This window comes from Beta vulgaris, chromosome 4 (genome assembly GCF_026745355.1).
Source record: "Beta vulgaris subsp. vulgaris cultivar EL10 chromosome 4, EL10.2, whole genome shotgun sequence".
Taxonomy (NCBI): Eukaryota; Viridiplantae; Streptophyta; class Magnoliopsida; order Caryophyllales; family Amaranthaceae; genus Beta; species Beta vulgaris.
This window is the reverse complement of record NC_079205.1, coordinates 60,185,851-60,240,795: the sequence shown is the minus strand read 5'-3', so window position 1 is coordinate 60,240,795 and position 54,945 is coordinate 60,185,851. Positions and strand designations below refer to the sequence as shown.

General features: G+C 32.8%; 3 protein-coding genes across 3 annotated transcripts; all 3 read left to right on the top strand.

Moving 5' to 3' along the window:
* The first annotated feature begins 15,711 nt into the window (after window positions 1-15,711).
* Window positions 15,712-16,516, top strand: LOC104904958 (rapid alkalinization factor). Its single transcript, XM_010693392.4, has one exon. It carries the CDS (start codon window positions 15,898-15,900, stop codon window positions 16,255-16,257), a length of 360 nt encoding a protein of 119 aa, XP_010691694.2. The 5' UTR covers window positions 15,712-15,897; the 3' UTR covers window positions 16,258-16,516.
* Window positions 16,517-38,108: 21,592 nt separating this feature from the next.
* LOC104904957 (REF/SRPP-like protein At3g05500) lies at window positions 38,109-40,663 on the top strand. Its single transcript, XM_010693391.4, has 3 exons — window positions 38,109-38,384; window positions 38,948-39,175; window positions 39,909-40,663. Exons 1-3 carry the CDS (start codon window positions 38,346-38,348, stop codon window positions 40,392-40,394), a joined length of 753 nt encoding a protein of 250 aa, XP_010691693.1. The 5' UTR covers window positions 38,109-38,345; the 3' UTR covers window positions 40,395-40,663.
* Window positions 40,664-42,932: 2,269 nt separating this feature from the next.
* Window positions 42,933-52,365, top strand: LOC104890311 (ATP-dependent Clp protease proteolytic subunit-related protein 3, chloroplastic). Its single transcript, XM_010675743.4, has 10 exons — window positions 42,933-43,347; window positions 44,445-44,546; window positions 45,195-45,317; window positions 46,167-46,226; window positions 49,019-49,115; window positions 49,212-49,285; window positions 50,188-50,241; window positions 50,333-50,416; window positions 50,560-50,686; window positions 52,018-52,365. Exons 1-9 carry the CDS (start codon window positions 43,072-43,074, stop codon window positions 50,653-50,655), a joined length of 966 nt encoding a protein of 321 aa, XP_010674045.2. The 5' UTR covers window positions 42,933-43,071; the 3' UTR covers window positions 50,656-50,686; window positions 52,018-52,365.
* The last annotated feature ends 2,580 nt before the right edge of the window (window positions 52,366-54,945 follow it).

Below are 54,945 nucleotides of genomic sequence, written 5' to 3'. Positions count from 1 at the left end.
TTAAAAACATTTGAAAGGTCCATATGCTCTATTCAATACGTTATGACTTATGAATAACGACTAACTACTCTAAAGTAGGAAGTACAAACTATGAAACTAACGATAGATGTTATTTGGCTTTTAATTAATGACATTTTCTACTAAAAAGAATTATAAAGTAGAAACTCTCAGTTGTAGATTATTTTGAAATTTTATTTTGAGAAAAATATAGTACGTCATTAAGATATTGTCTCAAAATTTCTTACTTATGCTTGCATAACTATATCTCTTCATTACATTTCCTACAGACTTTCGATAAGCATAAAATCCGAAATAGCTCCAACATTTGTTTTTTTTTTTTGAAGGAATAATTTTTTCGTATCAAAATATAATGCTTGATTTTCATTTTGGGTATTCTAAAATATACTAGTACCTGTTTTTATTTAAAAACAATATTTTTTTCTCCTAATATATCCTCGTTGTAAAAAAACAATAACTCCTCTAGTACCCTCATTTTGTCATGGAAAATTGTATCCATATATAATGTATTTAAATGAAATATGACATGTTTGACTCTTTTCCTTTAAGTTTTTTTCCCCCTTAATCCATATCATTCACTCTCATTGATTGTACCTGTTTAATGTTTCATTTTTAATTTAAATATTCAAGAGCTCTTTATGCTCCACTTTTTAGATCGAACTTACCATAATTAAGTGGAAAAAAAAAAGCAATCACTATATTTCGGAGATCTTTAGCTTTTTCTTCATATTCCTCTTAGTTATTTTGTCCCAAAAACGATTGAATTATCAAATTATGTGTCGCTCATCTAAAACTATTTTTTTTGCTCATTTGGAGATTTTTATAAAATAAAAATTGCGAAAAAGCAAAATGCATTTAGGTGTACATTACATCCTGGTGTATAATATTTTTTTTTTTTTGAAAGAAAGAAAAGGGATTTCATTAATATTTCGCCAAACGGCACTTACAAGTCATTTCTGAAAAACATAAAATTCTAATAGAAATACATATCACCCTAGAAATGTTGAGTTCGCTCTTATTCGGCATACGATCTGCAGATGCGGAAATTTTGGGATAAACGTACTCCAATAGTCTTCCATAATTTTACAGAAGTTGTGAAACCCTAATTCTTTATGTTGAATCTCGAACTTCAACCAATGAGAATAATTTCTCATACCTAAAAACAAAGAACCATACTCACAACTCCCATAGGGGAGAAGGAGATTTCCAAAACATAAACTAAAAACCCCATAGAAGGGTTTGAGAAAATCTCATAAAGAGATACTAATTTATTGAACAAAACAAGAAAATGAACTAAAAACTGAAAATAAAAGGAAAAAAAGGGGCTTATCATGGATGAAAACATCCATGACAGCCCCCTAATTGATGAAAAAGAGGTAAGGGAGGCTAGGGTTTTTGAGAGAGAAAATGAGTCTTGGTGTATAATATAATTTGCAACGAAGTAGGAAAGAAAGGAGAAAGAGATGTATAATCTAGCTGGTTTATAATTTTCTGTTCAAACAAAATTTGAAAAGAAAATCGCAAGTATAACATAAATTAGTAAATTACGCAAGTCACAGCTGGTGAGATTGGGCTTGAAACGCGCAAACAGCATTGAAGCCAATGTTTAATGAAATAGTGGGGCCCATTTAACAATTCTTAATGTAATCTGGCCCGGACCTACTTTGTGGGCCCATAGCTCAAGCCTTTTTTATTCCCTTCGCCTAACTTTTGCCTTTCATATGTTGCTCTCATATCTTTCCATTTTCAAAAGAAAAATTCATTTAAATACTTCATCCGTTTTTTATTTTTACTTGCAACACTTTTTCAAAAGGAATTCTTTTTTTTTTCCTCTCTACCTCTCTCGTACCAAAATTTTACATTGGAGTTAATGAAAAAAAAAGTGTTAGAAAAAAAAAAAGACGGAGGAAGTATAATCATTACTTCTAATATCCATATACTCTACTCATTTCATGAGTTAGATAGCCGTTTAGTTTCAATGTGTATCATAAATGGCCGTACAGTGACTGAATGGTGAATTGATGATATATCAGTGTATACTGAACCAAAATTACACCCAAAATAGTACAACTTTAATGAAATTTATGGTATAGGTATTTAATGTAAGTTCTTTTCATAATTATTTATATTATTCATATATTATTTATGTATCACCTAAAAGCTTTATTATTACGGATCTTGCTAACGGACGCCTCAGGGCGCTAGATAAGAAATATATTGTTGTACTTAATTACTTATATTTATACAAAATAATAGAATAATGTATAATTCCAATACAAATCATTTAATGTTTTTCGAAAGGAAAGGGGAAAACATTTAATTCAAATGCAAAGCATTTGAATGCATTGCATTGGAATTATACATTATTCTATTATTTTGTATAAATATGAGTAATTAAATAGAACAATATATTTTTATCTAGCGCCCCCATTCGTCCGTTAGCTTTTGACCTTAGTATATAAGTTTACTCAAATTAATATTAGTGAAGAGAAACAAATTTATAGTAGTAGTATCTTATATTGATTTTATAATGTAAAATATCCACACGTTGAACCATAGTTATGATATTGATTTTATAATGTTATATATCCACACAGTGAACCAGTTTATTTATTTTTTAATTAGGAAAGATAATTGTTCCGAATATCAACTCATACTAGGCTACTATCCTGCAGGACATACCAGTTGAAAGGTTGGGTACAAGACTAAACAATTCAAAAAACAACAGGTCTGAAAGTTTACTGCCACCACAAGAATAATCTCCAACATAATGTTGGGATGAGGATTCGAGCCCATGACATTGCCCTAAAATTCGTGGTGGTACTCTGCTGAGCTACCACCTTCCTCTCAATGAACTATTTTTTTTAGTAGTTTACTATGATCGCCTTTTAAGTTTTAACTATGTATTCTAAAACTAAAGTAATTTTTGGAGGGAAAGGGTGAAGTTAGTTTTTTTTTTCCCTTTTAAGGTGAAAAAATCCAACTAAATTAACCCAACAATTCCACAATCTTTTCTTTTTGGAATTTATATAACTAAACTAGTAAATTCTAATTATATTACAATATGTATTATATACATAGGTGTATTATGAATATGGTATATTTAAAACTATATTTATTATTGTTTGCTTATTTAAGGTTTTCTAAATGACCATAATCCATATAATAAGAACTCCAGATGAACAAATAATCAAAAAATCTTGAATTCACATTGCACATAATACACGAATTTTTTTCTTCAATAATGGAAAAGTAAGTTTTAATTCCCAAAATATGCCCAAAAAAATTAAAATTCCCTGCGTACCGTCCACGTAGGACGGCAAGTGAGAAAATTGTTTTTTTTTGTTTTAACCCACGAAAACCGCTACTCAAAGTAGCGGTTTAATTTTAAAATAAACCGCTACTCTGAGTAGCGGTGTATAAATATAAACCGCTACTCTGAGTAGCGGTGTATGAATATAAACCGCTACTCTTTACCTGCGCAATACTATATGGTAAGCAGATATCAGTTTTCATAATAAACCGCTACTCGGAGTAGCGGTTTACAAAAAAAAAAACGCTACTCCGAGTAGCGGTTTTACCTAAGTTGAAAAAAAAAAATTCTCGGCACTTGTAAACCGCTACTGCAAGTAGCGGTTTTACTTTAAAAAAAAATCTCGCGTGTCGTCCTACGTGGACGGTACGCAGGGAATATTAATTTTTTTGGACATATTTTGAGAATTAAAACCCACTTTTGCATTATCTAAGGAAAAAATTCCATAATACACCCAGCTTTATGACAAAAAGCTCTTTAAGTATGTTGCTTAAAATCAGAATTGCTGAGAAGAGCCTTTGAAATTTGAAAAAAGAAATTTAAGAAAAGGGGACGCGTTTCAGTTTAGTGAATTAGTTGTCCGCAACTCTCACACAGTCACACATATAAACAAACGCCCATTGCGGCCCCTTTAAAGTTTTGGAAAAATTATCAAGAATAAGTCAATCTTTGCGTTGACCGTTTTTGACAAGTCAACCTTCATTTATTCAATAGCAAGTAAAGCTTGTACATGAATTAGCTTTTAACGAATTTTTTTACTTATGACCTGAACAACCCCTACAATTTTGTTCAGTTTTAAGTTTCTCACAGAACTTTTATAAAATTCAAGCAGTGCAAATATGTTCTAGAGAACAATTTAATGAGTTCTAGAATACACACCTGTTAAAACTGAACAAAATTGTAGGGGTTGTTCAGGTCATAAGTAAAAAAACTTGTTAAAAGCTAATTTATGTATAAGCTTTACTTGCTACTGGAATAAATGAAGGTTGACTTGTTAAAAGCGGTCAACGCAAAGGTTGACTTTTTCTTGACAATTTTTCCTAAAGTTTTAATACAAAGTTTCCCTTTACGAATTACGACGATAATAATTGACCTTCACAAAAAAAAAAAAAAAAAAAAAAGCTGATAACTCTTCGGTGAATTTTTTTTTTGGGTGGCGTCAGGTGGCATTTGTTTTGTTCTGGCACATCTTGGGTATTTAGGATCTGTTCTCCCTGGTTTATTTTCAGTTCAGTTCAATTTGATTCAGCTCCAATCAGTGTAGTTCAGTTCAGTTCAGCTCCATTCTTTTATAATCATTTTGTTAAATATTATTATTATGTTGGTATAATTTATTTTACTAATTACTCTTATTATTATTATTATTTATTTTTATATCATTACTATTAAGTATTATTATTATTATTATTATTATTATTATTATTATTATATATTATTTTGTTTATTATAGCTTTACTCATTATTATTACTATTATTATTAGGAGAAACATGGTTTATGTCAAAGCACAAATAAACCCACGTTTTTTAGCCCATAAACCAATCAAATCGCGTCAAAACGGTTTATGATGTAATTTTCGCGGTCCAACCCAATCATTATTTTAATTACTAAATATTATTATATTATTAAATCTAATTATTAGAATAGTAATATTAATTTACTTCTTAGATATTATTGTTATTATATATCATCATCAAGTATTAATATATTAATACAAATAATATAAAATAATTATTATTAATTATTATTATTATCATTAATTATTATTATTAATAATTTATGATTATTAATATTATTTGTTTATAACTATCATTTCAAAATATCCAAAATACTATTATTATTATTATTCATTATTATTACTTATCATTATAATTATTATTTAATATTCATATTATTATTTTTTAAATATTATTTATATATTTATTACATTTAATTTAATTCAATTTAATTTAATTCAATATAATTTAATTCAGTTCAATTCAGTTCAGCTTCAATCAGTTCAGTTCAGTTTAGTTCAGTTGTTGTATGCCGAAGAGAACAGACCCTTAGGCTATGGCGATATTCCAAGTTACTACATCCGGACATCTGATCTTTATTAATTTAGTCGTATTCTTTTTTTCGGATGTTAACGTATTAATTTATTCATTTCTTTTGTTTCTATTTTTGAAATGAGATCACTAAATTTCCATCAAACATACATTCAACTTTAATATTAAATAATAATTTCTCCTTTTTTATGTCTCACAACATCGTTTCTCCTAAACCTTTGTGCAAAAGAAATGGGTAAACTAATAAAGATTGGAGAGAGTATTACATTATTTACGTCTTTTTTTTTGAATTGAGAGAAACATAAATGAGCTGAATTGAAATTAATTAAACTGAAATTAATTGAACTAAACCGAACCAAGAGAAATTGAACTTCAGAAAGAAACTAAACTGAAATTAACAGAACTAAACTGAAAATAAGTTCAAAAGAACATGGCCTAAATTTACGTGCAAATTCATGATCGCCTCACTGATAAACTAGATACAAGTACTTATATGTTTTGTAATGATTATGTATTTATGTTGAATCCTTATATTTGTCTTTTGAACTAATGTCCTTATATATATCTTCTAAATCAGTAAATTGAGATCATCTAAAATGCTTAGGAATAAGGACTAGCTTGCGAATACTTCTTCTGTTTCTTTTTAATTTACTCACTTCACTTTGGGGGAGAGTTAAGGAGGAAGTATAAAAGTATGAGGGTGAAACTGAAAAGGTAGGTGGAGAGAAAAACTGAAAAGAGAAAGAGAGAAACAAAAGAGTGAGTTAAAATATTAAAAAGTGAATGACATGGGTGGAAAAAGAGGAGAAAGTAGATGCGATATGTTACCAAAAATAGAAAAAGTAACAGTGTGTAGACTAAAAAGAAACGAACTAAAAAAAAGTGTGTAGATTAAAAAGAAACGAATGTAGTATATATAAGTTGAATTTACAAGTTCAACCATTTTGGAGCTACAAGTACTTGTTACTTGACAATGCAAACAATCTACAAGTTGCATTGAACTCGATTACTACTAGCCTCCCCTCTCTTTTTCTCTCTCGTAAACCCTAGCCTCCCCTACCCCTTCTTCATCAATTAGGATTCATTGATGTTTTCATCCATAGTAAGCCCCTTTTCCCCTTTTAATTTCAGTTTTTACTTCATTTTCTTGCTTTGTTCAATAAATTAGTCTTTCTTGATGAGATTTTTTCAAACCTTGTTATGGAGTTTTTAATTTCTGTTTTTGAAATCTCCTTCTCCCCTATGGGAGTTGTGAGTATGGTTCTTTTTTTTAGGTGTGAGAAACTATTCTCATTGGTTGAAGTTCGAGACTCAACATGAAGGTATTGGAATCTCGGATGCGGTCAACCTGACTCAATCAAAAAGGTTCTTCCCACACTATATCAGAATGATAGACTTTCTCATCAATAGCTGCTTAATTCGCAAATATACAAGGGGGTTGTGTTGTATTGTTCGATCTGGTTCATTGTAGTTTCTTCGAAGACGGATTTGATTTAGTCCTGTTTAATTATATCTTGTTTTACTTTAATATCTATTGTAGATGCCGTTTGACCTTCAATTAATGAAATTTCTCTTTAAAAAAAAGTACTTGTTGCTTGTTATATGGTTTTACACAAAAGGGCGTATCCCTGCTTTCGTTTGTCAAATTTTTCCTTCTTTTCTATATATTTTGTCAAATAATAGTTTATGGTAGTTGCAAACATTAGGAAGGAGAGGATAACCAAAACCTAGGTTTGAGGGGAAGCATATCAGGAACAAGCTGAGACAAGAAGTAAAGGGGAGTAGTTATCTAACCAACCTTTATACAAATATTCTTGCTGGAAAACTTGCAATAATAATGCAAACATTACCTTCTGATCTGTAAAATTGATTGGGTGGTATATTTACCTTCTTAGAAAGAAAAGAAAAAAGTCCAAGGACACTAAAAACAAATCAATAGAAGTGATTGTAGGTAAGGTACTACAAATTGATATATAAGAAAGAACAAAGAAGGTATAATTGACAAAGTACAAACCACCCCAATTGGATTAGCTAGAAAAGTATACTTGTATCATAGTTTTTTCCCTCTTCTTTGAGACGTGTTATCAAAGTTATTTATCATAATAGAAGTAGCTACTAGAAGAATTATAAAAGAGAACACCAAGTTGGTGTATGTACTAATTAAGTAGTTGTTTAGGTGGTTAAGCATAAAGTATATAGCAATATATTGACTCCATAATGTCAATTTTATTCTTTTTTCATCCTTAAAGGAACTTCATAATAGAGTTTTTGAATGTTCATCAATGCTCCAAAAGTTAGTAGAGCAATAAAATAAACTGAAATGCATATGTTTCATCTTTTATTACGACCAATTTTTTCGCTTAAAACTATATGTCAATTACTTTTCTTGCTAAGTTGTTCGATTTCAAACAGCAAAATATATTGAGCTTTATATATATGGAGGTGCTTTATAAAATTCTAATTAAGTTATGTGAAACTACAAAGAATATATGATAAGTTAGCAAATGTGATCGAGCCTAACTAGATCCAGAGAAGATACTCCTTTCTTATAGATGATATATGTTCCAACTAAGGCAAAAAAAAAATGTCCCAAAGATTGAACAAAATAAAACCATATCAAAGTCCTAATTATACGAGTTTGGTATGATGTCCTTCTAAGGTATATTTGCGTAGAATATCAAACCATCACACAAATATGGTATATAAGATAAAAACAACATTGTGTTGTTGTTGTTGTTGGTATCCAAATGTGATTTCTTATTCAGAAAACTGTGGGAACAAAGGAAGTTCTTAAAATCAATTCAAAGTATGAACCCGTTTATGGACTAAGTTAAGATGTATTATGTACAAGTTTATCAAGGACAATGGAAATGTAATTAAAAACCTAACTATTCTAATGCAAAAATCACTTAATGAAAGAAAAAGTAAACTCATACAGTTTCATATGCCATGCGACCAAGTCATTTTTTTTTTTCTTTTGATAGGAGCGACTAAGTCGATCGAATTGACTAAATGAAAAACTAGCTAAACCATCAATTTCCCCCTCTGAGTAACCAATGCTTGAAAAGCAAGTAGGTCTTTAGTAAGACGGTATCAAGTTAAGCTTAACGTCAGACTCAAACCTGTTAACAATAATAACTAATTGAAGAAAAAATTATAACTATAAATCCGAAAATCATATTTAATGACTACACAATTATAACTTTTGTCCCAAACATAATAACTAATCGCCCAAAAAAGTATAATTAATTGTCTAAAAATATAACTAATGGTCGTCTGACGTTAAGCTCAATGTCAATCGGTCTTTTATAAGAACTTGTGAAAACAAAATTAAAATATTTTGTGAAACAATAATAGTTAAAAATCGATTTATAAGTGTACTGATATTCTAATACATTTATTACGAAAATATTAAAATAGACCAACATATAAGCTATTTTGGAAAATAACATTATCATTTTTCACAAAACTTTGGTTTAATAATTTTCTAGTCATCAGGCCTGCAAGTTAGTGCTCAAGCATTACATGAAGACATGCAAGCCATATGATCGTAACTGAATACCGAATATTTCACAATTTAGTAATCTAATTTTTGCAACTATATATCTCAAAATCACCAAAACAATTTTTCCTCTTAACATAACTCAACATTTTTCAACAACACAAAATCTCCATACTAATTATTGTCATGGGTGATCCAAATTTAAAGTCACTTTTGTTAATCCTAGCACTTAGTTTCGTGGCTGTGGGATACATGAGCGTTGATGCAAAAGGGCACAACTCGCCGAGTCAACTCACGCTGACTCGACCCGTTTGCAGCGGTTCAATGGCTGAGTGTCTAGTCGGAGACGAGTTGGACGAGCTAGACGAGTTCATGCTCGACTCCGAGACCAATAGGCGCATTTTAAAGTCCCGATCAAATTACGTGAGCTATGGTGCGATGAACAAGAATAGAGTGCCTTGCTCTAGACGTGGTGCGTCCTATTACAACTGTAGGCCGGGTGCAAAGGCCAATCCTTACAAGCGTGGGTGTAGTAACATTTCACGTTGTAGAAGAAGTTAAATTTATTGTCACGTTGACAACATAATTTGATATCATAATTTGATATCGCAAGGTGAAGACTTAGTCTAAACGAAAATAGTATACATATCAAAGTGGCCGTTAGTGTTTCACTGTTTTGCTATTTATGAATATTATTACTATTATATATTCTCCTAAAAAGCTTTTATGATTATACATTATGCTTGCTATTACTCTCTTATCTTACATAATTATTATGTAACTATTCCTTTTTAACCTCCATTTTCTTTTGTCTGTGGCTTTAGTTTATGTGTTAATTATGTCATCTAGAAAAATGGTGGATATGTGCATTATTGATAGATATATGGATGAAGTTGTTATCTTGACTTTTCTGATTAGACGGGGAAGGGTTAAATTAAGTTTGGTGGCTCAATTGGTTGTTGGTGGGTAGAGAATTGACATTGTTAGACCTCTAGGTGCTGGCACCTAATCACTAATGTATATTGTTTTTAAGACATTGATATTCTTTTTATGATATCTCTAGTTAATTATATGGGTTATGTTATATGCAGCCTTTAGGGTTGCATATAAGACATAAATACATTGCTTAAAATGGAATTTAGTTGTAAATTTATGAGAAAAGTTTGCATTAAATCTATGTAATAAATGATCAATTAATGCTTGTTTTTTTTTCCATTTTTAGCTTCTTATATGCAGCCCTTAGGGCTGCATTTAGCTTTTTCCTAATTATATATGCTAGTATATTAAGGTCCTTTTTGTCACATTAACATATATAATTATCTCTTATTTAGTTCTCTCCAACTACTTATCTAATGTATATGTTAGTTCATGTAGTAATTAGTAAAATAATAAAGGAATTAGTAATTATTCAAATTATTTATTGTGAGTCATTAAAATTTTATATAACTTTATCTATACTATTTATCCCTTTTTATTTTTGTCATAACACAAATTCGAAAAGCACCATTTTTAACGGTTGGTAAACAACTAAACATCGTTAAAAAAAAAGTTGATATTTTAGATATTAACGATTAAATAACTTTGTGCACGAGTAATATTTGTTTTATGGAAATCTGTTATGGTTTTCTAACATAGTTATTAAGTTGTAAATTTTGCAACATAAATTCTTAAAAAGAGTAAAACTACATAGATTTGTAAATGCATTTACATTTTCCTATAGTCAAAGTAATGAAAGTTTTTAAAATTGCTTGACAAATAGCATTGATCGTACTATATTTAGTTTCTTAAAAGGAGCTATATTTATTTGAACTCTTTTAATTTGTATTAGTATGAGGATGACCATTTATCAATATTACTCAATTCTAAATATTAATTAATCTCATTTAGCCATCATGGGAGCTATATATAAGTTGATCAATTGCGACCTAGTTCGCATGACCTAGTCCAATTCGAGCTTAGTTTGGATTGTTATCTTTTCTTTTTTCAATAATAATTCGATTGTAGGATTTATATTATTAGCCCATCAAAAGCATAAAATTACAACATACAAAAACAACTCCAATACACATATAGGATATAAAATCAACACCATGCTATGAACTCATCATATCTATGAAGTATGAACTCACCATACTAAACTCACCATGCTACACAGAGATTTGAAATTTTCATGTCAAACTCTTAAATCTTAATCAATTATACCATTTCTATGTAAACTGAGTATATATTAAAAGTCAATGAATTCTTCTTTATTTGAGTATCTTTTTTATTATTATTATTAATGGTACAACTTATTCTCCTTGTTCCTTTTTCCTCTTCTTACTCTTTCTTAAGAATTGTGATAGACAACTTTGCGACAGGAGGAACATCATTTTCATTTGGACACATTCTAAAGCTTGGCGTTCATTTTAATAATTTAGATGTAATATTCAAAATCTCCAACTAATACTCCATTATCTTGATCACAAATTTTAAAAAGAACAAAAAATACAACTGCCTTCCAAGAATATGCTCACCTCCTACCAAGACCTCGACGCCGCCCCTCCCAACACGTAAAATTGCAAATAGTATACTTCCTCCGTTCTATTTTATATAAAATATTTACTTTTTCACGCAATGTAATGTGTTTGTTTAATTATTAGTATTTTTAATTGTGTACACGTACAAAATATTAAAAAGTTATAATTTGATAGTATGCATCAAGATGAATCTAATAAGATCACACTTTATTATATTTTTCTTTATATAATGGCGATAGATTGGAGTCAAAATTGATCAATGAATAGTGTCATTTTACACAAAATTTCATTTACAACAGAACGGATAAAGTATAACCTTTTGTAAAAAAAGGTGTTAATTAATACTCCCTACGTCCGATATTTTCATCTTTATCAATTTGTTTGGACTAAATTATCTTTAATTTCTACACAAATTTTTCAAAATACTCTCACTTTTCTCTCAAAATAAGTGACCCCATTTATTATTGTACACCATCCAATGAACATTTATTGTTTTTTGATTTTATTTTAAAATAAAATAAAATAATGAACTAGTTTCAATACAAAATTATCAAAAAAACACTTCATTAAATACATCTTTTTTAAAATCATACTACTCATTTTATTTTCCTTAATTTCCATAAAAAATGAACATTATATTATGGAACGGTGAGAGTACTTTAATAATAAATAATATTCAATATTTTAATAATAAATGTCTAATATATCACAATTTTGTTAGATGATTAATTATAAGGACAAATACATTGACTTTTACTTTATTCACATATCTTAATTTGACCATATTATTATTCTAATATATAAAAACAAAGATAATTCTATAACAAATGTTGTTCGATTTATTTCAATTAATATTCTAATTTCATAGTTTCAACTTTCTATAATTTTTAAAAATATATAATCACAAATATTAATAGTTAAAGTTATACTTTTACAAATATTAATAGTTAAATGGTTACACTCAGTTAACAATAGAAGATGTATACTTGATCCAAAAAAAATGAAGTAGCATTAATTACCCACATTGAACTTGAGCTTAGTTTGACATTTTATTGTTGAAGTCCTTACCAATATCAAAGTGGCTTTTATTTGATGTCAAAATCCAAACTTGAATATTCAAAAGGATGTTTTAGACTGGCTCTCAGAATAAGGTGTTAGTCTAAACTTATTCTACTTGTAAAAAAAAAAAATTAAAACTTGGTAACAAAGAATTTTTTTTGTTACCAACTTAATTGCACTTTGTTATCAGCTTACATATTTGTTACCTCCAACTTATAAGACTCCAACACTCCAACAATGAGTAACCACTACATTAAACTTGGAATGTCCAAGTTTTGGTGAAACTTCTTTTTTTTTTTTTGGCAAAGATATTTGGCTAATGGCTATACTCCAACAATAATGAGTAAACCTTTCAATGTATATATATTGAGTAGCATCTAACAATACCCACTATATAAGTATTTTTTTTTTCTATAATATAAATCACGAATGCTAATCAAAGTGTAAGATAGGAATAATAAAAGTATGTAAATGGTACAACTAAAACTAAATGGAATAAGTATATACTACATCCGTTTTTTTTACCCGCAATACTTTTCTAAAAGGAAAATAATTAATTACTTGCAATACTTTTTATTTTTACTAATCCTTTCCCTCTATCTCTCTCCAATCACATGAACCCTCTCTTTTTTTCCGCTCTGCCTTTCTCATACTCAAAAATTACATTAAAATTGATGAAAGAAAGTGTTACCGGTAAAAACGAAGGAACTATTACTTTTCGATACACATATACTGAATCTCACACTCGCTGTTGCTGAACTTTGATCATTAAAAAACGGTTCAAACAAGAGTTCGGGCCTGTTCTCCCCAGCTTATTTTCAGTCCAGTTCACTTCACCTCCATTCTTTTATAACCATTTTGTTAAATATTATTATTATGTTGGTATAATTTATTTTACTAATTACTCTTATTATTATTATTATCATTATTATTATTATTATTATTTAAATATATATCATTACTATTAAGTATTATTATTATTATTATTATTATTATTATTATTATTATTATTATTATTATTGTTTCTATATATTATTTTGTTTATTATAGCTTTACTCATTGTTATTACTATAATATTAGGAGGAACATGGTTTAGGTCAAAGCACAAATAAACCCACTTTTTTTAGCCCATAAACCAATCAAATCGCGTCAATACGATTTATGATGTAATTTTCGCGGTCCAACTCAATCATTATTTTTATTACTAAATATTTTTATATTATTAAATCTAATTATTAAAATAGTAATATTAATTTACTTCTTAGATATTATTGTTATTATATATCATCATCAAGTATTAATATATTAATACAAATAATATAAAATAATAATTATTAATTATCATTATTATCATTAATTATTATTATTATTATTAATTTATAATTATTAATATTATTTATTTATAACTATGATTTAAAAATATCCAAAATACTATTATTATTATTCATTATTATTACTTATCATTATAATTATTATATTATATTCATATTATTATTGTTTAAAATATCATTTATATATTTATTACATTCAATTTAATACAATTTAATTTAATTCGATTCAGTTCAGTTCAGTTCAGCTCCAATAAGTTCAGTTCAGCTCTAATAAGTTCAGTTCAGTTCAGCTGTTTTATGCCGAAGAGAACAGACCCTTCATACAACTGCATTTTTTTCTTCCATAATCAAAACAAATACTTCCTCCGTTATATTTTATATGAAACATTAGGTGAAATGACATTATTTATTGATCAATTTTGACTCTAATTTATCGTTATTATATTAATAAAAACATAATCAATACGATCTTATTAAATTCATCTCAATACATATTAATCCCTCCGTCCCAAAATATAGTTCCCATTACTATTTTGAATGTCCCAAAATATAGTTCTCATTTCCATATTTAGTTCCCCATTTTTTCGTAATTTGTCTAAAAATCCGTGTCCCATCATTTATTTGCTTCTTGAATTTTGTTTTTTCCTTTGTTTATTCAACCAAAATGTAACAATTAGTGCTCTTTCACTAATTAAGGTCTGTTCTCTTCGGCATAAAACAGCTGAACTGAACCGAACTGAATTGAATTGAATCGAATTGAATTAAATTGAATTGAATTAAACTGAATGTTATAAATATATAAATAATATTTTAAACAATAATAATTATAATATCAAATAATAATTATATTGATAAGTAATAATAATAATAATAGTATTTGGGATATTTTTAAATGATAGTTATAAATAAATAATATTAATAATCATAAATTATTAATAATAATAATTAATGATAATAATGATAATTAATAATTATTTTATATTATTTGTATTAATATATTAATACTTGATGATGATATATAATAACAATAATATCTAAGAAGTAAATTAATATTACTATTTTAATAATTAGATTTAATAATATAAAAATATTTAGTAATAAAAATAATGATTAGGTCGGATCGCGAAAATTACATCATATTGGTTTATGGGCTAAAAAAAGTGGGTTTATTTGTGCTTTGACCTAAACCATGTTCCTCCTAATAATAATAGTTATAATAATGAGTAAAGCTATAATAAACAAAATAATATATAGAAACAACAATAATAATAATACTACTTAATAGTAATGATATATATTTAAATAATAAAAATAATGATAATAATAATAATAATAATAATAATAATAAAAATAATAATAAGATTAATTAGTAAGATAAATTAGACCAACATAATAATAATATTTAACAAAATGGTTATAAAAGAATGGAGCTGAACTGAACTGAACTGATTGGAGCTGAACCGAACCGAACTTATTGGAGCTGAACTGAACTGAAAATAAACTGGGGAGAACAAGCCCTTATTCTCCATTCTCTCTCTCCTAAAATCATCTTTTCTCATACAACATTTATTTAAATAAATAAAAAATCTTTATTATCGCTCTAAGATTTTACTTGCATAAATTACCGTAAAAAAAGGAAAAGGAAACTATAATTTAAAACGGAGGAAGTATCAAATTATAATTTTTTTCATATAACATTGTATTTAAAACAGAACGGAGGAAGTAGTACAAAACGTGTGAATTTAAACGAAACAGATCAAGAGTTCAAGACTATAGCACCGTTTACTCGGTTAGAGGTCAATTTTTTTACTTACCACCTCACTCAAACAAAAAAAAAAAAAACAAATGGCAACCCTCGTAAATACTAGAAAAACCAGCCCCAATTTTTCCCTAGACGCGCTACTTATAATAAATACTCTCTTCTCAACACACATTCACAAACTAGCCGTTCCCACTTCGCAGCTGTCCTAAACCAAAAAAAACCCATTTCATTTCTAGAGAGAGAAACCAAAAAAAACTCACTCTCTCAAACAAAGAAAAAAAAATACCCTTCAACCAAACAAGCCACAAACTCACAAACAAAAACCCCCCACAAAAAATAAAATAAAAATGGCCGACACTAAAAAACTACTTACAATGATAACCATAGGATTACTCCTAGCTTTAATCTCAACCGTTGAAAGTGGGTCTAACTTTGATCCAACGGTGATGGGACTATTCACATCTGGATCTGGATGTAAAGGTTCTGTTGGGGAGTGTTTGGGTGTTGATGAAGATGAATTTGAAATGGATTCAGAAATCAACAGGCGTATTTTAGCAACAAGTAACTATATTAGCTATGCTGCGCTTAATAGGAACAGAGTACCATGTTCAAGACGTGGAGCTTCTTATTATAATTGTCGTCCAGGTGCTTCGGCTAACCCTTACTCTCGTGGTTGCAGTGCTATCTCTCGTTGCGCAAGACGTTAGAATTTTTTTTTATTTTTTTTGTTATTATTGTTATTATTATTATTATTATTACCCCATTTCTTAAATTTTCTTAAAAAAAAAAGGTGAAAAAAAAGGAAATTTGTAAGTTTATTTTTTTTTATTTTTAAATATTATGATTTGGGGTTTGTTTGGTATACATGGATAAAAAGGATGTTGATTGATTGTCATAATTTTTTTTTTTTGAGTGTTGGTTGTATCATATAAGAATTATTTTTTAGCTATTCTTTTTTATTTTCTATGATTTGGGTCTTATTTTTGATGATATGTTGTGTATAAATTTTGCAACTTTTTTTTATTTTGTGTGTTAGTTGTCAAATTGAATTTTGTTCATTAGTATGAAATTTTGTGCCTTTTTTTATTCCTTTTTTACCCTTTAGTTGATTTGTAGAGTCAGATTTAATTTGGGAATTGGTGTGGTTCAAATTAGTTTGAAGTAAGTTTAGTGCTTTAGTTTTGACATTGACTTTTTAGGGTATGAAAGTTTCCTTCTTTAAATTTTTAGTTTATTTTTTTGAGAAATTTGAATTGTTCATAGCTACTTTTCTTGCCTTTGTTGAAAGGAAAAGTTGGAGCAAGTAAAGAATAGAAAGAAAATTAAAAAAAAAGTGGGTCTGAGGAAGAAAAGCAAAGTATGAACAGAGAAAATTCTTTGATCTTTTTGAAAGAAAAAGGAGGATTCTATGTCTTACACAGTGTAAATAACAGGAATCATAAAATCCCTGAAATTGGGTTGTTTTGTGATTGTGAATTCATAAGTGGTAACTTTTTGGCAGAAATTAAGGGATTTCTTTGTGATTTCTTGATTAGTTCCTAAATTCCTGGATTTTTGGGTACAAGATAGATTTTGTTCTTGTAGTGTCTTAAGTAGATTAGTATAAATTGATTTAACTTGATTTATACTCTAGTTGATGAGATAATCTAAAGTTCTATAGTTAGAAATTAGATTAAGGGAGTTTGCTTCCTTATATAGAAAGCACATTCATGATTTTTTTCTTAAAGTCTATAATAGGTGTTTTGTTGTTAATTGGGTTTCTTCCATTCCTTTGTTTGGATGGATTAATTTTGCCTCTTTAGGTAAAGAGTTTGTCTGGTAAGAGATCGCCTACTTTTAGATTAAAACTAGGTAATAGTAAGTCTAATATTAAAAAGAGAATTAGCTCAATGGTTTCTTCCATTTGTAACCATTTTTTTTAATAATTTTTGCTTTAGGTAAGAATTGTCCTCTAATAGTCCACAATTCAAGCCAATATTGGGCTTTGGATTAGAGCAAGAGTATGATCTCCGTATAGTGTTTTGTTGAACTTAATTTGACTTGCTTATAATAAATAGGTTTGGAGTGGTATTAATAATTGAAAATAAGTTTATATAAGTCAATTTAAAGTGAGTATAATATATCCTCAATCTTTCATTGAGAGCAAAGAGTAGTTCAAGCTCCCCCACTTTTCACTCTCTAGTAACAATATCATCTAGTGCCTTGTTACGTGATATCAATTCTATATTAAAGTGTTGTTTGGTTTGATAAAAACATGAAAAGTTACATTTCTTAAGAAGTTTCACTTCTAATAAATTGGAGGAAGTTGTTTGTAAGTGAAATTCAACCAAACGATATCAAGGATAAAGAAAATGTTTGGTTGAAGTTTATGGTATGTTTGGTTTGTTTATGTTTGATAAGCGGTAATAAATGGCGAAAAATGTAATAATCTTTTATGTAATTTTGTAACATGATCTTATATCATTGTCCATGGTAAATGAAATTTTGACCTGAACATGTATTTTCTTTATAAATTTCTATTGTCGCTTAATTTCACCTTCTCTAATGATAATAGATGGAAACAAAATTATAAGAAGAAATAGGTTTTTTTTTGGATAAAATAGCATTATCATCTTTTTTTGTCGTTGCAAAATGGTTATGTAATTCTGACTAGCATTTCTTTAACAAGAGTTTATACCAAAACAAGTAAACCTTATTTATGATGGAAATGTTATCATCATCTTGTTTTTCTTGTATTTGGATTATGTTTTATAATTTTCTCATGGTACATATCTTTTTCTCTGGACTTCCTTTTCTTGGGTTGTCCTTTTAATGGGAGAAGATTGTGTATTCCCAGCTAAAGAAGTGAATTAATGAGTTGGCAGAATAAGCATATGGTCTTTGTCATCATCTTATGCTAGTTTCATTATTTATATAAATAAAAAAGATTAATGAAAGCGATCCACCAACCATGTCATTAATTAAAGTAATAATTCTAAGGATCTTTTTTTCTTAAGAATACTTCTAGAGTATAATTATTTATTATTATATGATTGTGATGGCTGGAATTTGGTGGCCTTGTGGTTGCAACTATGGATTTGTTTGTTGTTAATGACGAAAACTAAAACAAACTTTAAATATAGATAGGGCATTCACATGGGTAAGTGTACCTAATTTTATAAAAAAAAATTGAAGAGGGGATGGTAATGGTACATACTTCCTATGTTTATCTTATTGCATCATCTCCCCTTCAAAAAAAAAAATAAAAAATCTTATTGCACCATCTTGTTTTTTACGCTTGTCAATATGCTTTTTGAAATGTTAAAATTTGATATCTGGAAATCGTATTGAAATAAATTTAACAAGATTTCATTTAGTTATGTTTTTTCTTATATTACCTCCGTTTAGTATTAGATGCTGCACTTTTTATAATGTGGTGTTTTATATTAGATGTTACACTTTCTTTTTTGGAAAATAAATATTCTCTATCTCTTTCTTATTCAATGATTAATATTGTTCAAACTCTACATTGTAGAGTTATTTTACAACTTGAGAGGATTCAAACACATTTTTCTTTCTCTATTATATCTCTCTTATTCTAATATTGCCTAGCAGTTCGTGTTTTAAAAAGAGCAGCATTTAATACGAAACTGGATGTGGTATAAGAGCAATGCCAATGGTGTCACAATTGTTCATGAAATTGGAATTTTTTTGAGTGAACAAAAAAAAAACACCTCTCCCATTTGTGATAATAAGTTGTTCATGACATGAACAAATTGTTCATTGTTCATCATGTGAACAAATTGTTCATCCTAAACTATACAAAACAGTTCACCAAAAAAAAAAAAAAACTATACAAAACAAGCTAATTATAAGTTGCCACATGTCCTGGGTAACTTTGGGAAATTTTGTTGGAAATTTTCATGGAATTTCTCGGAAAATTCCTTTATTAAAAAAAAATCAAAATTCATAATTTATTTCCCTTTATAAAATGATATCTATATTAATATATTTCGAAATATTTTTTAAAAATGAAATGAGGTATAGTGATGATTTATTTGTTCATGAGTGGAATGAATTGATATTTTTGTTCATGAAATGAACAAAACATGAGTAAGGAAGAAAATTTGGTAAACTGTCTGTTCACCATTGACAATGCTCTAATAATGTAAAATAGTGTAATAAAATTGATTAATAAATGATACTAAAACACGAAGCTTAGCTTAGCTTACTTGGTAGAAATTTCACCTCATGACTTCAAGGTCACGGGTTCGAATCTCATCAAGTGTGGTGTTTGAAGGAGATTTCCCTTTACAACTCTTCCCATACCAAATAGAAAATGATACTTTTTTGAGGGGAAAAACGGAAAGGCATATTATTAAGAAACATCCATGTCCGCCAAGGCTAAAACACCTTGCGGAAAATTGTCCACAAACATTTGTTCCACCCCATTAGAAGGGTACAAACGAGCAATAAAATGAGCAACAGTATTGCCTCCCCGTTTAACATGAGAAAAGGAGAAAGACTCTAGACTCTCTCCCGTAAGCCAAATATCTTCCACAATGAGGTCCAGCGTGGATCGACCCCCCTTTTTCAGTGCCACTGCCTTTGACAAATTATACGCATCTCCCTCCATTTCAATTACCCCGAAACCATATTGTCTAGCCAACTGGATCCCAAACCGAGCCGCAATAGCTTCTCCCAGTGCAGCCTTCCATCGGGCCTGGTATCTTCGCACCCCCACCAGCATCACCCGCCCAGTACAGTCGCGAACCACCGCCCCCACGCCTACAGTCCCCTCCTCCAGCATAGCAACATCTGTGTTAAGCTTAAAACTCCCCACCCCCGGTGGTATCCAGCTTGCTCGCGAAATCACGCCTCTATACTGGGTAGGAAAGTGAACCGCAGTCGCATACGTACGGTAGTCCATAACCAACCTTAGAAATCCCGCAACACCCACATCAATATTGTGCCAAGGCTCCGAATGTACCACAGAGTTTCGGTAGGACCAAGCTCCCCACGCAAGCGCCATTACTTCCAACAAACCATTCACGTCCAGTTTCGATTTCAACCAAGCAAACATGCTCATAAAAGAATCTCTCGGACCCTCCGCAATGTAACTCAGAAAAGAGGAGGATTCCCAGATGGATTTGACTAAAGAGCAGAAAAAGATAGTGTGAACAATAGTTTCCTTACCCTCATTACAGTGTGGACACCTCCCATCTTCAATGATATGCCGATCCATAAGTCGCCCCCGGGTCGCCAAAGCTCCAGTGCACGCTCGCCAGATAAAGTGGGCTAGCTTTGGAGGACCACCCAGATTCCATATCGCCCTCCAAGAATCGCCATTATCGCCCCCGAAACGGTCATGCCACCCTCGAATATGACCCAACCGTCCCAGCCAGTAGCCTGATTTGGTCGAGTATACTCCATCTGTCGCTGGCCACCAAAACATTACATCAACAGGTTGGCGCTTGCTCAGAGGGAGCTCGCGGATGAGCCTCGCATCCTCCTCAGTAAAGTGTGTAGCAAGGGCTGTAGCATCCCACTCTCCACTTGTATCAATTAATTCCGCCACCCGCAAATCTGCCGGACTCTCCATATTAGGTGTAGGAACGAGTGATGATGAATCACCCGGTAGCCAAGCATCGTGCCACACTTGAATATGTTCCCCATTCCCAACTCTCCATTTCAATCCCTCAAGGAGTAGCGATTTTGCACCCCAAATGCTACGCCATATAAAGCTTGGATCAAAGCCCCGTCGCGCCTCCAAAAACTCCCCATGTGGATAGTATCTTGCACTCAACACCTTGTGCACCAAAGAACCCGTATCACATAATAATCGCCAGCCTTGTTTCGCCAACAGGGCTTGATTGAACACCCGAAGATCCCTGAAACCCATACCTCCATGAGATTTAGGTAAGCACAATTTTTCCCAGCTAACCCAATGCATCTTACGCTCCATATTCCGAGCTCCCCACCAGAACCGGGCACACAGAGAATTTATTTCGTTCAAAACACAATCTGGGATGGCAAATAAACTCATCATATAAGTTGGAATGGATTGAATTACCGCTTTCAGCAAAACTTCTTTCCCTGCTCGAGACAATAATTTTTCCTTCCACCCTTGTAATTTTTTCCACACTCTCTCTTTTAGTACTGCAAAAACCATCTTCTTTGATCTGCCAATAACAGTAGGTAAGCCAAGATATTTCTCATGTCTTTCCACCTCGCGGACACCAAACAACGTCAAAATTTCATTCTTTCTGCAGGATTCCACATTTCTACTAAAAGACACTTCGGATTTATTGAAATTAATTTTCTGACCAGATGCTCGCTCATACGTACTGAGAATATCAGCCACCACCGAGCACTCCTGAAGTGTAGCTCTAGTAAACAGGATACTGTCATCTGCAAAAAATAAATGAGAGATACGAGGCGCTTGTCGACACACCCTAGCACCATGAATAAACCCCTCATCAGCCGCTCTCGCCAATAGTGATGAAAAACCTTCTGCACACAGGAGAAACAAATAAGGGGACAACGGATCTCCTTGCCGTAGCCCCCTTGATGGTATTATGTTCCCCTCAACTCGACCATTCAACTTGTAGGAATACGTAACACTGGAAAGACAAAGCATAATTCGATCTACCCACTCTGTATTAAAACCCATTTTCAGCATAATTTTTTCCACAAACGACCATTCCACCCTATCGTAAGCTTTACTCATGTCCAGCTTAAAAGCCATCGTACCCATTCGCCCCTCGCTCCTTCTTTTCATTCCGTGGAAAATTTCAAAAGCAACCATGGCATTGTCTGTAATAAGTCTCCCTGGGACAAAAGCACTTTGATGCTTTGATATAATATCAGGCAACAAAATTTTCAATCTATTTGCCATCATCTTAGAGACAATCTTATAAAGTACGTTACAAAGACTAATTGGCCGGAAATCACCCATTTGCTGAGGGTGAGGACATTTCGGGATTAGCACAATACAAGTCCTATTTAAAGAATCAATATCTGTAGCCCCACACCACCAGGACTTTATAAAATTAATCACATCTTCCCCTACAACGTGCCAAAATTTTTGATAAAAGAGAGCATGCATACCATCGATCCCAGGAGCTTTATTCGGGTGCATTTGAAACAAGGCCGTACGGATTTCGTCCCCTGTTGGTTCGGCCAGCAGCAGTTCATTCGCCGCTGCACTCACGCGAGTCTCAATCCCCCTCAGCGCAGCTTCCACATTCGACGGGTGAGATGTAGAGAATAAATCATCGAAGTATTCAGCAATAACTTGTCCTATATCCCCTTCATCAGTTTTCCATTCCCCAGACCCATCTTGCAACTTTTGAATACGGTTACGTTGCTTTCGTTGACTTGCTTTATGATGGAAATAAGCCGTATTTTTGTCACCATCTCGCATCTCGTTTGCCCGGGCCCTAGCGAACCAATATGATTCATGGAGTCTCTGTAATTCATCCAACTCGCCCGTGATTTCTTTACACTTTGCTATCATCACCCCATCAGCCACCCTACCTTGCCACAACTCTAGCTCCTCCTCCTTGAGCTTAATCCGTTTCTTAATAGCCCCGAAAGTAGTAGCTGCCCACCCACTCAATGCTGAACTACATCCCTCGATCCGTGCCGCCATAGTATCATTGCCCCTGCTCACCCATGCTCGTTTAACAACCTCATGACATTCCGGTTTGGAGAGCCATATCGCCTCAAAATGGAATCGTTTTTTGGCCCCCCTCCCCCTGCTAATGATCTCCGTCTCGAGTAAAATCGGTGCGTGGTCCGATTTGTATATTGGGAAGTTGCGAACCGAGCTGTGTGGAAACATTGCCCCCCAATCATCACTAGCAAGAAAACGGTCCAATCTCTCACGAATCATGGACCCTTCCTCGTTACCCCTTTTCCATGTAAACCTGACACCTTTGAACCCCAGATCTTGTACGCCACAAACATCGACCGTCTCACGAAAAGCATCCATTAAGTACTCCCTCCTAACCGCTCCCCCTTCCTTCTCCGAAGCATATAGTATCTCATTAAAATCACCGAAGAAAATAATCGGTCCCATGTTCAAGCCTCGTATCTCCTTCATAAGAGCCCAAGTGAGATGTTTGTTATGTTGTTCCGGCCACCCATAGATACCAACTGCCGTCCAAAGTACCTCATTGTCATTATCTCTAATTTCTGCTGTAACATGATGGGCCGAGTAGGATCTGACATGGACGTTAATATCACGCCACCAAAAGCCTATTCCCCCAGATAAACCCCTACTACTCAAACACAACCCCTCCGAAAAACCACATTTTCCTTGTGCTAACTTAAGTTTTTTCGCATCCACCATAGTTTCCATCAAGAAAACTATGTTAGGCCTATCCCTCCAACACCATGATTGGAGTGTACGAACTGTTCTAGGGTTGCCTAAGCCCTGACAGTTCCAACTCAAAATTTTCATTGGCCTTCGCGGGGTTGGTCAGCACCAACCTCCGCTACTGTCAAGGGAACTTGCTCCCCATCATTAAGCAAAGTCATCTTCAAACGCTTCCCCACCTCCCCTGGCACCTCCATATCAACATCATCTCCATCCATCCACGGCTGCAACTCCCCCACATCTTTTCTTTTATCACCCAGCCCTATGTGACCATTATTCTTTCCAGCCCCAGCCTTCTTTACCATGGCTTTTCTCCCCTTCGTCTTTAGTTTATTATTACCCAGAGATGGTGGCCCTATGGAAAAGGAGAGAGATTCCATAGAGCCCATCCCTTGCTCAGCCTTCGAATTCCCACTCCCGCCTCCCATATTTTCCTCGACAGCCTGCACCCCCCTTATTATAGGTGCTACAACCCCATGACTCTCCACACACACAGTAGCACTACTCTTCACCTCTATTGCATCCCTGTTACTCTTATTACTATCATTAGTAGCTCTATGTGTCAGGCCTGAAGAAGGATCCCTTACAGCCTCCAGCGACCCTGCTATCGTTCCTTCATGCACAACAGCCTGCTGTAGCTTCTCTTTCTGCTTAGTCTGGTCCTCCCTAATCACATTAGGTCCCTCCCCTAGACAGCCCTCCTCTACTTCTAGCACCCCAGCAGCCTTTTCCCTCTTTCCCTCTCTGTTAAAGCTCAACTTTCTCGAACACGAAAGGAAACGATTAACCTCCTCCTGTTTTTTCAAGCCCCCTCGTCGCGGCGACGCTTTCAGCCACGCCCCCCATTGTTTCTCCTCCCGTCCCTCCTCCTCCACACCATCAGTACAGTCCCGCTCCATATGCCCTAACACACCACAAACATAGCAAAAGATAGGCAATCGCTCGTACTTTATTTCTACCATCACAACCAGGCCCTTACTGTTTCGGACTTTCAAAATCCTACGCAAAGGTTTTGTGATATTCAGTAACAACTTAACTCGAGCCGAACGATCCCACAAAATTCCGTCAGATTCTACCTCCAAAACTTCTCCTATACTACTTCCAATCATACGAATATGGTGTTCTGTTCTATAGTCAAGAGGCAAGTTATAAAGTCTTACCCAAAAAGGACACCAATCAAGAGCAATATCCGACGGTTGTAACCCCTTATCAATATCATTCATCATAACCAGGTGTTGATCAAACGTCCATGGTCTCCCTGTCATTACCTTCACCTTATCCCGATAAGTCGCAAATTGAACCACAAACAAGCCATGTTCAATTGGACGAAAAAGGGCATCTTTGGAGATGGCCCAGATTTGGTTCATGGTGTTCTTAAAAGCCTCAAAATTATAGGGCCTCCGAGTCATCACCTTTCCCACAATTGCCATGTCAAGGTTTGAGTTTTCATGGTTCAGCGTGGAATTCTCAAATTCAACAATATTATCCTCCTCCGCAGTTATTTTCAACGTCGAACATCGTGCAATCAATTCATCATCCATAATAGTGTAATTAATAAACGAAATAGGGAATCAAAACAAAGAAAATCAGCCCCCCACGAGGACCTACACTCACCGAGAGAGACACGACTCGCGTTCCAAGACTCCCTCGCTCAAACCCTAATTCGCCAAAAGGGAGAGACTTTTTAAATAGAAAATGATACTAAAATGAAATGGTTGGATAAAAAAAAACGGAGGAAGTATTTACTATTAAAATGATGAAATTTCAAAGAGAAGCTGTTAATGAATTGTCATCCTTTACAAGTGACTGAGTGTTGAGAAAATGAGCTGTTTTTGAAGAAGAAGGTGGGGTCGATTCCCAACTTTTTCTGTACTCCATAAAATACCATACGTAATCAAATGTGGTGTTTGTTGGTTTGCTTATGTATGCTTTGATTTGCCAATTAATAATGTGGGGAATAGACTATGAAACTGGACCCCGTCCTAAAATTCCTAGCCTTTTCCTCATTGTTATAACAGCTGACCTAATTCATGACATGAGTTTACATGGAAGATTCGTAGATTTTTGGGGTCACCTTTTGAAGTCTTCCTATACGTAGAATGCTACATCTACACGTTATTGACATCAATTTAACTAAACATTAATTCCATTTCTTAGATTGCATTATTTAAGCTCAATTGCATAATCAGAGGGCAAATCAAAGAATTTTTTGACTTGGACATAATAGATCATTTGGTTTGTTGTTTGCCGTTTTCAAATCAACATACAGTTGTAAATTTTATTTTCAATATTGTACACCACCACTATGGTCACCTTAACCCGTTTCCACTTTCCACCCGTGCCAATCAGGATAACCACCGATGTCGAATGAAAAATTCTTTTTTATATTCCTTTGGATGCCTTCGCACAAGTCCTCCACCTAGAGGTCCATTACAAGTCAGATACCTCTCCAACCTCCTTCCCTTCTTTAATCCCAAGTAAATGGTTAAGTTAAGAAGGAAAAAGTTCACCACTTGAGCTTACTCCAATTCCTGAACGAAAAATTCTTATCATATAGTAATAAGGTAGACTAATTGGGGATAGGCAATGGGTTAAGAAAATTCTATACATCCAAATCAATCGTAGGGTGGCTAATAGGTAATTGCCCCCAAAAAAATACATTCGTCCAAGTAATTGGAATCTGATGGTAAAATAACCATGACATATTGTGGAAAAATCGTGTCACATACTCTTAAGAGTTACTCTTGTTTGGAAATTTTGAACATCTTATGTGAGACACCTTTTAAGACAGTGTCGTTCCTGACATTTTATGGACCTAGGCAAAATAAAAAAAAATGGGCCCCCATCTAAAATAATTCTATTTTTTTTTTTGGTAAGCATTTGATATTTTCCATGAGAAATAATGGTGAAATCAATTGAAATATGGGAAGAATTGAATGAGATTTGGAGAAAAGCACTAGATGGAAATGAAAGGCCATGTAAATTTGGAAATAGGAGGAAATAAGTTATCACTTAGCTTAAGTATCATTTTTTTTTGCAACACTTAAGTATCAGTTATCACGTAGCTTATAGGTAGATTATTTTTTGGTTTGGGCCCCTTTGGCGGATGGGCCCTAGGCCACTGCACTTGTTGCCTACCCTCAAATCCGGCCCTGTCTTAAGAGTTACTCTTGCTGGATAATGGTCAAAGGGTGTTCTCTCAAGCTAATTGCACCATTTTATTAAGCTATATTTGTAGTAATGCAAACACTCCCCACTATTACTGATCCTAATCCTGAGAATATTGGTTTAGTCATGATATAAAGCATTTTATATTAGCAAAGCAACCTTAAAACCTTATTGGTAAATAGCTTAATATTGACTCGAGGAGAAAAGGTGAATTTAAAGTAACAACACAATACTAAATGTCACCAGTCTAATTAGAAGTAAAATTTTCTTTTACCAATTATCGTATTGTGTCAAAAACATAAAAAAGGACTACAATCGGTGTGTGAGTTTTTGTTTGTCATTGTATTTTTTCCATTCTCTTTCCTTTCTTCCTTCTTACCTCTCACATTCTACTAACTTTCCACCAATTTATCTTTCTTTTCCTCTTAATAGGTGAGCTAGTCTTACTTGACTTTTCTATTTCTCTCTCAATTTATTTATACTAGATTTTTTTGCACGCGATGCGTGCTTGAATTTTTCTCAAGATAGAAACTCGATTTTTTTCGACGTATGTAAAAGTCTGAATTTGAACATTAGACATACAAAGTATAATTATTTTTAGTTATAAAATTTAATTGGTTTAGTCTCTCACCAGTCTTTTTTTTTTTTTTTTTTACTTTTCAAAGTTAAATTCTATGAAAAAAATAGACATTTTATTGAATTTATCTATGATTTCTAATATTATAATATTTTAGTTGATTTTTGAATTAAGTACACTACTTCATACTCCATCCGTTTCCTAAAGATCTTCCCTCTTTCCTTTTAAGGGTGTTTCCAAAAGATCTTCCCTCTTTTGCTTTATTCCTTATTTGGCAAAACAAATTTCCCTATTTATCTTCTCATGTCACTATCATATGGTCCACCATTACATTATTAATTCAATTTTACTTCCTTTCTCTCTCATACTTTAACCCCTTTTTATTTGTTTATTTATCTTAACCCATTTCTCTCTCCTACTTTACTCACAACATGCCCCACACAACTTGATTTTCCTTGGTATCTGTAGGAACAGTAAGTGGGAAGATCTTTAGGAAACGGAGGGAGTATATTGTGAAAAAAGTGGACACTTGGATTTCAAGTCAAATTTTTGTGAGTATGTACTGACGTTGTAGTGTATTGGTTGTAAGTTAATTTTTGGTTTTATAAAGTTAACTCATTTGAGTGATTTGTATAACGTAAATTATGCAATTCTATGATTTTAGTTCACTTGTGAGTGATTGTTATAATTTTATTTCCAATATTTTTATTTGAATCTCCCTTTGGTTTGTAAGTGAATTTGTAATTTAGAAAGGAAAAAGGGTAAAATAGTCTCTTCATTCGGGGACACCATAGCTCCCCCTTCCCTTATATAATAGAGATAATAGAGATGATTTTTGAGAACAATAATTTGTAAGTGAATTTTGTAAGTGGTTTTGTATGTATTGACGTCGTAGTATATTAGTTTTATTTTATAAGTTAAATATTTTGTTTTTGTAAAAAGTTTCCCGATCATTTTCGTGATTTTTTGTGATTTTCTCAATTCTATGAGTGATTTGTAAAGTTCTCTGATATAAGTGATTTTTGAATGATGTTGAAATTTAATTTCCGGTGGCTTTGTTAGAACCCCCATTTTAGTATTGACATTCCTTTTGTAATTTAGAAAGGGAAGGAGGGTAAATTAGGCAATTCAAAAGAGGACATCATTGCTCCCCCCTTCCCTTATGTAATAGAGATATAAAAGATTATAGTTGTAATATAATTTTTTTACAAAAATAAGCTCATTTTTTTAATTTACTTCAAAACAAAAAAGCAATCTTGTACAAAAGAAAAAAATCGCAACAATAAAGCAATATTGATACACATGACATCATCCTATCTGTTGCTATACACGTCATCCAAGACATAATCGGTCTAGCAATCCAGACCAACCAACTCCAATGGTCAATTGCTCTAATAGTAAAACCAAGTAAATCTAGCTTTACTTTTTGTTATACCAACCAAAACACACCCCATTGCTCATGCTCTAACAACTCAATACATATGTCTCTAGATGATATCAGTTTAATTAGAAGGAAATTAATATTACCAATCTTTATTTTATATGTGAACTTTTGACCATTTGGTGAACACTATTAATTACCTAAATACCTCAACTACCAATAAATATTACAGAATCAATGCAAATTTTTATTATATATGACAACACATAGGGGACACCATCATACCAAAAAAATAAAATATAGAAAAAGAAAAAACAAATAAGACCAAGAGTTTGTTCTCTCCAGTTTATTTTCAATTCAATTTAGTTCAATTCAGCTCTGGACAATACTTTTATTCTCACATATCACTATTCAATTCAATTCAGTTCAACTTTTTTATGCCGAAGAGAACAAACTCTAACTACCTACTTTAGTTAAATAAAATAATTAAAATAACCATTTCTATCTTTTCTATATATGAAAAATTTTATAAATTTTCGCATGAATTGCGTGCATATAAAACTATTTATCTCAAGGTGAATTACATGGATACACAGTCATTATGACCGTTAAGCCATAGTAAAAATACAACTCCATGGATATACGTTATGACCGTTAAGCCATAGTAATATACTATTATTATTTTGTTATGGTAATTCGTACCTTATCTCAATCTCGCTCCCCCAAACAAACTATTAGCGTCAGCGTTGATCTGGGGTTGTCTAATTAACCATGAACCATCCTCGACATGTGTCGAAACTCGATGTTGCTCACATCTCCACATTTTTACAATTGTTTCTGTACTACATGAAGAAGAAACAATAGTAATTGGCATTTATCACAATTGAGCGATGTGGTCCACATGACAAGTTTGTGTATTTCTAGATGGGCCATATATTAAGTCCATCTTTAAGAATCAATTTTGTTCACCAACTCCAAGTGTATTACCAATGTTGATAATTTTAGATGGCTAAGCCCACATATTGTCATCTTATCTCCAATTAGATGTCATTGCCCAAATAGATGCTTGTTGTGGTCCTCCCTTTTCCACTTCTATTTGGAGCATCCTTTTAATGACCCAACAACAACAAGAAAGGGTCATCAAACTCATCACCTCTAGAGCCGGCAAAATATATAGATACCGATTCAGTTGACGCGTGACTCATCTTTCACACGAAATAGAAGTGAAATAAACCTGGCCCAAAAACAAATAGACTTTTTTTTTTGATGGAAAAACAAATAGACTTTAATGTGACTTGAACTTGAAAATAACTCGACTTGAATATACCAACTCGAGAGTGACATGATAATTATGATCTGAACCCGACTCGAAAATAATAATGTAATTTTTTTCACCATCATCAATTTATGTTTGATTTAGTGTATTTATTGAATAATTTTCATCAATATCTCTTTATGACAATATATGACTTATCTTTATGGTCTTTTGTTTGATTTTTTTATGAACAATGAAATTAAGAATATGAGCTTGAGTCAAATATAATCACAAAATCATATGACTCATGAACTATATTTATCAGTCAACACGAAATGAGATAACTATAACAAAACATTAAAGCTTACTCTTATATGTGTTTTATTTATTTACTAGATTAGGAAGGCGACTTTATCCGATTTGGCCCGACCCAAATTAACTTGATCCAAGTTAACCCAAACTGATGCTGACCGAAAAATGCGTCGGGAATCGAGATAGACTCGCACCCAAACGACCCGGGCGTAAATTTGGTTCAAATATGACATCAGAGGAATGACCTGACTCGTACCCGACTCGTCTGGCCCATTTGGCACCTCTAAAATGCGCCTATTTTCATCTATCTACCATCCACTTCATGTTCACAACTTGTTTTTGAAGATACTTACTAAATTATTAATTAACAAATACTGAGAGACCATTGATTTTTACCGATCAATTAGTTATAGGATTAGTTGATGTCTCAATTTGTTACATCATAAACTCTTTATTATAGATTGAAATTCTAACAATTATGGCCTAATCATTAGTTTATAAACTCGATTTGAAATTATATATTATTATATCTCTTATACTCCTATAAAAAAATACAACAAATCAATATATATAATATTCTTTGTATATTTTCTAATGATATATTTTGTGTACCTATACATTCACTATTTTTTGATATATATTTGAATCAAGTCATCATTATAACAACTTCTTAAAATTATTATGAAAAGGGCATATATCTTGCTCATAATAGCTACTTCAAATGGGACACTTGTGAAATTTAGATCATAAAACATTATGAAATTCTAGGCAGTCCTTTTCTAAAAGAAAATAAATAAATAAATCAGATCCCCTAGTGCAACTAACAAGTAATTAGTTTACATAATATTTTATCCTATATTTAATATTTGTTCTAAAAAAAAAAAAGGAGCAAAAGCATTTATGCATTGCAAGTCGGCTACAATGCTATTTTTGAAATTCAAACGTTAAACTAGCTCTTGTTCCGGACCATACGTCCCGAATTTATATAATGATGTGCATTTGAAGTCTTCAAAAACAGAATTATTTGTCTTTAAATAATTTCCCCCTTACAAATACCAACATGAGCATTATAGTGAAGTTGGTTAGTGCATTAGCATATCAAATGAAAGATCATGAGTTCGAGTCTTAAAACACACATTTTTATTGTTTAATATCTATCTGCTACTAAACCCACTACCTCGTCAAACATTCACCTTTTTTCTTTTGAAGGGCTTCAGTGTAACAACTTGTAATACCATTTCATATAAGTTGCAATAATTAGACTTCTTTCTTTGCAAACACGTCGTTCAATGATGTATTATTCATCATTTCAATCTTCAATGTGGGACAGACTTATATGTGAAATTTTTTGAATCACTCCTCGAAACATGTGGGCGCTGTCTTTTTTTTTTTCAAACAATTTGAATATGTTACTACAACCTTGTTACATGAGGTAAATAAGCCCTTTCTAGGGTAATCAATCACGTTGGACTTCATGCTCCAAACATCTCTCTTAAAATCGGATCCTTTCCAACTGAATTCTTCAAATCAGCAAGATTTTCTTTTTTTAGACTACAAATGGGCTGTAATTTTTTGCTCTGATACCATGATAAATTGTTCAGAAAGTTAGCTTCCACACATGGACTTTCGATGAAGAATATTATATATGGTCACATACAACTCTAGTAGAATTCCATCCTAAAATCAATTAGTAATATTGCTAAAATAACTCAACAAACTTATAAGTTGGTCGTCCTCCCCTTCTTCAACGTGGTACAACATCACTTACTAGCATTCTCCTCATAATATTCAAGAACAAAGCACCAATCTAAAAGGAATAAAGAGTATTACATATGTCATTGCTAGTTTGCTACAAACTCTTGAACTAATTGTCTACCTAAACGTAGTACTTTCATCACATACACCTAAGAGATCAATGATACTAAGACACACAATCACACATGACGCAAGTGACACAACTATATATGTACATGTTTTGTAGGATGAGCCAAGCTGGTGATGAGGAGAACATGTAGAAGATCTAGCAACTTGATAAAAATCTCACTTATATATTCTTAGAAATTGAAAAAGGAGACAAGTTACTCAAAGACGATCATTAACATTCTATCCATCTAAGCATAAGGAAAGAGAAAGATAGCAACTTGATAAGCAAAATGTTTTTCTGAGTGGTCATTTGGTATAAAGAAATATATATAGAAAATAGAAATTTCTATGATTTTCAAATTTTAATAGTTGTTTGGTTGATAGGAAACGAGGAAAATGGTGACAATGTAAATTCATGGGAATTTGAAATTCCCACAAAATGTAAGAATTTATTTACCTACATTCCTCTTGATCACTCACAATTCCTACATAAATTCCTATGAATTACAACTTCCTTATGACTACCAAACAATTTAGACTAATTCCTAAGAATTTCATGAAAGAATTAATTTCCCATAAATTATAAGTTCCTATGGGAATTTAACTCCCATTGCAACAAAACAAGCAGTGAGATAATGTACTTTTCGACACAAAACAATAATTGAACTGAACTGAACTGATTGCAACTGAACATAATTAAACTGAATCGATTGCAACTGAACTGAATTGAAATGAATTAAATTATAACTAATAGAAATGATAATTAGAGTTGAATTGAACAGAAGTAATTGCAATTGAACTGATTGTAACTAAACTGAGCTGAAATGAAAATAAGTTGGAGAAAGTATACTCTTAGTAAGATATAAAAATGACTCACAAAATTGGTGACATAATTATCAAACTATTAAAATAAGTTGTACTCCCTTCGTTTCTGTTTAATCTACACACTTTCCTTTTTAGTACGTTTTTTTAATCTACACACTGTTGCTATTCTTATTTTTGGTAACATAACGCATCTAATTTTTTCTCTTTTTCCACCCATGTCATTTACTTTTTAATATTTTAACAAACTCTTTTGTTTCTATCTATACCTTTTCAATTTATTTCTCATATCTTTATACTTTCTCCTTAATTCTTCTTCAAAGTGAAGTAAATAAATCTCTATTACATAAGGGAAGGGGGGACCTATGGTGTCCTCTTTTGAACTGACTATTTTGCCCCCCTTTCCCTTACTAAATTACAAAAATAATATCAATATCAAAATGGGGATTCAAACAATGCTACCGAAAATTAAATTTCAACATCACTCCCAAATCACTTATGTTAGGAAACTTTACAAATCCATTTCTAAATCACGTTCAAGAAATCCCGCAAATCACTAAACTTTACAAAAAACTAAAAATTAACTTACAAACCAAAACTAATATAGTAGGGCGTAAGTACATAAAAAACATTCACAAAATTCACTTACAAATCATTATACTCAAGAACTCACAAATTCACTTACAAATTATTCTTTACGTATACACGCAATGCATAAAAATCTGTAAAAAAACATAAAATTTCGACGGAGATATCACACATTTGTTCATCGGCGATTTGCAAACTTCCAAAAAGGTACATAATTCTTTTAATCTTCCAAGTTGTTTCAAATTAGTTGAAAAAACAATAGCAATTGTTATGTAGCGACTAACAGAAAAAAGAAAGATGATAGCAATTAGTTAAAAAGAACTTAAATTTAACCCTTTATTTTCACATGGAAAACAAGATAAAAGTAACAAATTTAGTTTTTTTTAAAAAAAAATTCCAATATTAAAAATTCTGCTCATAACTTTTGAAAAAAAAAACCATTTTCACAAATAATTTTTTTTAAAAAAAAACCATAATCAAAGTTTTCGCGAACGGTTTTTGCAAAAATCAATTTTCAGAAAAAAAAAATAAATTAATTTGCTAAAACCATTTTCAGAAAAAAAAAGATTACATTATTTTGCGAAAACAAATAGTGAAATTAAGCACCAAGACAACTATAAAATTTTGAAATGGAAAAAAAGGGCTTTTATACAATTTAAATTAATTCATTTTCATGTTAAATAAAAAAACAAGATAAAAGAAACGATTTTTGTTTTTTTAAAAAAATTCCAATATCAAATTGTGTATGAAAATTTACAATTTTATCTCAAATATAATTTTAAATATGAGACTGATGAAAATTTAAAATAAGTTTGTGAAATCATAATTTAGATGTTAGGCAAGGGAAAAAAAAAACTAAAATTGATTCATACTTTTCGGATTAAATTTTGGATGATAGAAAATCAACCCAAGAAAAAACTGAAGTTGATTTAAGAAATTACCTTTCTCTGTTAGAAAATCGACCTAAGAAAAACTGAAGTTGGTTTGCTTCCTTCAAACGTGGTTGATACGGCTGATGGATTTTTGATGAATTAGATCTACTGCTTTGCTTAATACTTGAAAAGGCTGATTTTCTTATTGTATAGTGTATAGTTTGATGAACTAGGTTCCTTAAAATATGGTTCGTAGATTTGTAGTGAGGGAGAGAGAAAATGAATAGAAAAGTAGTGGAATTATACTGATGTTGCCAAGTAGTGGAAAAGGTAGTAAATATTTTTTGTTAAAATTCTAGAAGGATGTGCCTACAGGCTACAACACGTCACTCAAAATTTTGGGTTTCAAATACAAGTGTGGATCAAAGTATAAATTAGCCAAATTATAATATGGGTTTCAAATACAAGTGTAGATCAAAGTATAAATTAGCCAAATTATAATATTGTTGCATTGGAAATTCAACATAACAGATAATATGGACTCAATTTTTTTTTTTGTTCAATAGAGATAAGTTTAACTAAGGGAATAATACTGCAATGCTACTTAAATGCAAAGAGTTAATGACTGCAAAAGAAAGAACATAATGTAGAGGGAGTACTGATTGTATTTCAAAGAATCTTATTCACAAAATGGAGGTGACAGTAAAATACTAACTTGCATTTTCTTTTTGTTTACTATTTAGTAATAATTAGGCCTAAAAATGTCATCGCACGCATCGCGTGCAACCGTGTATAAAAAGCTAGTTAAAAAGAAACGAAGAGAGTAGTAAATACTCGCCATCACCTAAGTTTATGAATGTATTTGTTAGAAAGATGGTAAAATCCCCACATACCTTTTGTCGGATGTCCATAGACACAAGATAATCTTTATAAACCAAAACCTTATCATTTATCATACATACTTGCCCCTCACCTTATAAAATATTATACACCATGACTCCATGACCATACTATAACCTTTAGATAATCTCATTGTCCCACCGCCCATGGTTTCATAAAGATGACCACATCTTTGATAAAGACAATCACACTAGATCTCCATGAAATATAAACAAACTTTACCAAAGTAATAATAAAAAAAAACTAAATTACATTAAGAGGTAGATATACCTTTGTGTTTAGTGAGATCACATGACCCCATTTAATTGTGAAAATTTATACCTGAAATTTGAGATTTTTGGTTTTTTTTTTGTATAATTGATTGTTCAAAGTTTTAAACTTACTAAAATATACTTCTGCTGTCTTATAATATACAGTTTGCTTTCTTTTTATATGATATTTAAGACATACATTTGACCAATTTCGAATTAATAAAAAATAGAAAAAGTTGATAGTATGAAAGTACACATTGATGTGAAGTTGTAAACCTAACAAGATCCTACATTAATATGTTTTTTTATACTTTAATGAGAATTTTTATTAGCGATTTTGACTTAAAAAGAAAGAAATAAGCATTATACTACATTATGGAAGGGAGGAAATAATAATTTCGTTTTGACCCCACTTAATAAAGTAATAGCCTTTTATGCACGCGATGAGTGCGTCGATTGTTTAAATATGTTCTTAATAAATTTTATCTAAATGTAATTTTAGAAGTGTGATTTATAATTATTGTTGTAAAAACTAATAGAAAGTGATTAGAAATTATAATGAACATTTAGATATATATAAGGTCTCTTAAGTAAAAAAAAAAAAACCTAGCCTCCCCTATCATTTTCTCTCTCTAAAACCCTAGCCTCCCTTACCCCTTCTTCATCAATTAGGGGGCTGCCATGGATGTTTTCATCCATGGTAAGCCCCTTTTTCCCTTTTATTTGCAGTTTTTAGTTTATTTTCTTGTTTTGTTCAATAAATTAGTATCTCTTTATGAGATTTTCTCAAACCCTTTTATGCTATGTTTGGATAGCAATATTTCATTTCAAATCTTGAATTTGGATGAAATCTATTGTTTGGATAGCATGAGATTTGAAATTACGGAATTTGTCCAAATTCTTATCAAAAGCCTATATTAGTAGAATTTAAAATTCAAGTTATTACCTTGTCATTTGAAATTCTCTTCTCATACATATCCCAACTCCATAAGTAAACTCACACTTTCTAATATTTATTTCTCTCTCCTTTAGTAAACCCACACTTTTTCTCTCTCCTCCTTTAAACCTCTATTTCTCTATCCTCTATCAAACCCTCCTTACAAAACAGTGATTAGGAATTGAAATACAAACTTTAAATTCCAAATTTCAATTTCATTATTTGAAATGAAATACAAGTTTCCAAACACTACCTTATGGGGTTTTTAGTTTCTGTTTTGGAAATCTCCTTCTCTCCTATGGGAGTTGTGAGTATGGTTCTTTTGTTTTTAGGTATGAGAAATTGTTCTCATTGGTTGAAGTTCGAGACTCAACATGAAAGTATTGGAATTTCGAATGCGGTCAACCTGGCTCGATCAAGAATGTTTTTCCCAAACTATATCAGAATGATAGACTTCCTCATCAATAGCTGCTTGATTCAGCAAATACAAGGGGGCTGTGCTGTATTGTTCGATCTGGTTCATTGTAGTTTCTTCGAAGACGAATTTGATTTAGTCTTGTTTAATTGTATCTTGTTTTACTTTAATACCTATTGTAGATGCCGTTTGACCTTCAATTAATGAAATTTCTCTTTCAGAAAAAAGAAGAAGATATATATAAGGTCTTATAGTCAATTAAAATTTGTAATTTTTTTTTTAATCAAATAACCATATTTCTAATTATGTAGATCAAGTTACTTTGTTAATGCTTATTTAGTTTAATTTATCATTAGAATGTTGCCCCCATCTTTAAATTAAAAAAGAATATATTGTATAAGATTTGAATATCCAATTATATACTCCCTCCGTCCCAATTTATTTGCTACATTTTGTCATTTAAGTGTGTCCCAATTTATTTGCTACATTTGCAAATATTTCCATATATAATACATAGGTCCCACACTTTATTTACAAATTTGTCATCACTCCCTCCTTGATTTTTGTAAATATTTCCATATATAGTACATAAGTCCCACAATTTACCTATTTGCTTTTTTGTTAATTCTTGTTGTGACAGTGGTCCCCACTCCCTCCTTAATCTTTGTGATAAAGCAAATGTAGCAAATAATTTAGGACAGAGGGAGTATCTAACTACTTACAATCAATCACTAAATTTACATTAATAGATGTTTGTGAGTTGTAACCTTAAAATTAACATCAAAGGGGAAAATGATAATGACGAAGGAATTGGTAGCTTAGCGACCAAGTAGTCAATATGCCTATATTAAGCAATTTATTGGTCCAGTACACGGTTTTCCATCCCCATTCTCTATATATTATATATTTCATGCATTTCATTTCTGTATTCATCACATCGTCATCGAATTCTCTGAATTTTCTCTCTCCTCCTCCAATTTCTCCAGATTTAGAAAGAATCTCATTTTATTAGAACAGAATTTTCTTTGTTATCTTTACTATTTCGGTATTATTTGCGTTGAGAAAGTTTAACACAAAATCTCGTTTTTGGCTATGGCGGAAGGTGATTCTCAACTTGAGAAGAAACAAATGGTGAGATTTCGATTGCAGATTTTGTTTTTATTAGCGTTTTTCAATGATAGTTGATTTTACTTGTTCAATTTATTGAGGTTTTTCTCATTTATGTTAGTTATGGCGTTTGTTTGATTTGATTGAAAAATTCGAGTTATTTTTTAGGGTTTCTTGATTATATGTTGTTAATTTGTTTGATCTTGTTGATTTTAATTTGATATGTGTTTGATTAGGTTTTCAGTTGTTCTATTGTTTATCTCTCTGCTTTTGTAGTGAAATTTGGTAGAATTATGGAGTAAGACTATCTTTGGTTTGGAAAATTTGAAGATGTTAATGATATTTGGCTGAAATGGAGATCTTTACTGGAAATTTTGTGAAATTTAGTATAATTTTGAAGCGTTTATTTATCTATTTTCTGAATTGAATCATTGATATATCTCATGAAAAGCAGAGTTATTAAGAAATTGTGCTGATTTTGGAACTTATTGTTGTTACTTTTGTGCTATTACTAAGTTATTGAAATGATTATAACATCTTGAGTAATTTTGGTACTGAGTGTAAATTTTCTTGTTGTTGCGCTATAGATGAGTGGCGACGAAGAGGAGAGATTGAAGTACTTTGAGTTTGTACAATCTGCTGCCCTTCAAGCCATTGTCTGTTTCTCTAACCTATATGGTTATGCTAAGGACAAGGCTGGTCCCCTGAAGCCCGGTGTAGAGACTGTTGAGGGTACGGTGAAGACTGTGGTTCGTCCTGTTTATAATCGGTTTCATGACATCCCTCTTGAACTCCTCAAGTTTGTTGATCGTAAGGTCAGTTGATTTGTGTTTGTGTGTTTGTTTAGTGTATTATCTGATGATGGTTTATGCTGGTAGTTTTGATATCATCAACTATTACTACATAGGATTTATCTCAGTTGGTGGAGAGTCGCATTCGCATTGAAAATGTTGTGCACTTGTGCATATTCTTTGTTCAATGTGAATACTGTTGATGCGTCGTGCTTTATGTAGAGAGGGATAACTTTTAGGCTTTAGTAGCTATCTCGCATGTTGAAGGAATATTCACTTGATTTTGTCCAAAATGTCTAATATATCTGAAACAAGACAAACAAAATAGACCTAAGAGAATATGTGCAATAATGTCCTAATATGCTCTTAATATGTCCTAAATCTACATGGAGATGCAATCCTAATGACCTCTAAAAATGTGTATAATAAAGAAGGCATCATTGCGGAAGGGCTATTTGAGGATTGACAATTATGACCAAGGATATTGGAAATTCGGGACAACACTTCCTTTACAAATTAAGTATAAATCCGTTCTTTTTATCGCCAGTTATTGCCTGCCTCCTATCAAACGGGTCGTTTGGTGGATGCAGTGATATTGTAGTTAAACAGCAATCGTCAAACATATATGGAGTTAATTCTTTTACTTTTGTTGATTCCATGAAAATTGGAAAAATATCCTTCATGCCCTGGAGATATGGGGAAAGGTTCATATCCATAATAAGCCTGTTTTCTTATAGTGTCCAACTATTGCTGGCAGGTTGACGACACTGTGGTTAAGGTGCAGCATCGTGTTCCACCTGTCGTGAAGAATGTGTCCTGTCAAGCTTATTGTGCTGCTCAAAAGGCCCCTGAGGTGGCTCGTGGTGTAGCTTCAGAAGTTCAACGTGTGGGTGTGGTGGATACTGCATCCGGATTCGCAAAAGATGTCTACACCAAATATGAGCCTACAGCTAAGGAGATGTACACCAAGTATGAACCTGTTGCAGAGCAGTATGCTGTTTCAGCATGGCGATCACTCAATCGCCTTCCCCTTTTCCCAAAGGTAGCTGAGTTAGTTGTTCCCACAGCAGCCCTCTGCTCTGAGAAGTATAATCAAACTGTGAAAATAGGCGCTGAGAAGGGTTACAGAGTTACAAACTATATGCCTCTGGTGCCTATTGAGAAGATTGCGAAGGTGTTCGATGATCAGGAGGGCGAGACAGAGTCTGTTGATGGTACTGCTGTGCCTGTTGCTGCACACTGACCTTGAATATTACTTCTTTTGAACTTGCAAATTATGATGAAAAAAGGTTTTGTTGTTTATAGTTTGGAACTTCTGCTAATAGAATGCAGTTTCCGTGGTTACTGGTTAGAATATGTTTTGTTTTTGTTCAATATGTATGTTTCTATGTTTTAGTTATGGAGACATATTGCTTTATTCTTCAGAATTTTAGCTCATGTGATTGACTTGTATAAATTTGTGGTGTGGATGCTATTTCAAGAAGTGGACTGTATAAAAGGTCTCTTATAGAAGTAAGCATTTCCATTTGAGTGAAATTATGGTGTGAACCGAATGCCTGTTCGACTGGTTTGCAGCATTTCGCACTTGGTCTGCTTTATCTTAGCTGACTACACGCACTTAATATCCCTAATTTTAGTCACAATCTAGTTCTCTCTCTCGTTCAGGAGCTTGCAGAGAAAGAAGAGTTTGTCTAGCTCATCTGGCTAGAAACCAGAGTAGTAGAGTGTCTTACACCCCTTGAGCGAGGAATGATATTTCCATAACCGGTATGGTCCAATATCATGGTATTTCAGTAATTTTTAAGATAAAAATTAATATTAAAAAATTATGATTTTTTTAATTTTTTTCATATATTTTAATTTGGGGATTGTTAGTTGAAATCTAGTTGATATATTAAATGACTACTATATCATATCTTAATATTATCTTATCATATCAGTTAATTATTATATCATATTCTGACTGCATCTAATCATATCGAGTAAATGTTACATTATATCAAGTTGCTAGTGAAATTACAAAATTGTCATGGTATGGGACAAGTTGTCCCCTACTGAGTATGGGAGGATACTTCCTCCCCTTAACGGAGTCCAAGTGTTTATTTTTGTATCATTGCTAATGAATGCTACCTTTACAAAACTAACTCTGCTAAAAGTATGCTTAAATTCACCATTGAAAGAAGTTGAACTAAATCTTAATTATGATAATCCTCCAATGTTTTGATCAAAATTGAGAAAGACATGAAATGTTTTTGAGTTCCTTTCGCCAAATTTATGCATTTTCTCGTACACCTATTTTTTTGGTTGTAATGAAGGGCAAGAAATAAGTTGCTATTTGGTACTTGTTAGGTTCATAAACTTAGGAGTCGTTTGGTTCAAGATATGGAATGGAAAAGGAATTGATACAAATAGAGGAGGGGAATGGTAACAAAGATGGTTACCTTTATTGAGTGTTTGTTCAAGCCAAGAAATGGAAACGAAAGGTAACCATTAACTTCAAGTAATGGATTTTGTTAGTTAAAGGGGAGGGAAGGTAACAAACTGGGGATCCATTACCATCAAGTAATGGTAATAGATTGATAAGGGGTTGAACCAAACAAGAAAAAAGAGAATCGGTAATTAATTCCGTTTCTTAAAATTAAAAAATAGTTAATCAAACGACCCCGTATTTGAGGTTATTCCCCATCTAAACAAGGAAATATGATCATGTTCGATTATTATCTCAGCACTTCCATTCTCTGGAAAATTGTTTACCAAGGCCTTCCATGTTCTGCAAGACTTTCAAGTTCCAAAGAAAGTGTAACCCCGGCTTGCTCCCCTTAGGTTCATTCATTTTACTGTTTCACGCCAATTACAATGAGGCTATATTATAATTCTGTAAAAGTGTTTATTTAATTTTTCATTTGGAGAAGTTAAATAAAACAAGGAACATCTTTTCTTAAGACTATATTATACTTCATCGGTCATGTTTGGTAAATAGCTTTTTCATTGGCTTTTGACTTTTCAATTTATTCAAACAGCTAAACAAGTGTTTGGTTATTGGCTTTTTGGTTGGTTGAAAAGTTGGCTTTTAAGTCAAAATGAAAAAGCTATATAGAGCCGCTTTTTTACATTTTACTTTTGGCTTCTTGGCCCACAAACTCTCTAATAAACCGCCAACAACGACAATAATTTTACCAAACACTTTTGCAAACAACTGACCTAAACAACCAATTGAAAAAATCAATACAAAACTGCCAATGCTTCCAGGCAATCAAACAAGCCAACTAAAACAGTCAAAAGCTAACAACCAACAATCAATTGCCTAAGAATCCTTAGAAAACAAGAATCTATAAGGAAGTTGACAAAAACAATATCTTGTATTGTTAAAGTAAAATACTCTAATTCAGTATCACAATTGACTTCTTGATTTATTATTATTATTATTTTTTGATTAGGAAATTAAGTTGCCCAAAGGCTAATCCATACAAGGCTACTAGCCTGTATGAAACATTAGCAGATTGGCTGGTAAGGCATGCATAACATGCTAAGGAAATACCTCAGCATTAAGGATCAAACCCCTGACCTCAAGGGCCAAAAAAGAGCGTTCTACTCACTTAAGCTAACTCCTATCTTTACAATTGACTTCTTGATAGATATACTACTTAGTGTCATGAGGTGATTGTACTAACTTGTAACTAACTACTGGTAAATTGCTTGCGTTAAAACCCTGCTTTGTATACCTACAGGGCTACAACTAAGGTCTCAAATAACAAGGGCCTCGAATAATAGCCCAACCATTAAGATTAAGCCCAACCACCAAAACTCTCAATCATCTCTAACTCTCACTCTCAGCAGATTAACCAGAAACTCAAAATTCCCCTCAAAAACTCCATTTTTGAACTACATCAACAATAAACTTGCACAGAAACAAAAAAGCTATGGCGAATTGTTTGCAGGTACCAATGGCTTCTTGCTCAATTTCATCCTCAGTTAATTCAGGAAGACGAAATTTCACAACATTTTGCTCCATGAATCCTAGAAATAGTGTTAAAATGCCGATTCCTCCAATTAACCCTAAAGACCCGTTTCTTAAGAAACTCGCTTCAGTTGCTGCTAATTCTCCCGAAACGTTTCTTAATAGGCCTCTCGATTCTGATACTCCGCCGTATTTAGATTTGTTCGATTCTCCTGTACTCATGGCTACTCCTGCTCAGGTATTATTCTTTCTCTTTTACCTAATTTGATTTAATTCTGTTTATTTGATTTTTTTTTTGTTTTCTGTTACTTTTTTTAATTTGATTTTTATGTGGTTTATTGTTGTAATTAGTTATAATAGCAAATGACATTGATAAATGATAATATTGAAGTGTAATTTTAGCCTTGCTGGAGGATTGTGGAGTTAGTGAACGCCAACTAGTACAACACTAAGTGAATACCGGGGTTCAAGGGGTTATTAGAAGTTTTCAAACCTATAATGGAGATTGATCAGTCTTGTTGCCTGGTTGGTTACCTCTCCGCCATTATGGCCTTTGGTAGCATATAATTACATACGACATCAATTCTTAAAATGGGCTTATCTGGCAAAGGACCCATGTCATACTCGACTCTCGAGATCTTCGAAAACAGCCTGTGGGGAAGAGAGAGTGTTCGGAAGAGATTTGAAGTTATTGGTAGTCCTTTCCAAGTTTAGAAACTTTTACTTCCTCTATGTTACAAAAGTTTTCATTTCTGATTTGGCGAGATCTATAAAGGAATAAATTTCACAAAACTCGTGGACTGTGTTATTGGTCAGTGCCCAGTGAAGATGGAGATTGATTGGTAAGCTAAATAATTGGAAGTTCACTAGGAAGTTATTGCTGCTCTCCATGTTGCTCATTAGTATAGTCGGATCTCTTAGTTGTTTGTTGGTGTAGTACACACACATAGATGTTCTGCTAATTCTCATGTCCTAGAACAGTCTTTTGTTTATGCACTGATATGAGACTTCCAATGCAAAGAATTCTCCCTATAGTGCTCACTATCGATGCTCTTTTGGCATTTTGTTTCTTATATTGGGCATTTTGGAAATTAATGTAATAAGGTGCATTTTGGCACAAGGGCTTCATGCGCATTGTTGAAATCAAGGGTCTGAAAACAGGTTTCATGCTTATTGTGAATATGTTATCTCCATTAGTAAGTTAATTTCAGATGATATGTTGGCCATTTTGATTATCGTTGTATGGTCTTATCTTCCTTATTTTAGCATAATGTTCAGTATCTGCTTGTTATGAAGAAATTGATGACTCATTAGGCTTCCTTGATTTTGGAATAGGTGGAAAGGTCTGTTTCTTACAATGAGCATAGGCCAAGGAGGCCTCCACCTGATTTGCCTTCCTTGCTGCTTCATGGGAGAATAATTTACATTGGGATGCCGGTATGTTTTCTTTTGCAATTGTTGCTACTTATTTACTAGGGAAGTTAAGATACTATGAAGTAGGTATTGTGGTGTACGATTTTGAGACAGTGCTGTATGAATTTTAACTTTGAGACTTTGTATTATGGGTTGGCTGTTATTCTGTACTCTGTAGTTTTGAGTTGTCCAATCCTACATTTGTTAATTCTTATTTTTCTTTTTCCAAAACTTTCTATTTTGCTGATGTTTGATTTTTCTTTTCTCTTCATCAATGATAACATTTAGTGTTGTACCCTGTCCCCCCTCCACCCAATTCAAAGAAAAGTCAATGCTGCTGTTCTATATGATTTCATCATTAAATCAATTAAGTGGTTGATGTGAAACCAAGAGAAATATGTTTGAGGATCATGTTTGATTTGCTATAGGATCATTATTTTCACTATTTTAGGTAGTTTGTTTTCTCATATTAAAGTTTCTATGGTTTGTGAATTGTGAAAACCTGCTGGATTATAAAATTAGAAATGTATGTATGACCCAAAAATATACCTAGGAACAGGATGCCCTCTCCCCTTTCTGTAGGTGTGTATGTGTAAACTCTTCTGTTTGCACCCGTATAGAAGTTCATGCAGATGTTCGTAATATTGATTATAAAGTGTGCTTGGTTGTCAGTTGGTTCCTGCTGTCACCGAGCTTGTGATTGCAGAATTGATGTACCTACAATGGATGGATGCGAAGGAGCCTATATATATCTATATAAATTCTACTGGTACGACCCGAGATGATGGTGAAACGGTAAGCTAATGACTAGTTTCCTTGTATTTGGAGAAATCTGTATTGGCTTTATGAGGCTGTTTTGGTAGTATGTCCTAGATTAGGTGAATTAGACTACATCTTGTTTATCGGGTGCTGTCATAGAGTCTTGTCAGAGATAATAGCATATGTTATAGGACATATCTTATTAACATCTTTCTCACTGGGTATAATGAACAAATGAAAAAGAACAAACATAATCTTCGTTTTGTATCTGTCTGTAATGACTTTGTCAACGGCAAATAGGTGGGATTTCTGATTTGTTAGTTCATCTAGCCCCTTTCTATGTAAGAATCTTCCAGTGCCTTTCAGTCTGATCATTGCATCATATTGATCCTCACTATAAAACTACACTAGTTGTCGTTTTCTCCTAGCTTCGTAATATGATATTATATTAGTGAATTATTGTTTGTCAGCACACTAAATTATCGATTCTTCTTGCTTCTTTCCTGCTTTCTGCTTGTTGTGCGAACATATTTCCATGTTGATCATTCAGATATGAACAGTTAAACATCTTTGAGAGTCGCCTCCTTAAGCATGATGATGAATAGAGAGGTCAAGTACAGAAGTCTCTTGGCTTGAGATTCTTCATCTGGCTGGAAAATAAGAATGTGTGAACTTATGATAGTAATTATTTTGTAAAACGATTATAGTACCTAGGATTTAGTATGCCAAGATTCAATATTCACTCTCTTATTTTCGTTAATCTTTTGTATTTTAATCAAACCCCCTTCTCCTGTTGTTGGGTTTGAGCACTAATAGATTTGATGGCCTTTTGTTATATATTTTGCCAGTGCATATAGCCTATTGTTTTTTCATTCTGAATTTCAGGTTGGTATGGAAACTGAAGGTTTTGCTATCTATGATGCGATGATGCAACTAAAAAATGAGGTAGGCTTTTTCTATTTGTTTGCTTCTGCTGGATGCCATCATTGTGCTCCCGTGTATCATATGCTGCTGTTTTTTTTTTTTAATGTAGTTTCCTGTTCTTCGTCATTTTTTTCATAGGAAAATTAAGTATCATCCTGAGAGCTTTCTGTTTGTTCTTAAATGTGCACAATGTAAAAATGATGGGGGTTGCTATTGAGAATCAAATTTGTTTTAGCTTCATGTCAGGTGGGAACTACTTTCACTTAGTCATTCACCTGCATTAACTTAACCTACAGTTTTTTCTTAACGCGTAAGCCATATCAGGATTCCAAGTGATATTTACTCAAGCAATACAAGAAATTATGGTGTCTACTTAGAGGAGAAGGCTACTGTTTATGAGATTTTTTGGTTTGGGGGTTGTGTTGATGGGTGTGTTGTGTCCCTAGAAAAGACAGTATAAAGTTGAAGAGATAAGTTATGAGGGGTGAGCGGCTTCTAGTGATGGGGTTATGGGTTATGATAAAGCAAGTATAATCCAATTTAGAAGTTACAGAGGACATGGGCCTTTGACAGGACTTTGGCTCCGTCCTTGATTTAGGTTTGAGGGGTTTATTTCCATCGCAATTTTCTTATATATTGATCAATTCTCCTAAGCACCTATGGCTTTAACTTGCACCCTTTCTTGTAATTATACTAGTATTTACGTCTTCCCCTTTCTGAATATGCTTATTTTTCCTACTGGAGTATAGGATGTAAAATGTATAATAGTATTGTGTGGCATAACTGGCATTTTCAGATACATGTTGCTGACTGGAAGTGGGGGTTCTGATAAATTAGGGTTTTAGTTTATATTTCATCTCTCTCTCTCTCTCTCTCTCTCTCTCTCACACACACACGCACACACTTGCCCATTATTCATCCTCCCCACTAAGATTGTGCTTCACCAGTTTAAGGGTGTGTTCTCTTCAACTGAAAACTTATTAGATCTTATTGGGCCATTTCAGCCTGATTCACCTTAAGTTCACCCCCCATTGGTTAATCAGGCCTGAAACTTATTTTCCAGAGGTGGAGAAAACACACCCCTATTTGTTTGTGTTACCCTTGTTTTTATTTTAAGCCAGGTTGTGTGTTCCGGGTTGATTGTTATGAGATGGTTCCCATTCATAGGCCTAGATGGAAAGAAGAGAAATCCAATGATGTTCTGATTCAATAAAAGTAAGATGAAAAGCTGAACAATATTGTTCTCTCTAAACTCCTTAAAAATCGCCCATGTTACTCAACAAAAACCAAGGAAAATGAGGGAGTTAGTGGAAAGCACGGTTGCATAGAGTCAGATACGGGTACGGGTTCGGATTCGGGGACGGGGACGGAAAATGAAAACTGAAATTTTGAATGAGTATGTGTACCCATAGAGTATACGTATCGTATCGGGTACGGGTACAAGTACGTGACCTAAAAGAAGTACCTGTGCTACATAGGTGGAAAGTAGGTCATTACTGGTTAGGAGACAGAAATTTATTTATAAACATGGGTGTACTAAGTAGACCAAGTGGTGTGAGGAAGGGCAAAAGGGGAAAAAAAGTGGAATAGGGCAAAACAGGAAGATTAAAACTGTACTATTTAATATATTTTGAACTAGAATCTATTAACTGCAAAGATTCCGGACAAGAAATATTACATGAAGATCAGGCTTCGCGTCCAAGTAAAGGAACATGATTTCTATAGACTAGACTCGTGAATAGCTAAGAGACTACCGATCTCATATATGCGAATAAAGAAGGCTATAAGAATGGGTTATTATATCTTTCTATTTTAAAAAAATTCTAATGTTTAATTGCAAAAAAAACTGTGAAATGCTAAATATTCTGCAAAAGTGTTCGTTTCACTTGAAAAAATTTAATACCCATACTCAGAGGATTAAATTCCTTGAAGATTGATGATTTAAATGATCAAATCACTACGTCCATGCGATGAATATTTGTACCCAACTCTAACTATCAACCCTTAGAAGTAGTCAGCTGGGCAGTTGAATGGAATTGAAAAACCCTGCCAAAGGTAATCACTCTTTGCATAATAGCCCTTTTTCTTGAAGACTGTGATAAGTGTTCCACAACATCATATTATACTCGGAGGAGGATTTTTTTGATTTCATATTTATAAATTAGTTTTTCAGAAAGAACATTGACCTAATTGTTTATATGATTTCTTTATGTTACGTTGATGTTATTAAAGTTCGTATTTGAATACTCTTTTGCCACTCAACTATAGTGTGATCTATAGCCTATTATACTCAGTTACTTGAGTGTATAGAAAGTACTTTGTCGATAGAAACCTTTTTATCGGGTGTCCCTAGCATTATTTCATTAATTTGAAACAATAAGCATATGGCTTTTGCTATTTCACTTGGCATGTTTGACTAGCTGGTTTTATTATCGCTTTGTATTGGATGTTTGAATCTGATTCTAATCTTAACTATGTAAAAGGATCTTTGGTATAATCATCTATTGGGCATAATGGCTGCTAAGTTTGTTATCAATACAAAGGGAACTTATTGTGACCTGCATAGATTGATTTAATCCATTATTGGTAATAAGCCATATAAATCAAACCATTCAAAGAGCTATGGTATTTTTATTTTGATATGCCAATGATATAGCTGAAAATCTGGCATTTAAGACCAATGAAAAGCCATTTACTAGATGTATGGTTTTTTTTTTTTTGGCTGTTTAGCTTTTAACCTCATAGATTTGCCTCCAGAAATTTGATTATTATTGCTCATGGTCCTGCTTCTTTTGACATCATTGAAAAAGTAGATACACACAGTTGCAGTAGGGGCCGCTATAGGTCAGGCTTGTCTGCTTCTTTCCGCTGGAACCAAGGGAAAGAGGTTTATGATGCCGCATGCTAAAGGTTGACTTCTATTAACGCCCTTTTTGTTCTGGCTATGAACTTTTCTTAGTATGAATGTTGTTAGACTCTTACTTGATTTGCTTAAACTTTTCTCAGCCATGATTCAACAACCTCGTGTACCATCATCAGGACTAATGCCAGCAAGTGATGTTGCAATCCGTGCAAAAGAGGTAATTAATCATTTTATGTTTCTCATGGGAAATTTCTAACAAGACAAGTTCAGAAGTCCGTTATTATTGTTGCTCTAGGCATGATCAGTCACATTTAGATATGTTGTATTTGCTTCAAAATTTTGCTTGGGTGTATTTGTTTGTTGATCTTGGAAGTAGCTTGCTCTGAAGCAGAAGTGCCCTTATAAAGTTAGACCTGAAATGATCTTTTCAAAAGTGAGGCTCTTATTATCCCAATACAACTGTTTCCTTCTGCTATTGCATTTCCCTAACATGACCCTAAGTTGTGGGAGCACAAGATTTTCTCATTATGAACATTGGAATAGTAATATACTGTGGAACATCCAGTCTTGAACTGTTTCTGGCGTGCATCATGACTATGCCACCTGCTTGATATGTGGACACTGAACCATGGAGGATTATGGGAAAGAAAAAGATGAAAGTGATTTGGGTGAGAGAAGATGAGGAATATACCCAGCCTTTCAAGACTCCATTACTTACACATCCATAGTTGCGATTTACCAAGTTAACTCATTGAAATTGAATTTGTCAAAGTTTAACGGCTGGAACTGTTTTCAATTAGTTCGGCCATATGTGTCTTCTTCGAAGAAAAAAAATTCAATTATTCTAGATGTGATGTTGGAGTCCTGCGAACATTATAATCTGTATGATCCTAAAAGTGGCAGTGGTTATATTTTGGCAAGAGATAAGAATGATTATTGCACGGTGCAAATTAGGACCAAGTCTAACATAGGTTAGTCATTTTATAATAAATGATCAGTGTGTATTTGACTGTAGATTCAAGATGCAATATAAGTTCATGGAAATTTTTTGATACTTTCACATGCTTGAATTTCATTTCCTGGAAGCTCCTATGGAATTCTGATCTCATTAAGCTGCAGGTAATTATAAACAGGGACACTCTCGTGAAGCTTTTGTCTAAGCACACAGAAAATGTAAGTATAACATTTGAATCCCATGCTGAAATTACACAAGTTGTTGGTGAGGCATAAATTCAATGATTTGGTTTGGTTCATTTGTTGTCAGTCTGAGGAAACTGTTGCTAGTGTGATGAGAAGACCATTTTATATGGATGCAACCACAGCCAAAGAATTTGGTGTCATAGACAAGGCAAATTTCTTCCTCACTCAAGATTTTCAATTTCTTGGCTGTATGATTTTGTCTATTTGCTACTTCAGTCACAAGGTCTTTTTCGTATCATCGTTATAGAAAGTATAGAGGTTGATTATTAGATGTGCTGTTACCCGTCACAGATTCTTTGGCGGGGTCAAGAGAAAGTTATGTCTGATGTTGCTGCTCCTGAGGACTGGGACAAGAATGCTGGAATCAAAGCTATTGATGCAATTTGAAGTTTTTATGGGCATCATCTATATTGTTTTGGTAAGTCTCTTGTCACCAGATTTTCTGTTCTTCGATTATTATTGAACAAAATTCATCATTGTGGTAAGCTTCTTAATTTTTAAAGGACTTACATTTGGTTGTGGCCAAACAGAGAGGAGATGGAAATTTTCTCACGGTGATGGTCTAGATCTTGACAAAATGAGTGATTCAGAAGGGAAACGTGTTTGTTGTGTTAATGATTAGCTTTAAACCTCTTTGCAAGTTTGCACACAAGTAGCTTGAGTAGCTTTTTTTTAGAGTTTTGACCGAGTCCAGACCTTACTGATAGGGAAAGAATGTATTTGGCGAAGTAGTGTTTAAGTCGCTGTTAGAAGCTGACTAGCTGAGGTGTTTTGAAAAAGCTATCAGAACCATTTGGGTTAATTTGGGTTAGACTTAGAGGTAGCTTTAGGAGGTACAAAATGGTTAATTTCAGTTTTTCTTTACTAATCCAACCATTATTTTTAGACTTCTGTTGAACACTAGTTTCTTAAAAATACTATCTTCAAAGCTAACTTCCAACCCAAGGGCTTGTTCTCTTCACCTTATTTTCTTCTTGAAATCAAACAAGAAAAGTTCAGAAAAATAAGAAAAGTTCAGAAAGAAATAAGGTGAAGAGAGCAGGTCCTTAACAGCTAGTACGGAAGCAAAAGGGGTACTTCCATATACAGGCTCTTACTAGCAATCCTAACATCTTATGACATGAACAAGAGGATTAGGGACAAGAAATTCCTGTCAAAATGATAGATACATGAAGAAAAAGCTGTCATATTTCTCAAGGAATGGAGTTGCACGGGATCGACAAAGGATCTGTTGGTGAAATAGTGGCATACAGTTATAGTTGGTATTCACTAAGAGCTAATCCTGTTAGACTGATAAATCATTTTAGTTTCATGTAATCATGCTATGTCCACTGCCTTCAGAGAAGAAGCGTGTTATGTTATCTCCCCACGCGCTTAGAATAACAATGGATGTAGTATCTATATATACGAGTCATACAGATCATAATGTTTTAGTGTAATTGGATCTAAAGTCTCCTCACTTCCTTAGGTCCTCACGCTCATTATTCCCCTTTTATTTAATGAATTGTGTGATATGAGTACACGTTTTAAACATTATCTGATGTACTCAATTTAATAGCTCAACTACAGTTTACAATTTAGGCTATTTATATTTCTTGTTAGTATTTACAGTTGGTGGTCTATATCTTTTGTTGAAGGTAACTTTTTCATGGTCAAAATTAACGTATGTGTAATTAATATTATCGTCCATTGGGCTAACTGGAGGAAATTTCTTCTTTCATCACCAAGAACTTGTGTGCTTGGTTTCAGGTATTATCTGCATATAGCATTGGCAGATCGTGACATATGAGACGATGGCTTGTGCTAGCAATGGGCTTGTATCTAGGGGGGTGAGTCTAAACAACCAAGATCCAATAATTAAAGCGACGAGATCACCTTGTAAAAGCCATACACTATTTATATTATGACGATGACTATGTAAATTGCAGATTGATCTGAAGTTAAGCCATGATGGTGATAGTAAGTTGTTACAGTTTCTAACGTTGGGATTTTGGAACTTAGAGGTCATTACAAAGTTTATACTGAATTTGTAGATCATGAACAATTTGCACTAATGTGTATATGGTAAATGATACCTCTCAATGGCGTTAACGTTTATTCTGTTCTTTCTTCACTTACATCAATTTCCTAGATTAAAAACCTTGTTTCCGGTTTGAATTAATTTGAATTTGGGTTGCTTTTGGGTCATGTCGAACAATACTTGCTTATACCTTCGAGTTTGGGATCATCCAACATGTCAATATTTTTCATAATAGATTCCAATCATTATGGTCAATTAGCCAACCTTCTCTTGTTATTGCTTATAGAACAGTCGCATATTATTAAATGAGATGCAGTGGCTTTTGCATCGTGTTGGCACTTTGGAACAATTCAGAGAAATAATTCCAACTATGAACGGTCTGCTTAAAATATCTCAATTTTGGGTTATTTTGGAATAATCCAAACTATTTGGGATACCTTTCCAAAATAATCCAAATTTTTATTTTTCTTGCCTTCAATGATCCTTTTTGGGTCTATTTAGGATGATTAAGAGTTTGGATTATTTTGAGAAAGTACTCCCAATAGTTTGAATTATTTTTGAGCGGAACGGTGATAGTTTGGATTATGTTTGTCAATTTTTCCTATTATTTTTATGTGAAGTGCAATGACTTTTGTAGATTGGCTCAAAACATATCAAATTAATACTTGATTTGAAATTACTTATAGTTGTATTTCATATTGGGATTTGGAGATAGGTTCAACTATAATTATCCGTAAAAAAATTGATGGAAATCCTATATTTTTGCAAATCTCCCTTATTTTGTGTTTGAAAATCATGAGGTTACTTTTTAGCATAATTTATAATGTTTTGAGGTATACAAAGTAGTGTTTGCCATTTGATATGTAGAATTGGGAGTGTCATGATTAGATAGTGGAATGAGGAGTAAGGTGTCAAAAACTGGGCCGATCCACGAGTGAACCCATATGCAACCCAGACTCAACCTGTTATGAGGCAGAAGTGGTCGGTTGAAAAGTCCACACATTTCGACCCAACATCCACCCATACCTAGCTGAGAATAGTCTAAGTGATCTATTCTTATACAATTTTACTTTTCTTGAACTAATTTAGGGAAGAAATTCTCATTAGATTTTTTGCATTTCAAACTCCATCTTTGTCATGCACAGACTTGGCATTAACTTCAATTTTCTTGTAGCTGGAATAACAATCTCGTGAATGGTTCAGTCTGACCTGGATTGCTCGATATGTGTTCACCCTTTCAAGGGAGAGTCGTTGTGATATGTCATACTAGAGAATACTGAGAAATATAATTGTGTTTAAGCATGGAAAGCATAAATCATTCAAGGCAAAATAATATGGATTCATGGGTTCTAGAGTTTACCTTACTATCTGGGCAAAGCCTTACATCACCACCCTAGAATCCATGCCTAAATCTTCTCGGGCAAAGGATGCGCGCCTACACGGTTGTGTGGATACATGAAGATGCAAAGTTCTTTACACGAATCTACGAGATTGGTGGATCACAGCCTTTCTGGAACCACAAATTCTTGTTCAAAGTGGACAACAAATTCTTATCTGACAAGAATCAACTTATCAATATAGCAGTATACGCTGCTGGTGTAGGTTTGATGGGTGATGATATACTGATAGGTAGCAGTTACCTCAAGCTGAATCTTAGTAATATAACACAATTATTTCCCACACTTGTACATGGTATCTAACATTTGCCAGAGTTGCCTTCGAAAGTTAGACGTTTCTCCGTTTTGCAAATAGTGTTTTGTGACTAGGAACATAAACTTAGAGAAGATATTGAATTAGATTTATGTTGCATGCCCATATTTTCATCGAGGTTGTGGTCGTTATCCCAAGTATAAAGCCTTGTTTATCACTTAGAGAAGTGCCAATTTTTTGAAGACTCACTCCCTCTGAAATAATACAACTTTATCAAATTTGAGACTCTAAGTAATCATTTGAAAACTGAACATGTATGTCAAGAGATTATTGGTGGCAACTGTCAAATATAAAAACCTTGGTCATCACCTAGGGAAGTGCCAATTTTTCGAAAACTCATTGCCTTTGAAAGAATATAACTTTATCAAATTTGAGACTCTAAGTGATCATTTGAAAACTGAAGATGTATGTCAAGAATTATTGATGGGAATGAGGTGGCACTAAGCGTGTGCGATATAGGCGGCCGCACATGGCCACTCAAATTTATGGGCTCATATACTATTTTTATATTAATTTATGAAACTGGATAGTAAATTGATCAAAACAACACTCGTGATTATCTGATTGTGGTTTTAGAACTAAAAATTTATGTCACTCCTAACCCTCTAATAATTCACAAGAATATTTTTCACAAATTTTAACCCTTGAATTAAATTAAACACCTTTTATTATTATTAATAATAAAATAACTCATCCTTGAGTGATGGTAAAATCATGTGATTATTAACTATAAACTCATTAAAACAAGACAAGATTGTAACACATGGCTTGATCCCATAAACTAAACTCTCACCTTGATGCCAAGAAATGAAAGACAATGGAACTCAGAGATATAGAGACAATGTTAAATGTGTGAATGTTTTTTTATTGTATAATACAAAATTCAAAATTTACAAAAAAAAAATCTTTGTACTTTTAATATAATAATAAAGAGGCCAATATAATTT

Excerpts from the sequence above, each read along its gene's own strand:
- LOC104904958 (XM_010693392.4), top strand. The coding sequence starts at position 15,898 with ATGGCCGACACTAAAAAACTACTTACAATGATAACCATAGGATTACTC.
- LOC104904957 (XM_010693391.4), top strand. The coding sequence starts at position 38,346 with ATGGCGGAAGGTGATTCTCAACTTGAGAAGAAACAAATG. Across the intron at positions 38,385-38,947 it reads AACTTGAGAAGAAACAAATG|ATGAGTGGCGACGAAGAGGA; the intron begins GTGAGATTTCGA and ends GTTGCGCTATAG. Across the intron at positions 39,176-39,908 it reads TCAAGTTTGTTGATCGTAAG|GTTGACGACACTGTGGTTAA; the intron begins GTCAGTTGATTT and ends TATTGCTGGCAG.
- LOC104890311 (XM_010675743.4), top strand. The coding sequence starts at position 43,072 with ATGGCGAATTGTTTGCAGGTACCAATGGCTTCTTGCTCAATTTCATCC. Across the intron at positions 43,348-44,444 it reads TCATGGCTACTCCTGCTCAG|GTGGAAAGGTCTGTTTCTTA; the intron begins GTATTATTCTTT and ends ATTTTGGAATAG. Across the intron at positions 50,417-50,559 it reads AATTTGGTGTCATAGACAAG|ATTCTTTGGCGGGGTCAAGA; the intron begins GCAAATTTCTTC and ends TACCCGTCACAG.